Source organism: Phalangium opilio, unplaced genomic scaffold (assembly GCF_054372755.1).
Source record: "Phalangium opilio isolate 3A_F unplaced genomic scaffold, DU_Popi_V2 ptg000013l_1, whole genome shotgun sequence".
Lineage (NCBI taxonomy): Eukaryota > Metazoa > Arthropoda > Arachnida > Opiliones > Phalangiidae > Phalangium > Phalangium opilio.
Genome location: NW_028324148.1, coordinates 8265261 through 8336939, shown reverse-complemented (window position 1 = coordinate 8336939; position 71679 = coordinate 8265261). Strand labels below are relative to the sequence as shown.

The 71679-nt window shown below is 36.7% G+C and overlaps 4 protein-coding genes, 1 long non-coding RNA gene and 3 other non-coding genes across 11 annotated transcripts; 6 read left to right on the top strand and 2 right to left on the bottom strand.

Annotated features, from left to right (window-relative positions):
- Positions 1–29120: 29120 nt before the first annotated feature.
- On the top strand, positions 29121–30665 carry LOC149708802 (uncharacterized). Its single transcript, XM_089863866.1, has 3 exons — positions 29121–29478; positions 29530–29684; positions 29754–30665. The coding sequence occupies exons 1-3, from the start codon at positions 29121–29123 to the stop codon at positions 30663–30665; spliced, it is 1425 nt and encodes a 474-aa protein (XP_089719992.1).
- Positions 30666–37091: 6426 nt separating this feature from the next.
- LOC149708801 (carbonic anhydrase 4-like) lies at positions 37092–37833 on the bottom strand. The gene is made up of 3 exons (XM_089863865.1): positions 37801–37833; positions 37268–37513; positions 37092–37199 (listed from the first exon to the last, which is right to left on the bottom strand). Exons 1-3 carry the CDS (start codon positions 37831–37833, stop codon positions 37092–37094), a joined length of 387 nt encoding a protein of 128 aa, XP_089719991.1.
- Positions 37834–52112: 14279 nt separating this feature from the next.
- Positions 52113–52185, top strand: TRNAV-CAC (transfer RNA valine (anticodon CAC)). The gene has a single exon. It is a non-coding gene; the product is annotated as a tRNA-Val (tRNA).
- A 65-nt stretch (positions 52186–52250) lies between these two features.
- TRNAV-CAC (transfer RNA valine (anticodon CAC)) lies at positions 52251–52323 on the top strand. Its single transcript has one exon. It is a non-coding gene; the product is annotated as a tRNA-Val (tRNA).
- A 67-nt stretch (positions 52324–52390) lies between these two features.
- TRNAV-CAC (transfer RNA valine (anticodon CAC)) lies at positions 52391–52463 on the top strand. The gene has a single exon. It is a non-coding gene; the product is annotated as a tRNA-Val (tRNA).
- Positions 52464–53638: 1175 nt separating this feature from the next.
- On the bottom strand, positions 53639–71027 carry LOC149708796 (uncharacterized). Of its 3 annotated transcripts, none has more exons than XR_016381215.1 (3): positions 70888–71027; positions 70226–70820; positions 53639–53908 (listed from the first exon to the last, which is right to left on the bottom strand). It is a non-coding gene; the product is annotated as an uncharacterized LOC149708796 (long non-coding RNA). The 3 variants fall into 3 exon arrangements; XR_016381214.1 differs by lacking the exon at positions 53639–53908 and adding an exon at positions 67667–68282; XR_016381213.1 differs by lacking the exon at positions 53639–53908 and adding an exon at positions 69089–69213.
- Positions 58627–62563, top strand: LOC149708797 (uncharacterized). Of its 2 annotated transcripts, XM_089864311.1 has the most exons (3): positions 58627–59124; positions 61710–61932; positions 62032–62563. In XM_089864311.1, the coding sequence occupies exons 1-2, from the start codon at positions 58859–58861 to the stop codon at positions 61924–61926; spliced, it is 483 nt and encodes a 160-aa protein (XP_089720437.1). In that variant the 5' UTR covers positions 58627–58858; the 3' UTR covers positions 61927–61932; positions 62032–62563. The 2 variants fall into 2 exon arrangements, with proteins under 2 accessions (XP_089720437.1, XP_089720436.1); XM_089864310.1 differs by having other exon boundaries at positions 61710–62563.
- Positions 68605–71057, top strand: LOC149708795 (MFS-type transporter SLC18B1-like). Its single transcript, XM_089864312.1, has 7 exons — positions 68605–68704; positions 69029–69226; positions 69349–69444; positions 70167–70240; positions 70308–70458; positions 70509–70577; positions 70869–71057. Exons 2-7 carry the CDS (start codon positions 69041–69043, stop codon positions 71055–71057), a joined length of 765 nt encoding a protein of 254 aa, XP_089720438.1. The 5' UTR covers positions 68605–68704; positions 69029–69040.
- Positions 71058–71679: the final 622 nt, after the last annotated feature.

The following is a 71679-nucleotide window of genomic DNA, read 5'->3' as shown; positions in this document are numbered from 1 at the left end:
CAGTGCGGGTATAGTGATTTTTGTATTTCAAACTGATTTCGTTTACTCATAAATTTCCTTATCGGGTATCGGGGCGGGTACCCGCATTCTGTTATCGGGTAATAAAACTTGGCGGAAAAAATGCTTGTCGGGTACTAAAATATAGATGTAATACCTATCGGAAGTAATGATTATAATTGTCGTCTGTCAAGTAGAGAAATCTGCACGAGATCATAAACTTATCATCGACTATTAAGTGCCTATGTCTGAATGGGATCAAAAAGAGGACTGTGGTCTGTCCCCTTGCTGTCAACAAGGATTATTTCAAATGTCTAAGGATAAAACGCACACACAGATCTCTATAGTAAGGGAATGTTCTCTAGTTGTTCCGAAATTTTCACCCATCCCCCTCTTCCCCACCTACTGTTTTGGTGCCTCAAACGGAAAACCAATAGCGATATGGCGCCACCTATCTTATTATCGCGAAAGCAAAGACGAAAGAGAGATAGTTTTCGAAAGCATGCAGCGTGTATAGTTCTTTTTCGAATTGTCAACGGTCGTTACGAGCATTTAGTTGAAGATTCAAGAATGAGGTTAGTTCCTAAAAATCATAATTTAATTTTAATAATAGATTAAAGGAATAATCCTTGATTAAACCAAACATTCAGTTCAAGAATATATGATGTGAGTTTACACTAATTTAGTTTAATAGGCAAGGTTTTAGTAGATCTGCTAGAGCAGACAGAGCGACAAAACTTTCAAGAACCCGGTCACGTGTTGATGCTTCAAAATATTGGCTTTCCGGTTTGCCGATTGTGCCCGCTAGGTACCGTTTGGAACATCTACCTTCGATATTTCCTTCTCTGCGTTTTATCCTTAGACATTTTAAATAATCCTTGCTGTCAATAATCCGTCTCACCCTAACTTGGTTTTAAATTATACGGGACACCACCGCCGTGAAAGCCTTCCCTTTAGTATACTCTTTAAGCCCGTTTTTCACGGAACCGAGATTCGAAGCGATTGTCTTCGTCGAGAGATCGAGTTTCAATACTGCAGTGTTCCTTCAAGATTTTAGCGAGACCTTGTTAAAGGAAAAGTTCAGGTAACATATCTGATTATACCTTAATTAAAAGAACGGCTGCTTTTTCTAATTATAAAAGGAATTAAATTTTAATAGTTAAAAAAATTATCTCTTATTACAATATGATAATTAGTACATTTAATTAGTCATGATTAAAAACTATCAAGGACTACTGCGTCACCCGCCATTGGTTTAGTGCATGGCGTCTGCTAGCCAGAGCCCCTACACCGATAGGATTTGGTTTAATTCTCACAGGCTGGGGGTAAGTGTTTCGATATAGCAGACGCCACTAAACCAATGGCGCAGTAGTCCTTGATAGTTTCTAAGACTAATTAAATGTACTAATTATCATTTGGTAGTAAGGGATCATTTTATTTTAGTTTAATATTTAATTCCTTTTATAGTTTTGAAAAGCAGCCGTTCTTTTAAGGTGTAATCTGTTATGTGGTCTGAAATTTCCGTTAAAGTTTCCACTTGTTCGTGTTTTTTATGAACGGCTAAATGCGCGCCTGTTTTTGATATTATCAACTGAATAAATTTCTACCTTTTCCATAATATTACTAAATTGGATATGTTTTACCCCTAAATATTCCTACTTATTTCAAATTATTGTTAATTACCTTTGTTTATTGACTCCTTTTCCACAATATTGTTCTTCTTGTTTCATTCTAAACTAATGAGGAGCACTTTTAGCCACTCGTGTATTTTTGATTTTCATGAAAACGATTTCTTTATTATAATTCGATTTTAAAATATTAACCCGTAATTAAAATGCCGGTTCGGCCTTATGCGAAAGAGTATAAGTGCACTTTATCGGGCACTTAATTAAATTAAAAATTTAGTCGATATTTGTGTTAAGCACCTTCAAATTAAATTAGTCAGAAGCAATGCAATTTGTTTGACTGAAAATGTTTTGGTTAGTAAAAAGAAATTTTCAAAGCCTTTTGAACTAAGCCGTTTAGAAATCATATATCTTCATAAATAATTAAAGAATGAAAGCGCGTGAGTCTTGGGTTAGGTTTAGATTAGGTTAAGTAAAGATCGTACTTTTTTGTAAAAAATATTTCACTTTAAAAGAAATACTTTAATTTTATTGGGTTTTTTTAAACAAATTTTCCGACGAAAGTTCTCAATTGTTTCTAGATATTTTGAATGTTTAAAACACGAATATCGACTTTTTTTAATTTATGTACTATTCTTTTTGATATTAAATTCTAAAATTAAAAAATGGAATACGAAAGTTAATTTTGGTTTTTAATTGGTACTATCTTTTTTATTATATACAATGCTTTTTTTTATTATAATATGGGCTTTAAATATTTCAATACAAAAATTTAATGATTTATTCATAACGCTATACTATTCCTTTAAATTAAACTTGTTAACTAATGATACAATCACAAATATAAATTTCAATTTCTTGATATTAATTTTATTTTTGCAAAAATAATTAATCTTAATATAGTCAAGGTTAATTGAAATTAAATTCTACTTTGATAAAATTCTTGCTCTCAAATATGGTTTACGTGAAACAGTTGTGTGGAAATTTTCTTTTAAGGTTTTCTTTAAACAATTAATACACAATAGAGACTACGCGTCTTTATATCTTGTTCATATTTACTTTTGCACTATTTTTTACCTCTCCGAGTGACGATGACGTATATTACACCGACCGTGTCTGTCTGTGTGTCTGTCTGTCTGTCTGTCAGACCCCACGTGACCGCGTTCGCAGTTTACAAATCGGAGCAAACAAACACCCGATTTCCGGAACGCGTTCGCGGTTCACGGAAATTTGGCCATTCATCTACCAACACTAGTCTTTACTAACTGGCTTCTAAGGACCACAATCTGCTAGTCTTTGTCCATCCCACATCATGGACACTAGCCTGTACTTGCTGGCTCGTAAGCACCACCATCTTCTGTTCTTCGTCCATCCCACATTAACACCAGCTTCTATGCACCACCATCTTCAGGTCTTTGTCCATTCCGGCTTCTTCTCCATCGTTATCGTTTGGTTTTAAGATATACGCGGCGATCGGCTAGGGTTACGAGAAACGTCTAGCCTCCCAATGGAAGGGCTTCCACCATCGGCTCACGCGAATGCGTTTTTATCTATTATTATAATGGAAACGAATCGTATATATACCCCAAAATTTGAAGAAAGCGGGCAAGAGGGGTACCCTTCAATATTAGCAAAGTTTCGAAAGATAATAGGAACAACTTTATTTTAAACGATTTAACTATTTTTAAAGTTATTTACTGGCGATTAAAATAATTAATATCATTTATATTTAATTAATTATTTAAGATAAACTTATTTCTATGTAATGACACAAGTGAGAGTTTATATAGAAAGAGTAATGAAGATTGCATCCGAATCGAAACACTACACGCACATCAAAGTTAATATAAAGCGAGTAGGATGATAAGATCTCTTACAAAACGATAACATTTCCTTTTTGCAGAATATTAAATGGAAATATTTTAAATATTTTTCGGCATTACGATTCTTTAAGTAGTTGTGTAGCTATAAAGCTCTGTTTCATCTTAATATTCCAAGAACATCTTTTGATATTAACATTTCAAATTTTGTGTTTACTTTTCAATTCAGCTTTACTACATTTCAGTGGCGTCGCCAGGGTCTCGAATTTGGGAGGGCTTAAGCCCTCTCTAAATTATTGTGTTTCCAATTTTTCAAAACACATCACTTTGATCATGACACCCTCTTGTGTATAAGGCAAATATTAGAGTAATAAACTAAGGAATAGTAATTAAGGACTGAACGCATATTTTATCACAAAAGCTTTCGCATCACACAAATTAATTTTATTACTGTTAAATTTTTTGATTATAACTTGACACTGACTAAATCAGGACTAGGCTAAACTCGAGTGTGACTAGCGGACGTGCTTAATTGAGGGGGGGGGGCAGTTAATGGTAAAATTTCAATTATTCGATTCGGAGATCCACCGGTACTTTAGTGGGTGGAGGACGGGGAGAAGTTATTTTTTAGACCTTGCTTAGGAAGGCAGGCGATTGAGGCGGATGGGGGAAAAGATGTTGCCCTCAGTGCTTGGGACGGTGTAGGGTAGCTATGCTATAGAAAAATCATGAAAATAACTGTTTTGACTGTATACATACATACATAAATATGACATAGTATTTCAATGTGTATTTCACTACCATATAGTAAAAACTTCAATTCACCCCAAATGAATAATTAGGAGAGTCTTTCGGTAAATGTAAGGGGGCGCTTTTAGGAAATTTTAGGAGGGGCTTCAGAGAATTTACAGGGGGCTCGAGCGCCTCCAAAAAACCCCTGGCGACGCCACTGCTACATTTATATATAGTGTAAACGCATTTTTTATATTCATTAAATAAGATGGATGTTAATTCTTCATCTATCCACAAGTGTTGAAACGATTGGGTCTGTGAAATAAGATACCCTAGATTTAAACTAGAAATGACCTTGTTTCGCCTCCTCTTGTAGGAGGTGTTAACGGTTCAGAGTGAGCCGAAAGTTAAATACACCCTTCAGTGATACATTATAGTTCCTCATTAGAATTAATGAGGATACAATGGAAATTGTTAAACGCTTAAGCCTTTGCTAAAGACCTTGGCAATATTTCGCCAATTTGAACTATGTATATCCGGTTTTTCTCATTGGCTGGTGGACCTGTGTTTAGAAAGTAAATTCGTCTCGGCTCGGAGAGGTTTATTTTGGTTTCCCAACTTGTTTTTGCTTAACTTGTAATCAATATTAACAAACGAAAATTAATTAAGCAAAATGTTTCATTAATAAATTTATATCAATTTGAATCGTTTCTGACATTTATTTTCACGCTTTTTCATGCAGCACGTGACGGGATTTCCCCTGATCTTTGGTAATCTTGTAGGAAAAAAAAACCAATATTTGGCATTATAATTCTTTCACCTAATTCCTCCCCCTATTCCAAATAACAACGGCGGATTTCAAAGGACTGAATTTAATCCCACCTAATTATTTTTTAACCATTCTAAAAAATCAAGGCGCTATCTCTCTGTAGTGAACTTTAACCCCGGGCGCTCGTGTGGCGCCACAAAGCCACATGTACTTAATTATCTCGAATTTGTCTGGAGTGTTACGCGCTCCAGTAAGCCAAGCTTCTGGGTGACAAAGTTTGGAGGGAATACGACACATGGTGCAGTGCCTTCTGTCCCTCCCGGTGGTGACTTGACCCCATACACCCCCCTTCTGTCACCAGTCACCACGCAAGTAAACCTTCAATGACTAGTTACGCTTAATTGCGCAACAATGTCAGTTGGCGTTTAGTGCACTTAAATAATAAAGAATATCTTGAAGATAAACTTCAAAGTCCATTTGCTGCCGCTCTCGGTGTAATTAATTTTCGTTCTCAAATTGGGGGGATTTTTTTTAATTTCCCGCCTAATTTGTGTGTGGGCATTTTTGCGGGAAATGTCGTCTCTCTGTGGTCAATTTAGCGGTTGTCTCGTCGTGCGTCCGATGAAGTCATTACTGGTTTTATCAGTTTTGCGTGGTTCAACGGGACAGGCGAGGCGTGTTTGTTGCGCCGTAAGTATTTTTTAGATTATTTCTCTGATTATTTAATTTGCAATTTTAATTGGATTGAAATATCGGGCGTCCTTTAGACGGTAATTTAATTTGTTTCTTCTAAAATCAAGGGGATGTTTGAGGATTGTGGAAAATGAGTGAAGGTTAAGTAATTAAATTCCGAGAAATGTTACGGGTATTGTAGTTGAAAGGCCATAAGGTTGGTTACTGAACTTTTAGGACATGGAACAATAGGAAAGTTGTTGAAATTTTAGCGACTGTAGGTTTTTTAAGCTACATTGTATGATGTACAGCTACGATGTGGGTATTAGTTTGAACTGCCCTGTTGTTTGGCGTCGTCGGGAAAGAGTACCTCCTTTGGCAGTATGAAATTTTTCGTTCGTCATTGAAGGGAGAGTGAATTGGAGAGGATTGTGGTGAGGTGGTGATATTTTTCGTTCGTGTGTTTTAAAAGGATGGGAATTATAATAGAAAGTTTAAGCATTGCATTTAATTGTGCTAGGGTTGGTACTGGTAATTGGGAACACTTTTTACAAATCTTTGAATAACTTCGGTTGCGCTAACGTTAGACACCTGAAACTTTCAGGACATGAAATTTGATTCTTTAGATTTAGATGATTTCAGCTTTTTAACTCTTTTAAATTTTGCACAATATCCTATTTCCAAAACCCCTTAGAGGAACCCAAATGTGAACAATCGCTGGTAAATGTAAACACCCTGACCCTAAATAGTGAACGCGGGACCCAAATGGGAACACTAATGCTAATCGAATGGGAGGAATTAAAAAGGCCCTAGTTAAAAAGCTACCATTACGTAGGGCCTAAATTCATGCACCCGGATTAAAGTTTACGCAGATTTGATAAGTGATAATAGGATAATATAGTTAAAAACAATACCTGAGTCAAAATGCTCCATAATTTGTTGAGAAGTCACATTTTATTCAGCCCCTAGCATAACAGCTGACTCGCGATCCCGCTTTCGCGCACAATCAGTAGTGGTAGCTACGGCCCTCTTACGGCTAAATTGATAACTTTACTAAAGGCGCGAAATTTGAGTATTTTTTTGGGTCAATGATGTATTTTAAAGTTAATATTATCCGAAAGTAGCTTGTTTACACCACTGTTACGTTTAATCTTTTAGTGAAATAGCTGAAAAAGGATTCGAATTAACCTTGAAACGTCGTGTTCACATTTGCAATTTTTACTTGGTTTTTTCCAACTCTAGTTTTGAATCGAATTCCGAACCGAAATCAGAGATTTTAATATCAATTTTATAGCGAAAAACGTGATCTATCCAATGGTTAAAGGTTTTTATCGTGGGATTATTGTAACTCTCGCTAAAGCTTATTCCCCGACGGTATTGTATCAAGAAACACCTAAAATTGGCATCAACTTAAGTTGATGAGTCCGAGTTGGTGCGTATATTGGTCCGTATCTTTCATCCGCGTATTCCTACAATATTCTAACCATTTTTATCGTAATCCTCGATATTCAATCTACGAATTGAGCCCTTTAAAAATGAATTTGAGCTGCCCAAAAATTAGTTACAAAATTTTAAAGAAAAAGTGTTCCCATTTAGAATCGTTCCCAATTACCGATACCAACCCTAGTAAGTTTAAACATTGTGAATTGTGTTTTACTTTTGCCCGATATATTTCATTATCAGCGTTAGATTTAAAGGCGGGAAATCCCATCCCATTCCACCACCCTACAATGACAGATTAATTTTAGACAAAGGATTAGTGTGAAGAAACTTCGATTTTCTCGAAAACCTTAAATCTCGAAGGATTAAAGAAACAAGGACTAACGTAGAACGGTTGGAAAATGGACTGGATGCGTACACACTCGCGCAATTCGCTGAAAGGATTTGGAAGACGAGGAACTAAACTGAATTAGAATACCAAGAACCATTGCAAGTCTTATACAACCGCCTGAAAGAGGGCCTAATTAAATACAACGTGGGGATATTTTGTCGCGAAATCGTCATATCCCTTAAAGGAATTTCAATATAACCAACTTTACCGTACTACCAGCCGATTTAATGGGAATCGGCGCCAATTTGTTGAATTGGAATTAGTTGTTTATTTCTATAATAAACTATCTCGTTATACGACGTATCTTTTACTTAATCCACGCCACTCTATTCTTAATTATCCTTTATTTTATCTTTTATGACGTCTTATTCCCGCTCCATACTTAACCATCCTTGTTTCTGTACAACGGGGTAGCGATCCATTGTACTACATTTAAATAGTAAATAAATAATATTAATAATATTAATACTATATTTATTGCAATATTTTTATCATTATTATATGAAACATAACAACAATAAGTGTAAAACTCAAGTCTTTCTTCGTTTGCTATTCTTGGGAATTGCTAGCATCTTGAGTCATAATACTTTTTCAAATCTCAAAGACAATTCTATTATTTTGCCTTAGTAACAAGAAATTCCTCGTTGAAACTCTTTTTAATTGGATTAGGTCGTTGCAATCTCACTATGATAAAACCAAACTCTGCGTGTTATAGTCTTATCTTATTTTAATCAGTTTTAAGGTAAGTTTCACCGCGTTACTAATCTCGGCTGATGTTATTACACAATGAAGTGAAATTTTGCAAGCTGATAAGGACTTCGAAAGATTAAATTACTTCAGACGTGTCCATAGCCTTATTTACGGAAATTAACGCTAAATTCGAAATATTTAGTTTAATTGCTTAAATGTAGTTGAAATAGATGTAGATCGTTCTGTAAGAACATTGTAATGAAGGTATAAAGTTATTTTAATGTGCGCTGTTCTTTCGCTAATTTCAACGGCTAATGAATCCCGAGATTGATCGCGAAAAGGCTTAGCAAGATAAAAAGTAGGTTTTAATTTCAAAATTTGAAACATTGCTTATAATTAACGACGTCATGTTGATACTGTTGTAGTTCTTAACCAATAGAAATTGCACTCCATTAATGGCGGATGGAGAATATGGATAGAAATATTCCACGTGACGTGAGTGATTTCATTACCATTATAAATAGGAACATGTTTTTTCACTTTTAGTTTAGTTTTCAATGAATTTACATGTTTTTTTTGTAGTGTGAAATTATAACATAAGCTTGCCGTGTTTGGTTTTCGAGTTTCTGTGGAAAATTAAGAAATTCTACAATGGCAGGGCCAGGTAGGATATTTTATAATATGCTCCGAATGTAGTTTCATAGTCCTTTAAGCTAGGTGGTCATAGTGCGAAAACTGTCGCTTACAATGATGAGGGTAAAAAGGTCTCTACACTTACATTTTAGAAGTAGGGCATGATAGAAAGATGACACTCTGTATCCTCTTATTATTCCACACCCCGATTCCGAAGAAGTCAATCGTATTTTCAGGGAATTCTTCCGTGTTGCTAAGACCATCTAACTTAAATGACCATGGTTTTATTTTAAATATTTTCAATATTCAATCTGTTTTCTATAACAGGGACAGTTTCAAACGCGGAAAATGAAATTGACAAATTAGCTTTTGAAGAAGTCTCCTACAAATTAACGTTCGAGGATAGCTTAGAATTCAGCAACAAAAATTTTCTCAACGACTTAAAAACTAAAACACCTAAAGAAACAAGGGCTAAAGAAGAACAACTGGAGAGCGTACTGCCTTTCCTGGACCGTTACACGCTTGGGCAATTCGCTAGCAGTGCTTACAAAGACCCGGACCGAAACAAAGAGGATATTGATGAGGATTACGAGGAAGGTTTGCAGCTACCTCAAGGTTGGGATCTTCTTACAACCGCTAGAAGTCCAGCGTTCTGGAATATAAGATGGGGATATTTTGGCGCTGCATTTTGGCATCCAGAGCATCGCAGAGTTGTCATAGCGCATAGAGGAACCAATAACTTGGATACAATACGAGCTGATTTATTGGGAGTCGTGTGGAATCGTTATGTTAGACAGATGAACGCCGCTTGCACGTTTACGCACAAAGTTTACGAAGCTGTCACTTCAGTTGAGCAAGAATACAACGTCAAATTCGAAATATATTTCACCGGACATTCCTTGGGTGGTTGGTTAGCCCAAGTAACGACATTTTCCCTCAAGTACTTGAAGTTGGAAAAAGGAATTTTTATCAACATTCGAAACCAAGAAGATGCGGGCGCGACCTACAAAGGTTACCACGCACACACTGAAGTTTTTGATAGCCCAGGTTGCAAGAATATGCTGGCAAAGATGGAAGACGATTTTGACGTTCGATATGCTGATAGAAAGATCCAGCTGCATCGCCTGGACGTAACCAATCATATCTCGTCACCGAATATCGTCAACTGTTGCAATAAACATGTTGGAAAATTGTACCGAATTTTTCCAGAAATTAATATCGCCGAAGATGTTATTGAATACACAAAACAGTCTCACGCACTCGAAGGTCTTTTAGCAAAATTGAAAACTTCATCATCGGCTGAGATTGAAGTAGTCGACTGGCCCGAAATTGAACCCACTTTGTGGACTGGTATGAAAGTTATTGGAAGAAAAGTACTGGGGACAAGGCAAAACAAATCTTTCGGTAAAGAATTTTCCAATTTTTGGCAATTTGCCGAAGCAGTGAATAAAATTGAACCGCAACATACGACGGCATATTTAACATACACCGATGGACCTAACTCAAAAGCGCAAAAAGATTTGAAAGTTCGGTATCAAGCGAAACTCGTTGGGAAAGATCAATGCCACGTCAGCGTTTTCACCGATTCGGAATTAAAGTTTTTGCAACTTTTCCAGCAATTGAAAATAGTCCCGAATAGAATTTTTGACTACAATCAAACTTTTTATCGATTACAAGACGTGATAAAACGAAAATTGCAACAAATATGCCCTCGAGGTGATATCGTTACCTGCGACTCTGATTCGGATATCCGTCAGCTTGTGCCATACGTTAAATGCTTGCTTCGACTTTATCCCGAAATAAACGAGAAAACCGAAGATGCCTTAACCGATTTTGAAGTCAGGAAAACGATTTACAACGACATCTCCCAAACATACCGAAAACAAATCAACGATTTAATCAAATTAAATGTCGAAGACTCCAAATATCCTTGGCATGCTTTGATAAACTTTCTCGAAAATAAGCCTGATGATAAAGTTTGTGAAATTCAGGCTCAGTATGGAACCGATATCGCTATGGCAAAGGCTCTGACGACAATTCCAAGTTCACAGGGAAATAATTTAATTTTGGCTTTTGAATTGCAAAGTTTATTAACAACGGAAACTTTCTTCACTTTGAGGGAATTTTTAAAACACGAAAATTTGGGAGAAACGATAATATTAATCGAATGCGCTGGCAAACTCGGCTCGAATACCGAACGTTGGAAATTTCTACAAGATTTGCGAAATGAAATTAAATGTACTAAAACTAATACCAAATTAGTTTTAATAACGGATGGCAATAACCAAGATTTAAAGATAGAGCATGTGATAAAGCATGATGGAATCACGTGGGACGAGTTGACCATTGAAGCACAGGAAGATCTAACTCAGAGAAAAGTAATCAAACTTCAAGGAAATGAAAACTCGAGTTTAAAAGATCTCTTTTTCGAAGGAGATTTTATTCAATTTGAAGAAGTTCTAAAAGGGGAAATTCTAGTTAATTTGATTAAAAATAAAGTCATAACTGTCGGAAAGGAGCTCCAGAGTCTGGGTGACGTCGAGGATTATTATATTCCACGAGAGTTCCAACTAGAAGAAGTTATTGATGAAGAATGTTTAAACAAAATAGACTCCTCCGAATTAATAGCTCTTAGCGATCCGCGTTTCGCAAATAATGAAAACTGCGTTCAAATAACGAAAGAGGAGGATTTTCAACGGTTATGCGAACAAAATCCAAAGAAGAACATTCATTGGTTAAAGTATGATTCAAATTCAAAGTTATTTTGGTACAAGTCACGTGGTGAACTCGATTATTTACAAAAGTACTTGGTCAAAGATCAGAGTTCTTCCTATTCTGAAGAAACATTGATAGAAAAATCTGGCAAATCATTGATTATTTCCGACACTCCCGGGATGGGAAAATCAACCGTGCTTTCTGTATTGGGACAAAAAATCAAACTTAAATATCCAAATTATTGGGTTATTAGAGTCAACTTAAACACGTGCACCATGGCTTTAGAATCGGCGAAAAAAGAGGAAATTTCCATCGCAAATCCAAAAGAGTTATCGAATTTTATGCTGAAATATATCTTGCCTTGCAGCGAAAACACGAAATTGAAAAATACATTTGAAACAAAGTTGTTTGAAAATTCCTTAGCCAATTACGGGAAACTGGTGTTACTTTTCGACGGATTTGACGAAATTAGTCCGACTTATGATAGGCAGGTCATAAAAATTCTAGAAGCGTTGATGAAATCTCGTGTCGAGAAAATTATAATATCAACTAGGCCATACACCATGGAACAGTTAGAAAATTGTTTCAGCTGTTGGGCTCTCACTATGGTACCATTTTCGAAACGAGATCAAATGGAGTTCATCGTTAATTATTTGCAAAAACATCATAATATTCTGAATATAAAATTCCCGGAAGCGATTGAAGATTTGAATGAATACGTCTCAACATCAATTGCCAATTTATCCAACTGTATAAAAGATAACGAAAGACAGCTCATGGGAGTCCCATTACAATGCAGATTATTAGCGTCTTACATACTCCGTAACATTTCAAATTACCAATTGGCAATGATTGACAACGTATCGTTAGTGGATTTATACAAAAATTTCATTGAAGGTAAAATGGGAATTTACGATACCGAAAAGGTTTCCTCGACGGACGGTAACATAGCCACGAACAATGCGCTAAAAAGTATGAAAACACAAATACTTAAGAAACACAGACAATACGCTCTTCAACTTTTACTGCCTGAAAACGTATATGAAGAATTGAATTACCCCGAAATTGAGGACGAAGAAGGCCTATTTGAGGATTCACTTTTAAAGGCGGGAGTTTATATCGGAAATCTGACGTTTATACATCGAACCTTTGCTGAATATTTCGTAGTGGATTACCTATTGTATCTAGCTAAAATTACGGAAAGAAACGCTGGCGCCTGGAATAAATTGTCAATTTTGACTCGAGAAATAATGTTACAAGCGGGATTAACAGTGATTCGAACCTTCCTCGATGCACTGATTCAAAATGACAAAAATTCCAAGGAAACTGAGAAGATTTTACGAAGTTACGTGGAATTCTTAAGCAATAATTATCCCAGAAAAAAATGCCACAATGCCTCGAAAGAAACCGTTCTACACGTACTAATCCGCGAAGGTCAACTTGATATACTGAGCAACTTGATCGACATTTTATCCAAAGATAACCAAAGTCTGTTACAATCTTTAGTTCAGTATCGGGAAAGACAAAACGAAAACGTTAAACGGTGGAATTGTGATGGCTCCCGTGGATTTTTTTCGCCTTTGTACTTGGCTTGCCGGTTTGGTTATACCGAAATCGTCGAGAACCTATTAAAAGCCGGAAGTGACGTAAATCCACTAAAGTGTGACAGATTTAGTCCATTGTATGTAGCATGCGAATTTAGTCTTATGCAGAATGGTGCCGATGTTGAAATAAGGCCTGATATAGGTAAGTTAAAATGTTATTGTTTCTGCATTCATTAAAATACAGTTTTTTCATCGGTAATTTATTTCTTGCCAAAATTAATAATACAGAAATTCTCTCACTTATATAGTTGGTTATAAGACTAAAATATTTTATCTACTGATTGTTTTTACTGAATTTTATGTCCTTATATTTAAAGACACCAATATTTATATTTGAGAAATCAAAAACAGCCCGATTTAACCGAAAACCGTTTTTAAAATCCGGAGCACTGCCTTTTCGGTTTTTTAATTCTTTGGTTAAAAAAATCTAAAGGTTTTTTTTTTAGTTCACTATTCACGTTTCAGTCACTTGAAGTTTATGCCCAGCACTTTGTAGTGACCCATTGAGTCAGCGACGTCAGTTTATTTGCATGATTTCTGAAGGATAAAAAAAGCTTCAGTGTTTCGTTACTCCTCACATTGCTAAGTGCTTCTGTTTTTGTAAATTTTTTATTTGGATCGGTTAAACCGGCCTTTTTTTAAAACCTAGTTTACCGAAAACTGGGTTTGTGGCAAGTTGATATCCCTAATTTAGATGCGACACGAGTAATCTTTATGGTTCCACGCTTACTAGAGTACTCAGCACTCGCTCACTTCTCACCATTCTTTCTTAGTGTAGACGTGGACAGAAATACTCTCAGTGTCGCTTCTAATTTTTCGTGAAAACTCAACTTCACTTCGCTATTAATAATATAAAGTTTCATGTTTGCTTTAATCTTTCCCATGAAGTATTATTAAGCGTTTAAAATGCAATGATTCCCCAACTAACTATAAACTTAGGCAGGAGTTCATAATAAGCATGAAACTAGTTGCCCGAAACAACAAAGTGTCGCCGTTAAGTACAGCGGATTCATACACCCCTTAACTCCCAAAGAAATAGTTACCCCAATTTTTATCGCCCACGCGCTTTAACTTACTTCCGGTTTAGCACTTTTTTTATCTTGTGATTTTTGGAGCGAAAATGGCTCGCGTCTGCGTCTGTAGGCACGGTGGAAATTAAGCCTTGGCTAAGAAGTTGACTTTTCGATGGAGTTTTTAATATATTTACGGATTTTTTTCGTGGCCGAATTTTAAATGAGAAGTCAAGTAAGATATAAATTATATTTTGAGACCTATTTTATAATTCTCCGTCCCTTATTTGACGAACAATCAACATTCAAAGTTGGAGTTCTTTTTAAGGCGAAGAAATGCGCCGTGTAGAATTAGGCCTTGGTCCGAAGGAAGTTTAAGGCAAGCGCACACCTAACGTCATCGGACGGACCGCACGAATCGCGCGCATCGGATAATTTTCTTCAACTGCGCACACTAAATTCGGAGCATTCGGACTGAGAGAAGAGAAAGAGGGAGATAGAAACGCGCTTTATAAAATCCGCCGAAAATCGGGAAAATAGGGGGGTAGTAAAAACAATTTTCGGTACGTTTCGTCGTTTAGTTTTAGTCCTTAGCGCATGGGTCATTGACCTCCTCGCCTTATCTCTGTCATCTCCTACCTCAACTGTGCGCGAGAAAGCAGCGCATAGGCACCGCGGTGTACCGTAGATTTACCCCCGTTTTCACCACGCATGGATCACGGCTGATTCTCTCTCCCTCTTTCTCTTCTCTCTGATTCGGATTTCCGAAATTCCGAACGCGCGTATGAGCAATTGAACATGCGCGACGGAGTACTCGGGAATTTTCAAAATGCGCGAAAATTCAAGCTAGGCTTAGCATAGTGGCTAGTAGTGTTTTTTTTTTGTTGTTGTTGTTGGTTTAGAAAATAAGCATTTTTTCTGATTTTCCCATATTAAATTACTTACCGGAAACACCTTTCAACTTTTAAAGTAGTATTATTTTTGTTGTTTTTTTTTTGGGGGAAAATGTGGTAAACCTAGCAAATTTGCCTAATCTTAAAAGAGCGCCATTTTATGTTTCATCTACATATAATCTGAGCATTGGCGGAGCGTTTTTTGTCTTAGCTCCGTACGGACCATACGGAAAGTATGCCCTACCGGGAATCCTCGTCGGCATTGCCGACCTTCGATACGTACGATGCGGACAGGTGAGCGCATTCTCATTTGAAACAGTGCTAATAATAATAAAATCCGACGCGTGCGATACGTGCGGTCCGTCCGATGACGGTAGGTGTGCGCTTGCCTTTACAATACATCCATGGTTTACAATAAAATTAAGTGGCGCCGTTGGACCTAGGCTTAGATTTTCCGAGAAATTTTATTTCTCCGCCTTAAAAAGAACTCCAACTTTGAATGTTGATTATTCGTCAAATAACGGACAGGAAATTATGAAATAGGTGTCAAAATAAAAATTAGAACTAACATGACTTCTCATTTAAAATTTGGCCACGAAAGAAATTCCGATTAAAAATGCTCTAAAACCGAGTCCACTTCCGAATTTTTTGCCCCATAGAAAAAGCATGGATAAAGAATCAATGCGAGTGAGGAAATTTGTTTTCACGCTATGGGATAGGCAACTACCTATCTCGGACGACAGCTTATTCGGTATATACTACAGCGTTGCCTTGGCTCAGGGAAAACGTGGAAAAGTCAGAGAATTTAAAAATGCGCTGAAAAGGTCAGGGAATTTTAAAAATTTCAGCAAAGTCAGGGAATTTGATTTTAGTGGGTGAAATTTCTGGGGATAAGTCTTTATTGAAAGAGTAATGATTCTAGTGAAAGCTTCTCCTCATGCTCTATTAACACAGAAAACTCTAGAGCAATCCTTAAAAATGGTGTCTACAATAATTTTAATAAAGTAAATGCCTTTAAAAAATCTCTTAGACTGTTATTTATAGTTAAAATGTTTCTTATTCATTGTGGTGCAATTGGAAAACTTAATGTAGAGAGTTAATTATAAGCACTTAAAACGTGCTGTAAACATTCACACTTTCGGCGGACTTTTTAAATTCTGAGGCTCCTGAAGTTTTTAGTCTCTTGACAGTACGTATAAAGCTACGTTAGATAGAGACCTAGCTTTGCGCGTGCTGACAACCGATGCTGTAATGGAGAACATACAGAATAAGCTGAAGTCCGAGAGAGGGAGTTGCTTATCCTATAGATTGAAAACAAATTTCCTCACGCGCATTCCTAATCTATGGAAAAAGCATTACGATGAAAACTGGGTTGGTAGCGCACCTAAAGGCCAAAGTCGGAACTAGGGGCGCTTTTGCTCGTCGTTTTTTAACATGGAGCTCGGATAAAGCTGGAAGGCCTTCTACAGCCGAAAGGTTATCTAAGGCTGCTTTCAGTAACAGGCATCAAAAACATCGATGACTAAAAGATGACATCGATGTCTTACTGAACGCTTTTTCGCGGTTTTGGGCGTGACGTCATGATTCTCATCGGATGCCCATCAGAAAAATTAGATGTGAGAGTAGGTTTTTTCGATGAGCATCGGATTCATGACGTAAATTTCGTCATTTTGCGCCGTGACAAAAAAAATGGAGGAAACTACATCCCAAACTCACGCGATCTTAAATAATGAAAAATTGACAAATATTATCCTTATGGATAATAATACTAAAAAGCAAAATATTATTTCGGTAAAAAAAAAGGATTATGACAGAATCTTAAGAGGTAGGCGTTTTCATTTAGTTGATAAATTGAAGTATAATATTGTAACCTTCCGTAATAATTCAGGGACCTCCTGGGTTTCTACTCCAGGGGTGTAAGGTTACATAGAGGATTAACACACACAGTTACCTCTGACCTTTCCCCGTACTATATAAGCATCGACTGCTTATCCTATTAAGTCAGTCATTCTCCACTACTAGAATGTAGTAGTATGCTCGAGCATAGGGCGTCTTGCCCTGGTATTGGACTTCATCCATTAATAGTAATTATGTTAAGTTCTTTAATTGTATAATGCAAGTGGCATTTAATTATTATTTAATTAGTTAGTTTAATAAAGTATGATTGAATGTAAGGAACCAGTATAGTTTATTCTTAGTTATAGCCAAGGCTTTTATGGCCACGTGCGAATGGGGCGAGTTTAGTAATCTCGCAAGCGTGGTTACAATATCTTTTGTAAATAGTTTGGTTTTATTATTTAAGCCTCTGCCATAACGTTATCATAATATCGTCGCCATTTTGAAAAGCATCGATTACGCAAAATTGTTCAGTTAAAGTATTGAAACGTCATCATGACGTCAAAAGAACACCGATTTCATTTTCTCAAACATCGATGTTATTCCTGATGAGTGTTACTGAGCGCAGCCATAGTTGGCCATGGTGTGATTGAGAATTCCGCGGTTAAATTAAATAACAAGGGGGTTATTATGTACTCCTGACCTAGGCGATACTTCGGTGTGATTAGTTATACATGCTCTTTTTTATCTAGACGTGACTCGAAAACACCCTGCCTCTTCAAAAAACCACGTTAAAATTGCAGAACTTTTAATAAATGCCGGTGCTGACGTGAACTATGGAGACTCTGAGGATAAAAAGGCCCCGTTACACCTTGTTTCATACCAGGGTCAAATTGACCTCGTGAAATTGCTACTACAACGCGGCGCTAATTACGATTTAAAGAATGTCAAAGGTGAAACGCCAATTCACCATGCCGCTTTAAGGGGCCACGTTGATGTCGTGAAATTGTTAATAAAACGCGGCGCTAATTACGTTTTAAAGAGTAGCAGGGGTAGAACGCCAATGCACCGTGCCGCTAAGGGGGGCCACGTTGATGTCATGAAATTGTTACTAGAACGCGGCGCTATTTACGATTTAACGAGTAACAGGGTTGAAACGCCAATGCACCGTGCCGCTTATGGGGGCTCCGTTGATGTCGTGAAATTGTTAATAGAAGGCGGCTCTAATTACGATTTAAAGAATGAATGGGGTGAAACGCCAATGCACCGTGCCGCTTATGGGGGCTCCGTTGATGTCGTGAAATTGTTAATAGAACGCGGCGCTAATTACGATTTAGAGAATAACTGGGGTGAAACGCCAATGCACCGTGCCGCTAAGGGGGGCCACGTTTATGTCATGAAATTGTTACTAGAACGCGGCGCTAATTACGATTTGAAGAAACATTGGGGTGCTCGGCCAATGCACATTGCCGCTAAAAGAGGCGACGTTGATGTCGTGAAATTGTTAATAGAGCGCGGCGCTAATTGCGATTTAGAAAATGATTGCCGCGAAACGCCAATGCACTTTGCCGCTGAAGAGGGCTCCGTTGATGTCGTGAAATTGTTAATAGAAGGCGGCGCTAATTACGATTTAAAGAATTACAGAAGTGAAACGCCAATGCACCGTGCCGCTGAAAGGGGACACGCTGATGTCGTGAAATTTTTAATAGAAGGCGGCGCTAATTACGATTTAAAGAATATCAAAGGTGAAACGCCAATGCACCGTGCAGCTGAATGGGGCCAGGTTGATGTCGTGGAATTGTTAATAGAAGGCGGCTCTAATTACGATTTAAAGAATGAAAGGGGTGAAACGCCAATGTACCGTGCCGCTTATGGGGGCTCCGATGATGTCGTGAAATTGTTAATAGAACGTGGCGCTAATTTCAATTTAAAAAATCGAGACGGTGAAACGCCAATGCACATTGCCGCTTATTGGGGCCGCGTTGATGTCTTGAAATTGTTACTGGAACACGGCGCTAATCCCCAGTTAAAAAGTGAAAAAGGAAAAACGCCATTAAAGATAGCTCGTGGACGTGAACATTATCATGTAGTGGAATTTCTGAGTGGGTATATTGATCAGGACCGTCGGGAGAGGGGGATATTTTCCCGGTCCCGAGACGCGTGTATTGTGTCTTAAGGTGGGCCCGCAATTTTTAAAATTTTCAAGGGGCCCAAAAACGTTTCGTCTATACCTGATATTGATGATTCTAAAAATGGACTCTGTGCAGGATTCACACCCTCGGGGCTAGGCACTAGGTGTTCGCAATATGACTGTAATGAATACTTCAAAATAACTTTAGTTTTTTTCAAAATTTCGAATATAAATATAAATGGGGCAGTGCGGTTATACAAATTTTTCTATTTCGAACTGAATTCGGGTACTCATAAATTTGCTTATCGGGTATCGGGGCGGGTACCCGAATTCTTTTATCGGGTATCCGGGTAATAAAGCGCAGCCGAATAAAGCTTAGCGGAAAAAATGCTGGTCGGGTAGTAAAAATTAGATGTAATACCATGAGTGAATCATATACTAGCTCCCTATAAGTTACTCAGCCACACTGGCCTAATGTATCCAGCGTTTTCTTCCCGCCAAAAAAGTGTTACCTATATGCGACCTACAGTGAGAGAAAATAACACTTCTCCCGGCACTTACGTTTTTCCGGTAAAAAACCGGGAAAGAAGATAAACCAATGAAACTTTGAACTGAAAGGTAGTTAGTATAAGCAGACGACGTTTTAGAAATGTTTTGATTGTTTGCGGACGGTTCACAGTCGTATTTCATCTTTGAAATTATTTTAATGGGTTAAGGTTGGCGCATAATAAGTTTTATTTTTTTGCATTAAAATGGCAGAATTTGGGATATATTTTAAAAAGCGCAATGAAAAAACTCATTTAAATTCGGAGCGGAATAAGATTTTTTATTCCGTAGGCAACGTTCAGAGGCAGGAACTATTTATGGTGAGAGAACCAAACTTTATCAAAAAATAAGAGCTAAACAACAACTTAATAGTCATCTCGAAAGCCTTACTAAACTTTTTAATAATGCGTCTAAAGAACTAACAGAAAAACTTAAAGAACGATCCAACTCATTTTTAACGAAGCCTGTTGCGAAACCCAAATTATTTTTAAATAAGCAAAAGAATGAATGTGACGCAAAGAAACCAAAACCTCCAAAACCGTTAAAACCATCACTTTCAAGTTCTCGATATATTAATTTCAAAGCCCTAAGAGAGGGCGCCGTCTACTATCACTTTCACCCGCCTCCCCTCCTCTCGAGTATTCGGAAGAAAATGCTGGATACATTAGGCCAGTGTGTCTGAGTAACTTATAGGGAGCTAGTGTATGATTCACTCATGGTAATACCTATCGGATAAAATGATTATAATTGTCGTCTGTCAAGTAGAGAAAACTGCACTGATCATCGACTCTTAAGTTCCAATGTCTGAATGCGATCTTAAAGAGGGTTATGGTCTGTCCCTTTGCTGTCTATAATCCGTCTCACCCCAAACTTGGTATTAAATTAAACGAGACACTACCGCCGTGAAAGCCTTTATACTCGTAAGCCCGGTTTTCACAGAACCGAGATTCGAAGCGATTAGCTTCGTCGAGAGATCGAGTATCAATACTGCAATGTTCCTTCAAGATTTTAGCGAGACCTTGTTAAAGGAAAAGTTCAGGTAACATAACTGATTATACCTTATTTAAAAGAAGGGCTTACTTTTACTAAATATAAAAGGAATTAAAAATTAAAATTAATCAATAAAATCAAAAGTAATATAAGAAACCTCCCTTCGGGAGGAAAGTATACAAAGGCGAATTTTTTGCGCTACATCCTCTTACCGCGAATGTCCCCGCGCACTTATACGGCCGTAAACAACGTTTAAAAAATAGGGCCGCGCCGCGTAGAGCGTAGGAATACATTCTCTGATCTCGCGTTTGCGTCGGCTGCTTAAGCGATTGCGTCGGCTGCTTAAGCGATTGCGTCGGCTGCTTAAGCGATTGCGTCGGCTGCTTAAGCGATTGCGTCGGCTGCTTAAGTGATTGCGTCGGCTGCTTAAGTTCGTCAATTTCACAAACTCATTGTAATTTTAAACTTTTTCAATGAAATAATTCATGCAGTATTTTTAGATTTTGATGATAATAAATCATTAATAGACAGGCAGTGACTAGATTATAGGATTTTCATAGGTCTTTGCATAAAATTTTAATTAAATCCTTACCTAGCCAAGGTACATGACTAACACTATACATAGATAGATTTTAAAATGGTGTTATTATCTATCTCGAAATTTTATTCTTGTATTCATAATTTTCATCATCTTCAAACTAGATTTTTGTTTCGAAATAACCGTATGTGAATATTTATTAGTAAAATCAGGAATCATCTGTTTCTTACGACAGACGGCTAAGCAGACTACACTAGTTTGAAGCGCTTTTTCCTCTTTCCTTTTCCAACGACCATATCGAAGGACTACCGTACCTTGTCCATGAGCAATAGTGTCTGAATATGGTATTTGGCGTTTCGAGGATGTATCGCGTGTTTTAACGTTATGGCTATGGCGCCTTGTATACTTCCCTCCCGTAGGGAGGTTTCTTATATTACTTCTGATAAAATGAATGATCTCTTATTACAATATGATAATTAGTACATTTAATTAGTCTCGAAAAACTTTCAAGGACTACTGCGCCACCCGCCATTGGTTTAGTGCATGGCGTCTGCTAGCCAGAACCTCTTACCCCTACGGGATTTGGTTGAATTCTCACAGGCTGCGAAAGGTTAAGGGTAAGAGGTTCTGGATAGCAGACGTCACTGCAGCAATGGCGGGGGAATGGCGCAGTAGTCCATGATGGTTTTTAAGACTAATTAAATGTACTGATTATCATATTGTAATAAGAGATCATTTATTGATTAATTCTAATATTTAATTCTTTTTATATTTAGAACAAGATGGCCCCGGCCATTATTATGCTTTGCGCGCCCTCTATTGGCTAGAACTGGTATGATTCCGGCAAATATTTTTGGCGGTATTCTCTTTTTCTTTATCAAATATCCTTTCGATTATGAACAAAATCAATTTAGTATGACTTTGGTTTAATATAAACATTACTGATAATTTTTACCTTAAAATAAATTCTTTAACAAAAACAATTACAGTTGTTTTTATATTATACAAACTTTTTTTGAATTAGTATATACAATAAAATCTTTCTAGTGCGGTTTGATAAACTTAATGATAGTTTCGACAAAGCACTTTCAACGGTTATTTTCAGTTACAATTTTTTATAAACAAACATGATAATTTGTAGATTAAATTATAAGCATTAGTATTCGCAACAAAATCGTTCTATTAACGTCTGATTACTCAAATAACACTTAATAATAAATTGTACCAGGCCGTTTGTAAGGTTCTTTTCACATACAATTTTTGACAAACCAAAATTATTATTTGAAGTTCATAAGAATTTATTTAATTATATGTTGATAAATAATATCCAATGCCAAAATTGTAAATTCAGTATTCAAACCACAATATATTTAGGTCTAATGGTCCAAATGTAATGAAACTTTAATGAGAGATGTGCTACAATCTATTATAACTAAAAATGGTTAAAAACCTTCAAATTAATTAGCTTTGTCAAAATAATAAATTTAGTACTTCCAGGCACTTTCCAAGATTAAACATATCGCTTACACATGGCACTAAAAATCCTGTAACTAAACCAAATTACAGGCCATAAAGCTTACAACACACCAAAATGGGAAAGTTCAGAAGAGCCCTTGTGTTTCTACCAAGCAAACGTTACTATGTAAACGCAATTTTAGTTCAAAACTGTATTTATTGGAAATATTACATATTTTGAAAAACAATGAAGAGTAGAAAAATCATGATTATGAAACTAACTAAAAGGTTGGGGGAAAAGTATCACAATATCAGTTAAGGCTCGTTTACATGTGAGCGAGAATTAAGCTTAAAGCGGAGAGTAGAAGTTGAAAGTCGAATCTTTTTCTCGCGCCTAAAAAAATCGCGTCTGCCAAAAGCGTTTGTTCCTGCTGCTCCACCCGCTCCTTCGTTTACATACGAGCTGGGCGGTAGCATGAGCCTAGATTGCAGAGTTGTCTTTCAGTCGGAAATAAACAAATAAAATGGCGTCGACTGTCGTTAGTTTACTTCTGCTTTAAAAGAAACTATTGCTTTTGAAAAACATTCGACATTTATAACATAAAAACAAGAGAAAATTAGAACGGAACGTCGTTGGTGGGTGCATCCTATATGGAAAAATAGAATCAAAGAAGGCTATTTTCGCCTTTGGAACGTTACTAGATATAATTTGTCAAGGTGCGTATATTTTCTCTACTTGTGCTTGAGAATAATTTTGATTTAATTGTCGAGCTTGAAAGGATGAGGCAATGTGATTACACGTATTTCAAAAATTTTATCTTGTTCTTTTAAAGACATTCTCAATGGTGGTGCCTAGGCCTATTTCGCGAGTAAAACAAACGCAAAAATATCAAACGATATTCGGTCCTTGGATATTATTGGCTTGGAAAATCACGTGACTCTTTGCGACAAGCAAACATGAGCTGAAAAATCTACCACGGCAGATCGGAGCTTATTCGGAACACCCGCTTCATCTATGAGCAACAAGCGCGACTTGAAAAGTTCTCGCTTGTTTGTAAACGGTACGCCTAGGGAACTCAAACTCCAATACGCCTCATCTCTCAGCTTTACGCTTCGACTTTTTCCATTTCTCGCGCACATGTAAACGAGCCTTTACTGTTGAAAAAAAACCAGGATTTACTTGAGATATAGTTTTAAATTATACTTAGTTGTCAAGGAGGTCCAAGAAGAAAAAAGCTTCCTCGCAGCGGTACTCTGCTTTTTCGATGACATTCTGAAGCTTCTTGCGAGGTAGACCTTACATTTTAATGCAATAATTTTTTATCAGTATCATTTGGTAACGAACGCAGAACGTTCTCATTATATGTGTTATTCAACTGATTAGGTTTCGCGAGACCTGCCCCTCTGCACGTTTACAAATCTAAGAATATTGGTTCAAGAGGTCTTGGTTTTATAATCTATTACTCTCTAAAAGGCCTGTTTTTGACAAGGATGGGGATGGGTTTTTTTCTTGGAAAATGGTTGTAAGTACTGAATTGTGGATTAAATACTGAATATTTATCCTATTTAATATAATATAATAGATTGTAACACGCCTCAGGGTAAAATTTCAGGTCATTTGGATCAGTAGATCCGAAGATATCATCAGTTTGGCCTTGGAAAATAATTTTTACACAAAAAGGCTTTAATCTTTCTTAGTATAATAAAACACACGTCTCACTACAATTTAAGGTCATTTGGATCAATAGGACAAAGGAAGGATCTGGCAAAAAACCTTCCTCCTCCCATAAAACTTTCTTCGAATTTTCTTCAAAAGTCGCGCTTATACATGTAAATCGAATTCTTTGAACTAGGGGAGTAGTTATAAGGAAAAATGGGGGTGGAATACTCTGAGAGTTGGAATGAAGGCTGGTTATCCAAGTCAGATCTAGGCTCTATTTAGCGCCATCATGTCGGCCTAATTTTAATACATATGCCAAAGTAATTTTAAACTGTTTTGCTCATACATAAAATTTACAATTAAAAAACAAATTTAATAGATAGTTAACAATGAATAATTATTTCTTCCAAATTGTTGCTAAAATAGTTGTGTACGTAGATGACGCTACAATAGGGAAACGCCGGTAGGCTGCGTAGGCATAGAAAAGCGTCTGCAAAATGCAAGGAAGTGAGTTCGAAGTTAGTTTGTGCAAATTTTGAAATTTGGTTCATAACTGTTGCGTTTACGAATGGGATGATGATATTGATATTGTTTCTTGATGTCTAGATAATTGTTTTCCTTCTGGTGAGAGAAACGAGTACATTTATGAACTCATTACATAATGTGAAGTTGTAGTATTAGGTTTTTAATTATCATGTTAACAATGCTTATTTTGATTACGTTTATGAAAATAATATTGAACTTTTTTTCTTAAAGTTAGTGATGATTAGTAATTGATTTCTCTTATTAGTTAAAATTAAGAGTTTATTAAATAAATTATCATTAACGTTTATAGGTAAATTTAAACTTGAAACGATATTTTGTCTTTGGCAAATATGTAACTGAAAAGAACCCAATTAAGAGTTAATTAAATAAATTATCATTATCGTTTTTAGGCAAATTTAAACTTGAAATGATAATTTTTCTTTGTCAAAATTTGTTACTGAAAAGTGAAAAGAACCTTAGAAAGTGCTTGTGCTTCGTAAAATTTTTTATTTGGCTTATTTGAGTAATCAAACGTTAATAGAAAGATTTTATTGCGAATGCCAATACTTAAAATTAAACATCAAATTATCATTTTTGTTTGTCCAATATTGTGAAGCTTAAAGAGAAAGTTTTTAGACTTTAGCTTATCTAATCCCAAAACCTAAATTCCCAAATTAAATGTACAGGTATAGTTAACCTCAAAAATGTGTCTGTCTAGAAGCACTTGCAAGTTAATTTAATTAACTTACAATATAAATATATATTTATTTATTTCGAACACTTACAGAGATGGTAATATCATAAACTTGCTCCCTGATACACTCTCCAGAGACTACGGTATTAATTTCTTTTGGTTTACAAATCAAATATCTCTTACTTTAAAAATGTGTTTAGTTTTTATTATATTTCAGACTTTCCGACGAGTACAATTCCTAAAATAATTTTGTAAACCTTCTAATGCTAAAAACGCGACGTGTTTTATAATTGTAGCGCTACCCGTTTTAAACTGCTTATCTACCATTCGCGAATTTCCCGCCAAGAGATTTCAATTCTCGGCATGTATAGTTGTATAGGCGCGCTACCATGGAAATGCGAGACTCGCCGCCTCGAACAAATTTCCCTCCTCCCTGCCCCAACTTAGCAAGACGTGAGAGGAAGGCGCCGGCCGCCGACGTGAGAGAGATGCTAGGTTTAAGCAACATAACTCAATATCGTTAATAAGACTAGACGGCCGAGAGCGTAAAGGCGTCAATCCGTGGAGTGAAAGCTCTGTGCGATGGTGCGGGATTGAAACCCGGTCGAGGAGGAAAATAATTTCATAAATAAATAAAATTCTTCCACATTGCAGAGCCACCTAAGTGTGATGATGAGTACTTTTTAAAAATTTCCGTAATTCCGCACGGGAAAAAAGGGGAAAATGGGGGGAAAAGGCGCGCCCAGCCGTAATCAAATAGTCGGACTAAACCTTTGCACCATCCGATAGATGGCGCAAAGCAAAAAGCAGCCGTGTTTTTAAGGTATAATCTGTCATGTTGTCTGAAATTCCCGTTAAAGTTTTCACTGGTTCGTGTTTTTTATGAGCGGCTAAATGCGCGCCAATTTTAAAATAAAAACGCGCAATTAAAATGGCGGTTCGGTCTTAAGCGAAAGGGCACTTATTTAAATTTAAAAATTAAGTCGATATTCAAGTTCAGCACCTTCAAATTAAATTAGTCAGAAGCAATGAAATTTGTTTGACTGAAAATGTTTTGGTTAGTAAAAAGAAATTATCAAAACCTTTGGAACTAAGCCGTTTGGAAATCCCAAGTCTTCATTAACAATTAAATAATGAAAGCGCGTGAGTCTCGGGTTAGGTTTAGATTAGGTTAAGTTAAGATCGTACTTTTTTCAAAAAATATTTCACTTTAAAAGAAATACTTTTATTTTATTGGGTTTTTTTAAACAAATTTGCCGACGAAAGTTCTCAATTGTTTCTAGATATTTTGAATGTTTAAAACACGAATATCGACTTTTTTTATTTATGTACTATTCTTTTTGCTATTAAATTCTAAAATTGGAAAAATGGAATACGAAAGTTAATTTTGGTTTTAAATTGGTACTATCTTTTTTTATTATATACAATGCTTTATTTTTATTATAATATGGGCTTTAAATATTTCAATTTTTAAACAAACTTTTTTAACTAATGATAGAATCACAAATATAAATTTAAATTTCTTGATATTAATTTTATTATATTAAAAATAATTAATCTTAATACAGTCAATGTTAATTGAAATTAAATTCTCGCTTTCAAATATGGTTTACGTGAAACTGTTGAGTGGGATATTTTCTTTTAGGGTTTTCTTTAAACAATTAATACAAATCGAAACTGTACGCGTCTTTATATCTAGTTCATATTTACTTTTGCACTATTTTTTGTAATCAATATTAACGAACGAAAATTAATTACGCAAAATGTTTCATTAATAAATTTATATCAATTTGAATCGTTTCTGACATTTATTTTCACGCTTTTTCTTGCAGCACATGACGCGTTGCGCCCTTTACGGGATTTTTCCCTGGTAACCTTGAAAAAAAAAAACCAATATTTGGCATTATTGTTCGTTCACCAAATTCCTCCCCCCTATTCCAAATAACAACGAGGGATTTCCAAAGACTCATCTTAATCACACCCAATTATTTTTTAACCATTCTAAAAAATCAGGGCGCTATCTCTCTGTAGTGAACTTTAACCCCGGGCGCTCGTTTGGCACCACAAAGCCACGTGTTAACTTAATTATCTTGAACTTGTCGGGAGTGTTACGCGCTCCTGTAAGCCAAGCTTCTGCGTGACAAAGTTTGGAGGGAATATGACATGCGGTGGCAGTGCCGTCTGTCCGTCCAAGTGGTGACTTGACCCCATACACCTCTTCCGTCACCACCCAAGTAAACCTCCTTTTTCCTTCAATGACAAGTTACGCTTAATTGCACAACAAAGTCAGTTGGCGTTTAGTGCACTTAAAGAATAAAGAATATCTTGAAGATAAACTTCAAAGTCCATTTGCTGCCGCTCTCGGTGAAATTAATTTTCTTTCTCAATTTGGCGGGATTTTTTTAATTCCCGTCTTATATGTGTGTGGGCATTTTTTTGCGGGAAATTTCGTCTCTCTGTGGTGAATTTAGCGGTTGTCTCGTCGAGCGTCCGATTTGAACGGTTTGATCAGTTTTGCGTGGTTCAACGGGACAGGCGAAGTGTGTTTTTTAGCGCCGTAAGTATTTTTTAGATTATTAGTAGATAGAAAGTGTTGCTTCTGGGACACTGGCGTCAGTCAGTGCCAGCATCGTGCCAGATGGCACCAATAAATATGGCGTCAATGAATCAAACATGGCGTCCACCGCATTTTTCTTCTTATGGCGCCAGTAATTCAAACATTTTTCCCCCAACCTTCACTGTTAAAAATAAAGGTATTTTGAAGGTACTACAAAATACCTTCGCGACCCTTTTAGTACCCATGAACGTATTCTATGAGTTGTCTCACAGTGCGGGTATTAAATGATTTCGAAAAAGGTATTTTGGAAATATAAGGTATATAATGAAACCTTTTAGAGTTTCAGCGCTTCTGGTGATATGTTATCGTACCCTGGACGTAGAAAAGGACTTAACAGATTCCTTTAGAGGGATTTTTTAGCTCCGGCGTGCTGATTATAACTAACACTGCCAAAGTAAAATACTGTTGATATAATACTTCTAGCTCAAATTCTCTAACACTGACTGTTTACTTCACCATTAGCACTAGTAATGGCAGCGTAGGAGAAATCTCTATTGTAATATTATATATAAACATAAAGAATAGGTGCGGTAGGGTAGAATAGGGTAGTGGTTTTCTACCCGAGATTCTAATTTCAATCTCAAGTTTCCTAGCTAGTGGTTTTTCTTAAATATTTAATTACATAAAATTAATATTAATTATTTTCTTTGACAGTTATGTACGCTAACATACGTTACATCATTTAATGGCAATACAATTATGATATAAGGCATACATAATTAATATAAAGGTTTGAATCCGAAGTTACGCCTTCAGTCGCCATTCAGAAAATATCCATGTATATGTGTTGTGGACTTGACATTAGATGGCGCTAGTGTAATAATTTGGTATAGAATAACTTATAGCCAGAAGCTATGAGACTAGGATCGGTAGGCAGAAAAATAAGTAAGCTAACTACGTATGTACGGGTTAAAGTTATACGGGTTTAATAAAGTCTTTCCGTTGTTATTAATCTTGCGTCGTTAATGAAAGATACAACAGAAATTGGCGACGGATCTTCTCGTGCTCCCGCGGGTTGTCTTATGTTGTTTCGGTTCCCCGTGTTTCTTTCGGACTTTTCGGTTAGGCCTCGACCTTGTCGTTTTTCTTTGTTTCGTTTGTCGACGGGTACGCCCGCGATCAGAATTTCGGTGCAAAATGCCGTCCCACGGGACTATTGCTCCTTTTGACGAATCGATAGAAACATTTGAGAGGTACTCCTCTAGACTGAAACACTATTTTGCCGCTAACGATATTACCGACGAAGGTAAAAAGAAATCTATCTTTTTAACGACGGTGGGTCCGAAAATATTCAATCTGTTGCACGACTTGCTGGCCCCGAATTCTCCGGATGATGCAAGTAAAACCTTCACAATATTAGTCGACGCATTGAAGGCACATTTCTGCCCAAAACCATCGGAAATTTTGGAGAGTTTCAAGTTTCGTAGCTGTATGCGATCACCCGCGGAACCTATTCCTACGTACGTCGCTACGTTACGGCGACTGGCTGGAACAAGTAACTTCTAGACAGCTTTGGATCGGGAACTTCGTGACCAGTTCGTCTTAGGAGTCCGTGATGAGATGATACAACAACGGCTATTTGAAGAAGAATCTCCGACATTCGATAAGGTTGTAGCGATAGCTCAAGTTATGGAGTCAGCCTCACGTTATACTCAAGAGGTAAAAGTGACTGGAGCTCCTGCAAGTAACGCTATCCCACAGGTTAACAAAACTACCATAGCACAACAACCTACCGCTGGAAAAAGATACTACCGCAAATTCAAACACAAGGCAAAGCCACAGAACAACTCTCATTCTACACCCAAGAATCACAGCGAATGCTCCCGTTGTGGAAGATTTGATCACCCACCACCCAACTGTCCCTTTATATCCGCCGTTTGCGGAAAATGCCAGAAAGTTGGGCACCTCGCAAAGAAATGTCTTGCCGAACAAAAGCCAGCCAAGAGTAACCAAACATTCAAGGCGAGGGGAAAAGTTAACACGGTAGGAGCAACAGCCGCATGCAACTCTAATCCGGAATATACCATGTTTCATCTGCGATCGCTGCCACCGGCACCGACGCCTGTAATACTTCCATTTCTGGTTAATGGCAAACCAGTCGAACTAGAATTGGATACCGGCGCTGCATACACGATCATCTCACGTAAGACTTGGAACGCTTTATCTGGCAGTAGTCTCAGCGCTCTACGTCCTGTAGACCCGGTATTGGAATCATTTACCGGACATCCAATTGGAGATCTGGACGCGGCACAGGTGCTAGTTACTTACCAAAACCGTTCTGAAACCTTGGAGCTACTAGTCGCCAAGGAACACTGTCCAAACGTTTGCGGACGCAGTTGGATTTTCTCAGAGTTACGAATTCTGGATCGGAACAGTATCAACCAACTCGTTGGCGGAACCCTGCCCAAGCAGACGCTCGACAAAGAGCTGACCAATCTATTTACGGAATATTCTGACGGGGAGAAGGGGGGGGGAGAAGACGCCCAGCCGCAAGGGGTAATTGCAATGCTTCCGCAGTCTATAGAGAGCGAAAGCAAAAAAGGAAAAACGCCATTAAAGATAGCTCATCGACGTAAAGATTTTGATGTAGTGGAATTGTTGAGTCGGGAGAGGGGGGAATTTGGTCTTTTTTCCCGGGCGCGGAACGCGTTTAGGAGTGTCTTGAGGAGAGCCCGCAATTAGGTCAATTTTCCCGGGGCCCACAAACCTTCTCTACGACCTGATATTGATTATTCTAAAAATGGAAGCAGTGCCCGATTAACACCCTCGGGGCCACTAGGCACTAGGTGCTCGCAGACCCCAACAAGCCCTAGCCAGGAGGAGCAATATGACTGTGATGAAAATTTCAATAGAACTTCAGTTACTTTCAAATATAAACTTTCTAAAGCTGTGCGGGTATAGTGATTTTGGATTTTGAACTGAATTCTGGTACTCATAAATTTGCTTAACGGGTGTAGAGGCGGGAACCCGAATTCTGTTATCGGGTATCCGGGTGTTAAAACTTAGCGGAAAAATGTTTGTCGGGTACTAAAATATTAAATTACACGAGACACTACCGCCGTGAAAGCCTTCCCTTTAGTATACTCTTAAGCGAGATTCGAAGCGATTATCTTAGTGAAGGGATCGAGTTTCAATACTGCAATGTTCCTTCAAGATTTAAGCGAGACCTTGTTAAAGGATACGTTCTGGTAACGTAACTGATTTTACCTAAAACCGACAGCTGCATTTTCTAATAAAAAAGGAATTAAATATTAAAATTGATCAATAAAATGAATTATCTCTTATTACAATATGATAATTAGCAATTAATTAGTCTTAAAAACTATCAAGGACTACTGCGCCATCCGCTAATGGTTTAGTGGCGTCCGCTAGCCCAAACCCCTTACCCCTACTAGATTGGTTGAATTCTCACAGGCTGAGAGAGGTAAGGGTAAGTGGTTCGATATAGCACACGCCACTACTGCAATGGCGGCGCAGTAGTCTTCGTTTTTAAGACCATTTTTTTGTAATAAGAGATCATTTACTTTTATTTCAATATTTAATTCCTTTTATATTTAAAAAAGGCCGTTCTTTACGGTGGAATCAGTTGTGTTAAGCCTCGTTTTCACTGCCGAAAATTTCACGGAACAGTAAAAAAAAATTACGCAAAATTTTGCGGAAAATTTCTTAAAAAAAACGGCGGAAAAACGTTTTCACTAAAACTTGCAATATTTGTGCGAGTTTGTGGAGGCCAAGGCTTACCAGTAATGTTGAAAATGCACCAATAGCACTATCGATTGTCTTAGAATTTATTGTCTTTTTAAAAATGTTAATTTTTATCATATAAATAACGGTTAAGCCAAACGTCTTTAACAATTCGTTAACTACACATTTTTATAAATTTAACTCGACAAAACAAACGCCTTCAATTAAAAAAAATGGCGTCGAAAAAAACCTCGAGAGCTGACCAAAACCAAGCCTATGACGTCACGCATTCGTTGATTCCTATTGGCCACCGCATTCCTTTCCGTAAAATTTTGCCGAAAAATAGAAAACCAATTCAGTGCTTGCCACCCAGAAAACGCGAAATTTTGCGGAAAGTTACCTCTGAAAAAAGGGCACGGAACGCGTTTTTTCCTGCGTTTTGGGCCAGAGAAAACTAGGCTTTACCTGAACTTCTCTTTTAAAGTTTTTACTGTTTTCGTTTGTTTATGTGCGCCTGTTAAAATGCTAGACTATCCTTTTAAATTAACCTGGTAAAATCACGAATGCAAATTTTGATGACTTGTTATTAATTTTATTATAGAAAATTAATTAATCTTAGTATAGTCGAGGCTAATTGAAATTAAATTCTACTTTGATTAAATTTTCCCGTTCAAATATGGTTTACGTGAAACTGTTGTGTGAAAATTTTCTTTTACGGTTTTCTTTAAACAATTAATACACAATCGAAATAGGGCCGTGCAGACTATTCGTTACTATTTGGTCGGACCAAATAATTTGGTCAAAATTGACGTTTACTATTCGCACCGACGAATCGAATAATGGTTTTCAAAATTCTAGAATACCAAATAATGAGCTTCGAAAAACCGACTATTCTATAACGGATAAAACAATTTGAAAGTGAATGTTTTTAACAGTCTATTGACCAAATTATTTGGTATTCGCAACCAGCTTTTGAATTTTTCTGTTGATTTTGTGAATTTGAGGGCGCTGTCATAGAGATAGGAACATAAATGTTTTGCTCCTATCCCCATGGGCGCTGTGATAGTGTCCGCTGGACCGTGGCCTCATAGATGACGCGATTCGGCAGACACAGCCTTAAAATTCTGACGTGGCTACTGTTAAGTATTACACGCGTTCACCGAGTCGCGTGATCTAGGAGGCTATAGCTGGAATCAGCCACTCAGCCTTTATTAATTCATAGACAAGGATAAACCATTAAAGGTTTTAAAGGGTAATGGTTATTATCAACTTCTCGCTGCGGAGCTAACTATATTGAACTTCCTAATAATATGTCACTACAGTATACCTATTAAAAAATATAGTATCATGGAAGAGGTCCTACATTGCAAAACGAGTAGGAATATATTGACAACTAACCTAATTTTGATTAAAATAAAACCTTTGATTCCTTGAAAAATAAGTTTTCAGCTGTTCAAAAGTACCTTTCCGTGTCCCATTATTTATAAATTTGAAATTTGGTAGAATAGTTTTATAGAAATTAAAATTTGGTCGAATTTTTGAACTTCACACTATTTGGTCAAATTATTTGGTCATTTTCCTATTCCGAGCCGAGAGATGGCTCCCAAAAACACTGCTATTTGGTATTCGACGAATACCTTAAAAAGTACTATTCGCACAGCCCTAAATCGAAACCATACGCGTCTATATCTAGTTCATATTTACTTTTGTACTTTTTTTTTGCTAAACTTGAAATCAATATTATTAACAAACGAAAATTATTTATGAAAAATGTTTCATTAATAAATTTGTATCAATTTGAATCGTTTCTGACAATTATTTTCAGGCTTTTTCTTGCAGCACGTGTTCCCACGCCAATGCATCAATTAAGGCATTCCGCCAATATCGCGCGCGCTTTCTTTAAGCTCAAATTATTTTAGGGCGCAATTTTCTTCTGTTTTTGGCGGGAATTTGCACGCGAATCGCTCGTAATCGAAAAGTTTTCCCACCATAACATCTTTTGCGCCCAAAATATCGCCCCATTTTCTTTTATAACCAAAAAATGTCTAGCGAATAATTTGCGAAATTAATTCCGAACAGTTCGAAACTGGCGTGTAACTTCCACCTAGAGCTCGGAATTATCTATCCATTATCCACAAATTGGTGGATAACCTATTATTTATAAACATATTTGTGGCGATTTAACACATAAGTTCTGTGGATAATTTTCGAGTATGGATAAAGATAAAATATCGTGGATAATGGATAGATAATGCCGAGCCCTACTTCCACCTACTGTGCCATAAAATAGACCACCAGCAAACGTTAAGTCTAACTCTAACACTACTATGTTAATTAAAGTTTCTCAGGTACACTTTGTTAATCTGGGAGCACGGCAGTGCTCCCAGCCAAGTCGAGCACTGACATCCTTTTCTCGAAGCAACTCGTGGCACTTTTAAGCCCACTGTAACTTCGTGATGGGTACAGGTAAAAGTCTGAAATTTTGCTTGCCGCGAGGACTGTCAATCCTAGCTATAGTTTCCAAATTTCAAGTTCCTACCCTATATACTTTTCGATATATCGAAGGTGAAATTTACCTTATTTTGTCACTCACTCACTCACTCACCGATCATCAAAATTCTAAGGTACTTCTAGGGTAGATAGAAACTTAAAATTCAGGATTTAGTTTTAATTTATTTTATAAAGCACAGAAAAATTAAAACATCCCGAAATTTTTATAAAATTGTTCTTAAGTTCTTAATTTTAAAACTAGATGGCGCTGCCGTCTTTTCAACAGAAATAGTGTGTGTTCTTGATGAAAGGACGTAATGGTCCAAAGTTAACCGAAAGTTGTAACTGATGCTACTTTCTTATATTAGGATATCGCGTAACAATCTTTATTACATATTCTCTGCGGGTCGAAAGGGGTAATTCAGCGTAAATAAGGACAAACGTTAGCGATTATATTGGCAAACGAAGTACCACGAGAGGGTCTTGTTTTAATGTAACTACCGAGGGTCTACAAAAAGTAGAGCTCGGCATTTTCGATCAATTATCCACTTTATTTTATCTTTATCCATACCCGAAAATTATCCACAGAACTTACATGTTAAATCGTATTATAATCCACAAATTTGTTTATAAATAATCGGTTATCCACCAACTTGTGGATAATTGATCGAAAATGCCGAGCTCTAACAAAAAGAAGTGAGATCCTATGAAAAACATTAACATGTACAAAAATGGGCCAAGCCTCGCCTCGTGACCTCTCCGCCGTAAAACGTTCTGAGATCCCATGTAGAGCCAAGTCTGCCTTTTGTTCTCATTCAATCGCCAATTGAACAATTATGTTATAAATTAAGTCCTTTTCCTAATTAAAAACCAATATTCTTTGACTCTATCATTATTATACATCTTTGTTCGTATCAAAAATATCGTGACTTGGCAAGAGCAGGTCATCCCCTTCGATTATTTTAAAATAGGCAACGATTTAGTGAATATCCCCTCGACTTCCTTTTAATATTACTTACCTGCGATTGCCAAGTCACGATATTTTTGATACGAACAAAGATGTATAATAATGATAGAGTCAAAGAATATTGGTTATTAATTAGGAAAAGGACTTAATTTATAACATAATTGTTCAATTGGCGATTGAATGAGAACAAAAGGCAGACTTGGCTCTACATGGGATCTCAGAACGTTTTACGGCGGAGAGGTCACGAGGCGAGGCTTGGCCCATTTTTGTACATGTTAATGTTTTTCATAGGATTAAAGTTTCTCAGGTACACTTTGTTTATTAAACTTTCTCAGGTACAGAATGTTTCTAATAAATTTAAAATGTGAGGCTGGAACCTTTTCAAACAATAAACAATTTGTTTCCTGCCTAAAAGTAATACAGTTAAAGGTAGGGATATATGAAATACCGCAATCTAAGCCTTGGTCTCTGTTGGCTTTAAACCAATGGACATACTGCAGACTGGAGTACAGGAAACTTTCCTCTTTTGTATAAAGTTGTTAGTTAAGGGGGAAGTCTAGTGTTTTGTAAGGCAAATTTTCTTGAACTAAATACAAGATGACTAAAAAAGATAGAACATCGCGGTTTTTTTAAAAAATAAATATAATGTCTATTGTAGCGATTGATATAGTTTTGAGAAATTTTTTAAGTATAATTACTATTCTTTAATTTAAAATAGAGAACTCCCTGAACTGGATCTCCAGTTCTAAACACTCGAATTGCAAAATTCCAATTTTCAGCGGTCCGTACCGAGGCTTTGTAGCGAATGATTTGCTTTGGTGACTCTACCTTGAATAGATTTAAATTAAATGCGAATTTTGTAATCCGAAGCCAGCTTTTCAGGTTTTCGAAAGATGGCACCACTATGTATGAGTTGGCTCTTGATATAAACCTTATCTCAACCCTGGGCGAGCTCTAGGCCTTCCTATCAATCATTCGTCCACGCCCTTGTATAACCCCATGCTCCCTAAATTTTACCGTCATATTATCTTTCTCTACACCGTCCTTCTATTGAATGGGGGAAGATTTTTTTCTTTTTTGAATAGACTATTCTCGTGTTTATAGAGCTTTTACGTTGAGTGTCCTTTCTCGAAGGTGGGCGAATTTTGTAGCTATTCATATATGGATTGATAGATACCAAAAATCTCTCAAACCCCCACCCCCATTTTCTTTGTCCAGTTAGAGATTAACTTTCCCCGCTTTTACTAGGAAGGGTTCGACAGTTATAGCCTTTCTTATTTTAGTTCCATAGAAATAGTTTCGCCTGCATTAGCAGCTTAGACTGTCCCCATGAAGTTTATCTAGGCATGATATTTTTCGCACCTGACAGTCTACCGTTCACCTCCCCCTTCTTAAGAGACGATTTTCAGAGCCATCTATATTTTCGATTAGGCAAAACAAAATGTAAAGTGCTGCCTCTAGTGGCTTATCTGCGCACTTCAAATCGCTAGACTTCCCCTTTAAAAGGGGCACGCTACTTTAATTAGAGATATTTTGGGAATGCCCATAAAACATCTCCAGGGTACACTGCACGTGACGTGTTGCGTCTTTTTAGGATAAAAGCTTTCCTTTTTCGGAAATTAAGCGTCTAGGGATTCCTGACAAATAGATTTCACCCAATTTATTGAAAAATGTGCCACAAACAATATTTAATGATATAATAAATCACGATTAAACTTTGACGTAGTAAATCCACGAAGATAATGTCAAGCCATTGTAAAAATGGCTTGAAATAAATCAAAAATAACCCAGCTAAAGGGTACTCGTGCTTTAAAACAGGCATTGATATTAGATATTTTCACATGATTGTAAATGTAAGTGATATACATTATGGTAACGAATATTTATAAGTTTATTCGGTATGATTTCAAGAAATTCAAGTATTTTTAAAATGAATTAATATATTTTATTATTAATTAACTTGTTAATCAAGCAGGGACGTAGTAAACCGGTCTGTAATTTAGATTTTGAATTGGTCTAACATTTCCTGACATCGGATCACCTTCTTCATTTTTCAGTAGTAAAAATTGCTTAAACTAAAAAGAATAAAAATAATTAAATTTTTTAAACAACATTTTCGGATTTTTTAGAGCATGGAATTCACCTCTTGACTAGTTATTCTCAAAGGCTGATTATTGATTACCCAGATGACCGCTTCGTTACAATTTGGGGTCGTTAGCGATCCTGAATATGTGTAATAATCAAAACCAGTGTGGATTTTTGGTAGCAATCTCGACAGGTAAATTGGTCCTTTAATGGAAGTTGTTTGTCCGGAATTTTGAACATAGATGAGATTGTTCGTCAGGAAAGATAGAGGACTAGAGCGAAACCAGGAGCGCCAGTCGTCAATCTAATAATTGTCATTTATTAAACACAAATTTAAGTTTGGTTCATATCAAAGACAAAGATAAATAATAGAAAATGAGGCAGGAATGAGAGGTGACACGTGATTCACGTTTTTCCCTTATCCTGGGGAGAGGAAATCCGAGGGGTTAGTCGTTTGAGTAATCAGGTGTACAAAACCGCAGGAATCGATTACTTTCTAGAATTCTTAGACAATCATCAGTAATCAAAATTAGAAATCTCCGATAATCACATGAAATCTTGAGAAAAATCAGAAATAATCCCATGATTTACTAGTAATCTTTTGTAATCCAAGATTATAATCATAATCAGTTGAAATAGAAATAATCACTGCATTCATCGAAATTCACGAAAAATCCAGTGGTAATCACGGAATTCACTAAAACATCACGGGAATTCATTGGAAATCAAACAGGAATCACAAGTAATCTGCGGCAATAACGGGAAATAAGTTTAAAGATTATGGAAATCAGCTAAAATAATCATAATCACAGAGAAATCAAGGAATTCGTTCAGTAATCATCGGAATTCACACAAAATTTTGGCGAATGACTAGCCCCTCGGGACAATCTAGAGGGAAAGCGGGACAATTTTCCTTTTGGACTTGAGATGCCTTAAAAATTACTTACAAATGCTATCACACCAATTACTAAAAAGCCATCTTTGTTTTGAAGCGCGGTTGTCATGTCCGGATATTTTAAATTAACGTGGACGAAGTGAATCTGTAAGTACATTTTTAGATGGTTATAGGCCCACCAACATACTCTTGTCTCCTCCTAGTACATACCTCCAGAGCGTATTGTCGTCCATTAATTTTGTGTTCAGAACCATCGTTGGAACCTTTTCCAAAGTGAAAGTGAAACTGTTCCAACTTGAACTTATTCCATCCGGCGGGTCCACCCGTAACTACAATTGACTCTTGGAATGATGCCTGAACTGTGGAACAGGTATGTATATATAATAATAATAATAATAATAATAATAATAATAATAATAATAATAATAATCTAAGGGATATCCACACTAAGTCAACTCGCGACTTATTTACAGGTGGGTCCCTTTACAATGCATAGAGGGGTGGTGGCTAGCCCCTATGCCACAGCTAACCTACAGCGCCCTACACTAACTATTACCGTTAACCTCTGCAAGTTTTGATGGAAAGGAGAAAACGGGTTAGACCGCGGAGGAAAACTCCTTATAACAAGCGGGGAGAGAACTTGCAAACTCTACGCAGAAGGATTTCTTCCCAGATTTTCACCCGGTGCCACAGTCCGGGATCGAACCCGGGATCCTCTTGCTGCGAGGCGAAAGCGCTAACCGCTACGCCACCCCACTTTATATATACATATATAAGAAAAACACACAATGTATATATATATACTAGCCGTTACCCGCGGCGTCGCTCGCGTGTAATAAGAACTTCCGTCTAAAATGATATAAAGAATGTGTAGATTTTTCTGATGACTAATATTTTTGTAGCACCCTAGGAGCGAAGGCACTCGGCACAGTCCGTCAGCCCGTCGGGATATTTTTTATTACTTTTCACGCGGACATTATTCCATAAAGATGGGTTTTTAAGTTTTTGGCCGCCATTTAAAAAGATGGCAACAAATTGAACCCAAAATACCATTCAGCCTGTCTATAGGTTAAAGGAAACCATTGTACTAAATATTTGTGAAATCGTTTAAAACGCGCGGACTTTATTGCATAGAGAATATTTTCTTACATTTCTGGGCGCCATTTTAAAAGATAGCGAAAAATCGAACCCGAAAGACCATTCAGCCCGTCTATAGGTTAAAGCAAACCAGTGTACTAAATATTTGTGAAATCGGTTGAAACGCGTGTACTTAATTGCATAGAGAATATTTTTTACATTTCTGGGCGCCATTTTTTAAGATGGCGGCGGATTGAAAAAATCTTTCTTAGTACGCGCCTACTACTTATGAGTAACGTTCCTGCAAATTTTCAGCCTTCTAGGGCAAGCGGTTTGGGCTGGGCGTTGATTATCAGTCAGTCTGTCATTCAGTCAGTCAGTCAGTCAGTCAGGACTTTGATTTATATAGATATAGATATATTGTGTTTTTTCTTCAATGTGAGATAGAAATTTCATATTTGACACGGAGTTTTCTGGGACCACCACAATGATGCTAAAAATCCTTAAACTCCCATCTAAGGTAGTGCCAATAGGTACATGTACAGAACAATCCTAAGATGTGTATAAGAATGGTCCATCCAGGTCTTACGTTAGTGTTATCAGAAGTAAGATGAGACTAAAAGTACTGAGCTAACCAAATTCTTCACTTGTCGAAAGTGAATATTCTTGATAACACACCAACGGTTGGCCCTCTGGTAGCGGTTTCTGAGTTTTTCCTCCAAAACGTGAGACGCTCGTGGCGGTAGACGGCCGAACTAGATTCAAGCACCCGCGTCCGTGTTTTTTTAGGTTGAGGGGAAGAGACAAGGAAATTTTTTGGAACTCGACCAATTTTTTTCTCTCTAGTGTAGTCGCGATGGAAGTGGCATAAAATCCTCAAATTTGTTCACTAGTGCCAGGATCTACTACCAATGCTTGAGCTCTTTACTTCTAGTCTCATCTTACTTCTGGTGTTATCAACTCAATATGTCTTAAAGAAAGCACGAAATAAAAAAAATTATTTTTAGAAACATCATTTAGTAAAAACCGAAAAATCAGGGGCAATTGTCAAGTTCAAGCTTCTATTCTTCTTACTATATTACCTCTGTGGACAGAAACTTACCGGTATGTCCATTGTTAGTTAGTGTTAGTGTCGATATTGGTTGTTGAACGTAATCACTCAGGTCCAGTGTCGTCATATACTTATTTCTGATCCAGCGGTCATCAAGATTAATGGGTGATTGCGAAGTACCATCGCAGTATTCCTTGTATAATTTTGGCCAATCGCGTACGTCTATAAAATGCGTCACAAATATCATAGATTTCTTTAAATATTATAGGACGTATTAAATTATAACTTCTCGTACTCAAATAAAAAAAATCAGTGCCACCAATCGATATCTGGTGCTTTTTTACCTAAACAGAGCTGCAGGGATTTGAAAAAAGCGAAATTTATGGAAATTTATTTTTATTTATCAAACCAGAGACTTGGTCAGGTTAGATTAAGTTTGTTCAGGGTCACTATAATTAAATTTTCTGGTCATTTTAAGATTTGAGCTTGAGGAGCTATTCAATATTCTCAAAATTGTACACTTTTTAAGCAATTTACTCTAAACACCAACCTTTATAGGAGTACTCCGTTTCTAGAAAAATTTTATTCGAATTAATTTTAGGTATATTTTTAATACAGTCGGAATTTGAACAACTTACGACAAGTTTCTTCGACTAAAACGAGAAACGCGAAGACGCTTAAGAGTAATTGTAACATGACTTCTTAGCAATTATTGTTCAAATGAAGAGCTCGTGGAGAATATCCCACTTTTTTTACGTTTAATTACATATAGATAGTTGTAAATTTTCAATTTGAATAAATTATTTCGAATGCGAAAGAGTAAAGCAGTCATAATAATTTTCAACTTTCCGCAAAATCATAAAGGTTTAATTTCATTAATACACGTGGTGATTCTGGGTGTATATCATCACGTTGAGTTGTTCAAAAGGTAAATTGGAGTAGAACCAAGGGGTACGTTACTTGGAAAGATGGAAAAGTGTGAACCGTAGCTCCTTAAAATGATTATCCATAACCAATGAATTCCAAGACAATTTGTACTCATTAATAAAATATGAAAGTTTGAATCACACCAAGAATGTATGGAGGGGTTGGAATGGCTAAGGTCAAATCCTAATCGGCGTGAAATGATCTTGGAAACAACTGGCGTGGCTTAATTTACGCTAGTGACGTCATAGCCTGACGTAAAAATCGTATTTACCACTTAGATTATTTTCATTCATTCATTGGCTGCCAAAAAAACTTATTTGCTATAATTCTTCACCCTCTACCCTAGGTCCTCTGAATAGGCTGAGAGAATCGATTATGATCGCGAACGGCGGCGAATCAGCGCATTTAACTTTAAAAAATCTAAAAGGTCACTTCTGCCATGCCTTTTTTAACGAGTCATGACAATTTTCGCCTTCGTAAGACAGCTAAACAGACGTAGGGGAGGATGTACTATTCTCACAAACACAAGGGTCCCAAGAGGACCATTACAATTTTTGCGCCACATCTCGTATAAATTAAGCACAGATTATGAGTCCTATCTCCTATTATAATAAAGCAATAAATATGAAATAAAATTAAAAATTAGCTTATCTAGCAGGATTAATAAATGTAGAACCATGAATTCATGGTAGAACTTGGTCTGAGACTCGATTTTCGCCAAAAACGGACATTTTCGCCGCAAAGTGGAAACACTGGCGACATCTCGTATATTTTAGCGAAATCAATACCTGGCATTTTCCAAAATATAATTAAAATTATATTTCAAATTACTAATTAAAATATTATTTTTTCATATTATTTAAAATGAATAATTTATATAATTTAAAAAATTATTTTGTAAATGAATTAAATAGCTTAAAATAAATATAAATTTTTAACCAGAATTTCAAGGTAGGCTCGAACGTGAGAGCCACGGTTTTAAAACAATCCACGAGGAAAGATTTGTCGAGCGTTTTACCACTGGGCTACGACTAGCTCTGCGAAGTCCGTTCTGTTTGCGTACTGTATACATATTCTAAAGCTAGAGTTGACTGTCAGCTGAGGGTGAAAATTAAGGTGGAGTTTTCGACGCCGTCCAATAAGCGGTGTGACGAAGACGAAACGAAGGAGGAGTTAAGACGAAACGAAGGAGGAGCTAAACTCTCGTATATGCTCCCCATAAATTTTTTCGCCATCTACCGATGGGCGCAAAAATTAAAAAGGACTCGACTTATGTTTCCACCATCTAGGGTACTAGAGCTCGGCATTTTCGATCAATTACCCGCTTTATTTTATCTTTATCCATACCCGAAAACTATCCACAGAACTTACATGTTAAATCGTATTATAATCCACAAATTTGATTATAAATAATCGGTTATCCACCAATTTGTGGATAATTGATCGAAAATGCCGAGCTCTAAAGGGTACAACGAGAGCCCCCGTAGCCATTCCAGCCCCTCCATACATTCCCGATCACAACAAATGTCTAACCCAGTTTCCCAATTGATTGTCAGTGTAACTACTGACTTGTCCCTCTTCCAGTAAAATATTATTACGAAAAATGAGAAAACGATCAATGGAATTTACTAGGTATTGACGTGTCTCTTTCCAAATTAAATGGGTTAAATTAATATATTTTCATTTTTTAAATTATTGTTATAAGACAATCAGTGAATAATGCGTACTTTATTATTGACGTTTCTTAACATAATTTAATTAAATATTAAATAAATTCCAATTTATAAAATAATTATGATTTTGCGACTTTTCTTATAAAGAAACCTCCATCCTGTAGGGGTAAATCTGATAATGTAGATCCTATGGGCCCCTGTAAAACCTGCACCCGCAATACACCGGTATTCGATAGCTCTCTAAAAATCCAGTCTCACTGATAATCAACGCCCAGCCCAAAAACCAATTGACCTATATGGCTGAAAATAGCCCCTAACTATAATTAGTCAGCTTACAAGTAAAAATATTTTTTTCGCGCAGACTTAAAGCTCTTTCAGACGATCCAACTATTTGAACCAGCTCTATGTGTCAAAAAGTTGTATCAAGTTGCCAACTTTTGAAGGAAAAAGTTGAGTACATCACACGAACTGTAAATACCACCTCACCACCTTCCTGTTCTATTCACCATCCCTTCAATAACGAAAGCAAAATTTTATACTGCCAAAGGGTATACTCTGACACTACGCCAATGACGAGAGCAAAGAGGCAGGTCAATTGAAGAGCCTCATCGTAGATGTACATCATACGATGTGGCTAGAAATGGAACGTGACTTTGAAGTGTTAAGTTAATAAAATTGACGCTAATGATAAGAATCGGGAGTTTTAGCAGTGGCATGTAATATAAATTGACCTGACGTAATATTACCGCGTTTGTAAATGAGTGTGTCGTGACGTAATATTCCCGCGTTTGTAAATGAGTGTGTCGTGACGTAATATTACCGCGTTTGTAAATGAGTGTGTCGTATAGGATTTGATACGTGGCCTACTAAGGAGTATTTATCAAAGAGGAGAGAAAGAGGGAGAGAGAATCAGTATAGGCAGCCGTGATCCATGCGTGGTGAAAACGGGGGTAAATCTACGGTACCCCGGGGGGCCTGAGCGCTGCTTTCTCGCGCACAGTTGACGTAGGGGATGACAGAGATAAGGCGAGGAGGTCAATCCCCCCATGCGCAAAAGATGAGCGTCCTAAAACTAAACGTACCGAAAATTGTTTTTACTACCCCCCCTATTGTCCCATTTTTCGGCGGATTTTATAAAGCGCGTTTCTATCTCCCTCTCTCCTCCCCTCTTTGTATTTATCATGCTGTGTAATCTATAATCTTACTGTTTTCTGAATAGAGGACCTCACAAGGGGGCGTCTCCCGAAATGTGATGAAGGCTCACCTATTGTGCCAGCGATCAGTCTTTCTATTGCACTAAATAAAGCTGGTTGAATCTATTATCGGCCTCTTTCACAGGACTGTTAACGAGTCAAGCTGAGTGGGCTTTTTAAAGGCTTGCCTAGGCTCTGTTGAAGAAAGGCGGCTCGACTCAAATCGAGCAAAGCCGAGCTGCCTCTGTTAGCAAATATATGTTTTAAAAAATTGCTACTTCGTACGTAAGACTTCATAACTACTCGAAATGCTATTCCGTGATTAGTAAAAGCCGCTAGGTAAAATATCGTTATATTCCTAGGCTAGAGGCGACAGAAAGCAAATATGAAAACGTTTTATTTCGTGTTAAATTACAACGGAACGCTATTAGTGGAGAGAAAATAGGATAAAAAGAAAGAACAATTTCAGTGACTAAACTAGCAGTGGCTCGACTTAATAATGTTTGCTCAGAAATTTATCGAGTCGCCACAGTCTCATCTCTTCTCGGCTTGCACTTGCTTCGCACGGCAAGAGCCCGAGCTGGCTGGATCTTGTGAACAGTCCTTTTGTCATATGAGCGCTTCGGAAACCGTGAGAATAAATAATATTTTTCTTTAGATGCTGTGACCAGAATTGATGGAAGGCGATATAAAATTAATGATGTGGTATATCTCTAGTTTTTTTCCTTAGAAATTATTTCTTTTTTATATATAAAATTTGTATCAGCTTAATTGCGGATGAAAAATAGCGATATACCGGGTGTTCAAAATAGGAAAGTAGTACCAAAGTACTGTGGGGTTTTCCAGAGTTATTTGATTTAAATCAAGCGATTTTTTTTAAAAATCATTGTATTAAAATCAGGTATTTATTTATTTTTTAAGAATAGTTTTTCCAACAAAGAGTTTGAGAAATTTAACTAGAAGTGGCCTCTTATTAAAAACAAGCATGGTTTTGATATGGATAAAGAATGTGCGCTAGGAAATTTCTTTTCACGCTATAGGACAGGCAATTCCTTATCTCTGACGGCCAGTAGCGTCGCTAGGGTTTGAAATTTGGGGGGGGGGCTAAATCTGGGCAAACTATAGTTATTATAAGAACTTAATAAAAAAAATTGCATAATGGGTTAATTGGAAAATGTGTAGACCTTTAAAACTATCCGTAAATTTGTGTCAACGTTAAATTATTCGTATTTTAAAGATATACAACCTTTTATTGATAAAAACGGAACCGATTATAAAGGATTTTCACTCGTCTTTAGTTTATTTTAGTTTTGGTTAGCTTTTAGTCCACACTATTGGGAGTCCCTTCGAAAGAACATGAAACATTTTACTTGTCTCCATCTGTTCTTTTCTTCAAAATTGTACTGTTTGATATTGAAATTCATCTCTGCAGAGATGAAACTTTACGAATCTACCATTATAATTTTTTATATATTGCTACAGAATTTTAGGTTGCTAACAGCAATTTTTGGTAGGGTTTACGGATTATTTTGGGGGGCTAAGTTTGGAATTTGGGGGGGCTATAGCCCCCCCAAAAAGGTCTAGCGACGCCACTGCTGACGGCAGCTTATTCTGTATATACTCTGTACCAGCCTCAGCTATGAGCACGCGTAAAGCTAGGTCTCAATGAAACGTAGCTTTGTGCGTGCTGAGAGGAGATGAACAAAATATAAATCTATCCTTTAGAGAGTGGAAACAAATTTCATCACGTGCATCCTTGGTAATTTTTTTTTAATTTATTTTCCCAAACCTTTAGTTTGTCTTGTTACTCATTTTGTCACTCTTAACTGGAGTAAGCTTCGAAATAGGCTAGGACGTGAAATACCGGTCAAGCTTATCATTTTTACAAGTATCAAAAATTGATTTATGGTAAATCCGTTTTTTCAAGTATAAATTATAACTCTGTAGAAAATATCTAATAGCTGCTTAAAAGTAATGATTATTTTGCTTTTGGTTCATATTGACTCAAAATTTTGGAGGTTTGTAATTTAGTAACTAGTAGTTCAATAAAAATCCGATTTAAATAAGAAAAAATCGATTTCATTGATTTTTTGAAAAAAAAAATAACAAAAAAATGAACAACCCTGGTTTTTTGAGATATTTTTGAATCGAAATAGTTTTTTCCCCTAAGAACCACCGTTTAAAAGTTATGATAACAGAGTTTTACGGATGTTGCTTCAATTAAATTAGTTTTTTGTGTCAGTTTCCTCGTAAATTCTAAAGGGTCGTTCGTAAAACTCATCAGTAATAACCATCCCTTAGGGTAAAATATCATGAACATTGTCTAGTCAAAATTAGAGCTCGGCATTATCTATCCATTATCTGCGAATTGGTGGACAACCGATTATTTATAAACAAAGTTGTGGATTATAATACGATTTAACATATAAGGTCCGTGGATAATTTTCAAGTATGGATAAAGATAAAATAACGTGGATAATGGATAGATAATGCCGAGCTCTGGTCTAAATCACCCATGAAACCCCCAAGTTCTTTGGTACTACCGCTTTTTTTTGTAACGCCATGCATTTTTCTCTTTTATATGTCAGTCAGTCTGGTCACCTTCCCTTTCTTTGTAATATATCAATCAACAGAGAGTTTTAAATAATACGTTTCATCAACAGTTGTCACAAAATACGAGAAATTGAAGGTCCAGTAATTTAGTTGGCTTCAGCAAAGCTCCATAGTATAAAATTTGATACCGACCCAGAATAAGATAATGTTCCCTTGAATATTTATACCCAAGTTACCAGCTAATGTACACCAGGAAAGGCTACAAAATGTTAAGCGTTTAAAGGCTTGCAAAAAGGTTTCGTCTTTCTCCATGAATTATTTAGTACCCCTTTTCAGAAAACATCGATGCGCTATAACATTTTAAAGAGTTCATTTAAATAAGCGAAATGCTTGATTTGTTTCGTTTCCATAGTAACCATTTTTATGGACGCTACCAATCCCATTTTAAAGAGTTCATTTGAGTAAACGAAACGTTTGATTTGTTTCGTTTCTACAGCAACCATTTTCTTAATTAGCATCACAAAGAACACTGTCGATACTTCAAATTATGACACTGTCCCAGTGTATGCGAAACACTTAAATCATTGTTTGGTGCTATACAACCTTATCACATTGGAAACCACACAGATCATTGTAAAATGATTTTTGCCCTTGTCTTAATTAGCATATACTGTCAATATTTTAAATTATGACACTGTCCAATTACAAGAGAATGCTTTCTATGAATTCTCTAGCTTTATCGAAAATATTCATTAGAAACCCATCAGCTATTCTTTTTTTTTTCAATTTTTGGTAAAGTTCAGATCAATGTTGAAACTTACTATCAGCAAGAACATCTGTTGCAGGTGGGGTGGCGTAGCGGTTAGCGCTTTCGCCTCGCAGCAAGAGGATCCCGGGTTCGATCCCGGACTGTGGCATCGGTTGAAAATCTGGGAACAAATCCTTCTGCGTAGAGTTTGCAAGTTCTCTCCCCGCTTGTTAAAAGGAGTTTTCATCCGCGGTCTAACCCGGTTTCTCCTTTCCATCAAAACTTGCAGAGGTTATCGTATAGTTAGTATAGGGCGCTGTAGGTTAGCTGTGGCATAGGGGCTAGCCACCACCCCTCTATGCATTGTAAAGGGACCCACCTGTAAACAAGCCACAGGCTTAGTGTGGAAAACCCTTCATAGACAAAGCTCAGATTATTATTATTTTTATTACAACTGCTACAATTTCGAGCGTTTCTTAGGTTAGATCTAGATTTTTAACTGAATGTAACTAATAATCATGAAAATACTGCTCTGGCAGGCAAATAATTTGCAGTCAACGGCTATTGCTTAAAGGGACATTTTTGGCAAAAATTAAGTATTTTTATTCTGATCATTGTGTTGAAATATGCCGCCTTTTTCTGATTTTTTGAAGAACTATTTATAGTATTAAACAATAATTGAAGTTTTGTATCCAAAACATGCATTTGAATTTTGGTAAAGCGACCTACCGGCCAATCAGCGTCCGCGATTTATAAGAGGCAATCCCCATTCCCCAAAGGTTTTCTCAGGCGAGTCTCATTTGCGTCGTCTGCATTAGGTTCAGAAATATCTATTCTACTTTTTAGCACTCGAAAGAAAAACGCAGGTTCGATCAAAGTTAAGAATTAATAAACAAGTCTAAAGACTCGTGACCCTCGGTTTTTCGAAAAAAAAAACTAGTCTGAGTAAATAATAAAGTGGTTTTTGACCTGTAAAGTGTAAACCTGTCTTATTTCCATGACTGGTCAACTTGGGAACTCAGCTTTTCCCGTTTGAAGCAGACATCATACAAATTAATATTTTCTATAGTCAGTCAAACGAAAGAAGAGCCCTGAGAAATTTGTCCAAATTGGTGTCGCCACCATCGACCCCATAGTACTTTATCAACTTGTTTTGTTTTGTCAATATTCGTCTGTAATATAGTCTGCTATAAACAGATAGGCTTAATCGCAATAGAACCAATAAATTTTGCTATATATATTTAATATGTTTATGTTTCATGATTTTTTACGATCATCGAGTATTAAAGAATAAAAAACAAAATTAACGACAAGACAGTTTTATTTTTGTTGAACTTGCCATATATTTTAAGGACATAAGTTTAAGTACTTGTCCATAAGTAGTTCAGCATCAAAGCGTCTTCAGTCCACGTCTTCATCAGAGTCTTCGCTGTCTTCTTGCATATTAATTTTAAGAGGTTCAATTGTGGTTTCGATGATGGGATCTTTTTCCCAATACTCAAGCATTATATTCTCGACGTGAACTTTATGAAATAATAAAGCGTCACAAGTCCAGAACCCTGAAGTACGAAATTGACGAGGTTGCTAAAAGTAGAGGTCACACGGTAGTGAGGATTCCACCAGTTAACCCCGATTGAACTAATATGGGCACAAGTGAAGAACGACGTTGCGAAGCAGAATTCTGGTTTCAAACTCTCGACGGTCAAAGATGCAACATTGAGGGCCATTGAACGTGTGACACTAGAGAATTGGCGTAAGGCAACAGAGCACGTCGAGAATATAATGCATGAGTATTGGGAAAAAGATCCCATCATCGAAACCAAAATTGAACCTCTTAAAATTAATATGGAAGAAGACAGCGAAGACTCTGATGAAAACGTGGACTGAAGACGCTTTGATGCTGAACTACTTATGGACAAGTACTTTAACTTATGTCATTAAAATATATTGCAATGCTAGTTCAACAAAGATAAAACTGGTGTCTTGTCGTTAATTTTGTTTTTTATTCTTTAATACTCGATGATCGTAAAAAATCATGAAACATAAACATATTAAATATATGTATTGGTTCTATTGCGATTAAGCCTATCTGTTTATAGCAGACTATATTACAGACGACTATTGACAAAACAAAACAAGTTGATAAAGTACTATGGGGTCGATGGTGGCAACACCAATTTGGACAAATTTCTCAGGGCTCTTCTTTCGTTTGACAGACTATAACCTCACGCGATTGGCTGATTTGTCTCTATCCCAAAAGAGGTTTTTATTGGCCAGTAGGTAAGTGCGCTGAAATCGATTCGAGACCCATTACTAAGCCTAACAAATTTAAAAAAAATTAATTTTCAATGAAAACATTGTTTGAAAAGTCAGAAAAAATTTGAGACTTCATATTTAATTAAAAGGAACCAGGAAAAAATAAAAACGGCACTAAGATTTTCAGCTGAGAGTCACCCTTTATCGCACCTTCCTATTGGCGTATGCTAATTGCTGGGATATTTTAATAGCTTTTGGCTACTTAATAGAGCCTATCACCGACTGAAAAATGATAATCTATCTACCACGAGTACTCTGAAGTCCAAAAACGTCCAAATTTGCTATTTCTTCAGGTCTCTAAGCTAAGTTAGAGTCGAGTTAATTCCAAGTTTTTTTGTAAAAAATAAAAAAGAAGGTGATTCAAGCTTTATTTTGCCGTCCAAGTGGCTACAGCTGAAAATTTTGAAAGGGTCTAATTTTACAAAGAAATGTTTTGGTATTTATACCTTTTGCAAAGGGTTGGTCCTGCCCAGTACCCTTATAGAAGGCCGGGTCCGGGGGAAAAATGAAATACTGTCTTTCAAGGGTATAAGTCGTTCTTGCTCATCCCTATAGAAGTGGTGTTTTTCTAGAAAGGTTGTTTTAAAAACACGTTGTTTTTGTCGGTTTTTCCATTTTTTGTTAAGTTTCAAAACATGTTGTTTTCAATTTCTATTTTTTACATTTTATTCTAAAATTATTTGAAGTTATTTATCTTTAAGTTAATTTAATTTAATTTTGATTTAATTGAAATTTTTCGTGATACTTTCAACACCCTTTAAGGCTTTGCCTAAAGCATTTGTAGAGCTTTTGGGAAATTTAAATTCTACGGACCAATTCGTAAAGAATAGAATGTTTATACAGATATCATTGATGGCTTTATAGTTCCGATCGATCGTAACCTTTTATATAAAAAAAACTAAATAATCATCTCATAAATTTCTGAAGATAATCGACTATTTAGCAGACAGGTATTTTTACCTCTCCAAGTGACGACGGTACGGAGAGGTATTACACTGGACGTATCTGTGTGTCTGTCACTGTGGTAGCCGTTGGCAAATCGAAGCAAACGTGTACGCAATTTCTGGACCGCGTTCACAGTTCACCAGAAAGCTATTTTGGCTTCTACTCCATTATCATCGTTAGGGTTAAGATGTACGCAGCGATCGGAAACGAGAAACGTCTAGTCTCCCAATACCAGGGCTTCCACCAAAGGTTTACTGTGAATCAATCGCCTTATATACTCTAAATTTCCTTAATTTATTAAAGAGGCATACACTCGAGTTCAAACGTGAACAATAGCTATGTTTAAAATTAAGCCAAATTAATGACGATTAAAATATTTAATGTCAATTATATAACCTCTTAAATGCGTCTCGACTCGGAGAGGTTTATTTTGATTTTCCAACAAATTTGAATTTATAGTGGACGGTTAGAGGTTTAAAATTGTGCATAAAATAATTTATTTAATATAACAAAACCAATTTTTCAAAAAGAAATTTATTTTGTTCATGTGGATGAAATTGGAATTATTTGGTTAAACAAATCGGTATACGAACCCTTAATGTAGTTTATATGCTTGGAGAGGCTCCCCTTGGAAAATTGGATTTTCAATGGAAATTTTGGTGAAATACATGGCTTGAAATATTATTCTCGTACCCCGATTACGATGTTCAAGAAAATTTTATTAGGAAAGGTCTGAATTAGCAAATAGCGTCATCACTCAGAACCGAACTACGATTAGGAAATAATGGAAATTTATACAGTTTTGAATAGTAAAATTTAGTTCTAATATTTTTACAAATTTTTCACACATTAATTGTTGTATAAATTTACTGGAAATCAAAATTCTGATTACAATTTCTTTTTCTCTGAAGATGAAACGCTACATTGAAGAGAAAAAATATATCATCAACTATTTATCAGCAAGGTAATCGTATGGACTGTCAATACCAAATATAAATTAATCACTTACAGAACTTCATAATTTCAAATAGGAACTTTATTTGTTTATGCGGATGCATTGTGGGTGCTGATGTCTATAAATTCGTTGTAAGTACTTTAAATAATGTGGTGTGTTCATTAAGAGGCTTCGTTTGACACAAAGTTCCTCTTAAAAATCGGTCTTTTGTTTCGTGTCAAGCAAAGCTTGAGAACTATATTCTCGTGTATTCTACAGGCCTTGTAGATATGACTTGATACCGTTTTGTAACGTTAAAGTAATATTCACCCGCTTTTGCTAATTTCCTATGGAGATTAACATGGGTTTTTCGTGCTTTTTCCCCACCGTTAACTTAAAAACTACAGCGAAGATACTTTTCGGAATTATCTTAAATTAACAATTAAGTATGCAGGGTGTGCTATCAGCCAGTTTGATCAAAACAATTAAGTCTAAGTATGTTAATTTTAGTTAATTACAGAAGTACGGCTTTGACCATCGTGATTGGACATAATAATTAGATAGATATCTTGGAAAACTCAGTGTTACTACGTATCTGTAGTGTTGTGGTTATCACGTCCGCTTCACACGCGGAAGGTCCCAGGTTCGAGCCCTAGTAGATACATGTATTGACCATCGGGATTGGACATAAGAATTAGCTAGATCTCTTGGAAAACTTATTGCTACCACGTATCTATGGTGCAGTGGTTGTCACGTCCGCTTCACACGCGGAAGGTCCCAGGTTTAAGCCCTGGTAGATACATGTTTTGACCATCGTGATTGGGCAAAAAAGAATTAGCTAGATCTCTTGGAAAACTCAGTATTTCCAAGTATCTATGGTGTAGTGGTTATCACGTCCGCTTCACACGCGGAAAGTCCCAGGTTCGAACCCAGGTAGATACATGTTTTACCATCGTGATTGGACATAATAATTAGTTAGATCTCTTGGAAAACTTAGACTTACCACGTGTCTGTGGTGTAGTGGTTATAATAAATATTTAACAATTATTTCACTTCACTTGGTTTAATAATGTGACATAGGTAGCATACTTTTTCCCTACTTTTAAAACCATTAAACTAAGTAATATTAGAAGTTCAACAGATTGTCTAAAAAAGATGTTAAAAGCCACTGTAAATGGTGCATAAATGCCTAATATTTCCTTAATACTTGCAAATAATACTAGAAAATGGCGTGAATTGATCATAGAAATGGGGTTAAAGTACACCCTAAATGATGTCTTTTTTGGCACTGGGAAAAACAGCATATATTGTGTTTGAATGCACCATTATATTTTAGAGTGCAAATGTATGACGGTAAAGCAAACATAATTATTCAAAATTTAATTACATTAAGACTGAAGTGACAGATATTATATAAAAACGTCTTGGTTTGGACCAAGGCCGAAAAAACAAACGATATGTGTGAGGTTTATCAATTGACTGAAGTTTCAGTATTGAAATTTTTTTCTAGTTATTTTTATCCACTCAATTCTTAATAAATATTTAATTCAATCAACTGATTTTACTGTAAATCGATCTAGTCCCTCTAAATTTATTGAAAAAATTACATATCTACGCTTTTTCAAGAACAATTAATTTCATGATAAAATGTTTTCGGAAAATGTAATTGTTCTTGAAAAAGCGTAGATATGTAATTTTTTCAATTAATTTAGAGGGACTAGATCGATTTACAGTAAAATCAGTTGATTGAATAAAATATTTATTAAGGATTGAGTGGATAAAAATAACTAGAAAAAAATTTCAATATCTGAAACTTCAGTCAATTGATAAACCTCACACATATCGTTTGTTTTTTCGGCCTTGGTCCAAACCAAGACGTTTTTATATAATAATATAAGAGTTAGTATACTTAATTTAATAATATTTGATTAGGAAAAGTCTGAATTTGAAAATACGTCAATTTTTAATACGACTAAGGCATGCAGAAAATTAACAGTAACGGAATATGCCAATCTCTCGGACAACGTAAGTGCAAGCAACTACTAAATTAAAATTGCAGAGCAATAGTTTTACTTTTAACTTCACGTTCTATTTACAAGAATATGTATTTTTTCTCAGATTTTACACATTGAGGGAAGAACTTTTTCCATTGGTAAAATTCTGGAAGATGATTTTATGAGAAGTCGAACAAGTCACGCTCCAATTTTCTTTGATTATGAGGAAGCCATCACTATTTCTAATCCAGTCATAAAAGAAACTACAAGTCTACAGCTCCTAGTGATCGACTGGAAAGTAAGTAAATTTTAACGATGCTATGAATTTGGTCTGATCAGTTTATCCTTGATAGGATATCTTTTATTTTTAAACAGTTGTAACGATTTTCCCATCTGAAACGTAGAAAATAAATAAGAATCTTATAAGTTAGGCATAACCTATAAGTTTATGACTTCTTATCCTGGGAAGTATTGGACTCTAACCATATCCGGAACCATCTCTGTTAGCCAACTTCTTATTAGGTCCGATCACCGCGCCACCTACGGTATTTCCTTCATTTTGAATTGGCAGGCTGATTGCGACCAAGCAGCGGGCAAGAAACGAAACTTTAAGGTGTGTCCTGTGGTTTGAGGTAACGAATCAGAAACGGTGACAAGAACAGCTGTTTTAATAGACTGCTAGAAATTCCGGTCAAACTAGTGTGGGGTCCCAGGCCCACGGATTGTAATGGATTTTCAAAGAGATCTAGCCAGACGGCTTTTCAACGATTGGCGCTGAAGAAGTTTTGAACACGCCCCACAGTTTGAGTGCCACAGCCTCTCGGCGTGGGATTTTTTTCAGTAGATAGTTTTCCTAGTGGCAGTGCCGTCTTATCCATTGGGCCCGTTGGGCACTGGCCCAGGGGCCCCTTAAGAACAGGGGCCCCATTATTGTCAAATAATACTCATTTTTCATTTCTTGTCATAAGAAAACCACAAGAAAATAAAAACTACTTTCCATCGGTCATACAGTCTTTTCAATGAAAAATTTGGCCATCGAACTTGAAAAATGTAAAACTAAAAATCTGAGACCTATGAGGTAGTCACCCAATGCCTTGGCTTTAACATTATCCCCCCTCCCCATGGCCTCACTTCAAAACCGCATATCGGCTTATTTCTTTAGTTTGAAACCTTCACCCTTAAACCGACTCAGTCTATACTGTCATTTTGCCCATGCGCAGAGAGAAAACCTGGAATTTTCTCGCTCATTCTCGCTGTTTGGTGGGACGTAGGGTACAAGTCTATTTCTTTCCCTGCTGAAAGTAGAAAACGCTGTTTAAAATATAATGCATGTTATGAATAAAATTATGGCTGAGATGTTAGACAAACTATAAATAGAGATTTGTAGTGATCAAATCAAAAATGAAACGTAATACTTTGAGCGGTGCTCAGAAGATAAAACGAGCTGCGAAGGAGAAAGAGAAAGCTAACAAACTTCCCAAGGTAACATCATGGTGCCATAAAAATGCAATGAGAAGTGCCTGGTAAAATTGCTCTTTCAATAATATCACCGAAGCCCTCAACGACTACCACATGCAGTTCCAACCGACATCGCAGTGGAGTCATCCAGTTCCAACCGACATTGCAGTGGAGTCATCACTTGTTCCTACAACTGATCCAGATGAGGATATTCCACCAGTGAAAGTGCCTAAATGTGAAACGAAAACATCTTCCTTCCAAAAAACAGATGCAGGGCTATGGGTAATCGGCAATCCTAACACAGTTGATTGCTGGATTCGAAATGGGCCGACATCTTGTCAGAACCATGAAAGCACGCCAAGTGTATAAAGCAGATGGAGAAAGCATTAGTATTCCAAGACAAGATATTTGTCAAAATATGTGTTCAAACGTGAATTACGTAATGGCGAACCAAAAAACGATCGACTTCGATCCAACTGTAAAGGAATTTTCAAGGAAGAAAGTGCGCAAATGTTTCTGACTTTGCGTTGACTGTTAAATTTGTAGACTTTTGTTTGAAGGAAATAATAAATATTTTAATTTCTCGATTAATTTGTTTTGTATAGGGGATTAGCGGGTCCAATATACTGCACTGCCCAGGGGCCCATATAGCACTTAAGACGGCCCTGCCTAGTGGGGAGGAAACTTTCGACCCTCTTTTACGATTGCCATAGGCAATTTTGACTAGCAGGGATGGATACTATATAATGCCTTAGTGTCCAATACTTCCCAGGATACGAAGTCATCAACTTCTGGCATAACCTATAAGTTTTAAGGCTACTTAAACCTTAACATTCGTAAAACATTCTTGGGAATGAATAATCTGTCAGAAAGTCATTTTGGTAACATTGTTTAAAATATTGAGGATAGGGGAAATCGTGTTAAACTTTTACCTCTCCGAGTGACGATTATATCACTGAGAGCTATTACATTGGTCGTCTATGTGTGTATGTCTCTCTGTTGTTAACAAAATTCTCGTGGCACGTTTCGCGTCGACTGAAATTTATCACGAAATTTGATAAAATTCGCGCGCGACGCGATAATCATGGCGCGAGACACGGAGCGTGCCACGAGAATTTTGTTAACAAAAAGGCAGAGTGTTTCGCGATTGGCCGGACGTCCTTATTTAAAATTATCCTTAATATCTGAACCTAATTTGAATTTTAAAATCCTTCGGAGGTATTTCCTGAATGTTTCAGTGTGCGCACTGGTCTTATAATTAGTTGAAGAATCGATAACAAATCAATTAATTTTCGTTATCACCCTCCCTTTAAAGAAATGCAGCGCGTGTTGGTGCGTGGGTTAAAAGGATTTTTTAAACCAATGCAAATAGGTCAACTCGGGTCAACTCAACTTCACACTACGAGGAATGAGATCCTATACCCTTTCAGAATTTGCTAGTGCTATAAAGTTAGGTTATGAAAAAGTGTTCAAACTTGGGTCGGTAAACCTTGGGACTTATCGTAGACACTTCAAGTTTTATAAAAGGTAATGCTCAGTACCATTCTTTCCATTAATGTTTCATTTGTTCGTAATGAATCGGGAAAAAGAACACTCAAGGCCCAAGACGAGATTATTTAAATATTTTATGGCCCGCTTTTAAGAGAAATAGAAGGTTCAGAGTGAGGAAAGAGATAAATACACATTTAAATTAATAGTTTCATGTTCTTTTAGAGAACCAGGTGTAATGACGGTAACAAGAGCTATTGGCTTATAGCTTCGGAGCATCCATAAATTTATGCACATCCTCTTTTAGTTCGGTTAGAAGTCAGATGAGACTAGGGTTGTAAATTTTCCGGAAAAATAAAACGCGGAAAATTTCCCGCTAATCGGAAAAATATAAAACTAGCAATTAAGTGAGCTTTGAGTCAATTTATCAAACTTTTAAAGATTTTAAAGACGATCACTATCCTTTATACCTGATAACTTTTAGTTTCACTCGGGTCTCTTAACCAGTCCTGGAAATAAGGTTAATTTTTAAACTAGTCCTTGGGACCAGTGACCCCCTAGTGTCCGAAATATTAAACTGGTTTCCGGACTGGCCCCAACCTTTGTTCTCCTATAGTTTTGTAATTAATAAACTGGTCCCAAGGACCAGTAAGCCCCACTTTTTCAGTTAAAAAACTGGTCCAAGCAATTAATAAACTGGTTTTGGACCAGAAGAAGTGTGCTATTTCCCAGACTGCTTTTAACGGTTAGGTCTCTGACGCTCTAAGAGCAAACAGTAACCCTATGCATGCAAGCGATAGCCAATGAGTGAGCTTTTGCTATAGAAAATAGGGGTCACTAGACTCTGTGCCCTTGGACAATTTTTTCCACTCCGAATTCACCGAAAACAAAATAATGAATGTTTTGAAAAGAAAGCCAATTTAAAAATTTTAAATATTTAACTTTTTAATTGAGAAACCGATAGCGGAAAAATACGGAAAATTTTCCGGAAAAATATAGCTCGGTCATTTTCCGGAAAATTTTCCGACTTACAACCCTAGATGAGACTATAAGTAAAGAGCTCTAGCATTGGTAGAGTGAAGAAATTTGAGGATTTTATGCCGCTTCCATCGCGCCTACACTTCCAAAAAAATTCCCACCCCCTTCCCCTCAACCTAAAGCCGTGGAACAAGGACGCGGATGCTTGAATATATAGTTCGGCCGTCTATCGCATCGAGCGTCTCACGTTTTGTAGGGAAAATTCAGAAACCGCTACCAGAGGGCCAACCGTTGGTGTGTTATCAAGAATATTTGGTAAGCTCAGCAAGGAATATGGAGATAGGGAAGTTCCGTGTAACGCTATAACTCCGGTCGTCCAAAAATCCCGTTTTCGGCGTGGATGTGCATGTGCGCACGCGCCGCACTTTTCTCGCGCATCGTGCTGAGGATAGGCGGCACTACCGGTTTCCTGCGCAGTTCAAACTAACGCCGAATATAAGTCATGTGACCTGCTACATTTCGTGAAGAAAGTTTCCTATACTGACCAAACTTCCCTATCTCCATGTTCCTTGAGCTCAGTACTTCTAGTCTCATTTTATTTCTGGTTCGGCTAAAGATATTGACAAGATAAAAAGTTTTGCCGAGAAACTAAGAAAAATGTTAAGGTATAGCGAATAGGATAGTGTTTACACGCCAACCTAGTTGTGAATACATTTTCAAATAACGCTTGAATAGTTCTCTAACTTTAATTTCTTCAGTTGCAATAATTTCATATCAAGATAAAACGTTTGTACGACTCAGAGCCGTAGTATTTTAAATTTCCAACTTGTTTTTCCTTTTCGTATCATTATATTTATTTTACGTAAAATTTAATTGAAACAGGCCAGCGTTATTCTGTTCTTCGCAATTTTACTTTTCTGTCTTTTGCTATGGAAGACCAAGGACAAGATTGTGTTCAAAATGAAAAGAACATTTCCTTTCTCGGATATAATTCTGTTGCTTATGGAAGTGGTCTCGATATTTTTTTTTAAATGTAAAGCATTAAATTTCAATATTAATATAATTTTCTTCCTGATTGGCAGCAAAAATATTTTTTCAGCTTTTAGTACAGTATCTAAGAACTATATTTGGAAATTCTTGTGCGGTTCTTGGCTACTCGGAGCTCTTCTTCTGACCTACGAAATGTCAGGATACATGAAAACCAATTTCACTATTAAAGAATATTTGGTTGTTGATAGCTTAAACGATGTTTTTAACATGACGATTAAACGAATACATCTTGCTTTTTCTGAATACTTCACTGAGACAAGATTTTTTTGCAACATGGAATTTCCAGTGAGATAAAAAATAATACATTAGAGAGTTAATTAATGTTTAATATTCTAGCCCACGTACGCGTACAAGTATTTCGATCCACAAATGATAATCTGCAGGTTTAAGATACTAGTACCAAACGCCATTGAAAAGCATAGCTGCGAATACGATTTAGCCATCGAGAATAAAGCGTGGTTCAGCTTAACTACCAAGAATGAACTTTACGATTTGATGGAGGAAGAATACAAGTGCTCTGAAACACAGCAGTTGGACTTTTACATTGGGGCTCAAAGTTACCGGAGTGAATTCTTTTTCCTTTACATCAAGTCCTTTCGTGTCAGACAAGATATCAAGGAATTAGTAGTCAGATCGTAAGTGTAACTCACGCCCACTAAGTTACTTCGATGAGAGAAAGAGACATTTTTCGTGTGTCAGGTAGTTGGATTTTTAACAACACCATTTGTAAAACGTAGACTAAAAAACTTGGGCTACAATCGAATATTGTCTAAGTAAAAACCTACATTACTTTTCGTTAAACTTTACCTCGTTTAAGTCTGGGTTCTATTACATCTCTAAGAGAAAACACATGGTCAGTTCTGACAAATAGACGAATAGGGGTTTACTCAGAACATTTAAATTTAGGAAACTGTCACTTAAAAAGAGCAATTGTTTCATTTTTAAAACACTTAAATTCCTCAACAAAACTTTGATGTTATTCCAGGCCTATCACAGACAAAGAATAGAAACCGCTAGTCGTAGATCATAGTAAAATACTCACTTGTTTCTATCATGAAGTAGAGTAGATAATTTGAACTTTTTACCAGGTGTCTATTGCAAATATCTCGCAAAGTTTTCAAACCCTGGTTATAAATAAGAAAATTCTCCATGTGGTCTGTTCCACCCTTGTTTTAAAATAGGATCATATTCTTATTTTTGACTCAAATATATATAATCGCTGTTTCCAGTTGCGCTGAAAGAGTTGAGCATGTTTAATTGAAGCTTTGGTCCCATTGAACCGAATTCCCATTCGACAGAAGGGTTTTTTTTGGGGTCCCATTCGACCGAACGTAGCCAAAGGTGCGATTTTATTATAGACCCATTGGACCGAAATTCTATTGAACTGGAAGAAGACATACTGTGTGGTTTTGCATTAAATATATTTTTAATTTCACAACTTATTATTGTTAAAATAAATGTGAGTTGAAAATGTACTACTGCACTTATTTTAACTACGTTTTAATTACGGCGAACCTCACCTACCCTAGCCTAACCTAACCTAACCAAACGTAACCTAACCTAGCCTAACCTAACCCAACCCAACCTTGTTTGGAGGTAAAAAGATTATTTATATGAGTATTAAAAGCCCGCCTCTTACCACGAACAATTTATTAGCAATAATAGAAATATTTTGGAAAAGATGTCAGATAATTAATTGGGGAATATTTTGGAAAAGGTGGCAGCTAATTAATAGGAGAATATTTTAGAAAAGGTGGTAGTTAATTAAAAGGAGAATATTTTGGAAAATGTGGCAGCTAATTAGTAGGAGAATGTTTTGGAAAAGGTTGCAGCTAATTAATAGGAGAATATTTTGGAAAGGTGGCAGCTAATTAATAGGAGAATGTTTTGGAAAAGGTGGTAGCTAATTAAAAGGAGAATATTTTGGAAAAGATGGTAGCTAGTTAAAAGGAGAATATTTTGGAAAAGTTGTAGCTAATTAGTAGGAGAATGTTTTGGAAAAGGTTGCAGCTAATTAATAGGAGAATATTTTGAAAAAGGTGCCAGCTAATTAATAGGAAAATCTTTTGGAAAAGGTGGCAGCTAATTAATAGGAGAATGTTTTGGAAAAGGTGGTAGCTATTTAAAGGGAGAATATTTTGGAAAAGGTGGTAGCTAATTAAAAGGGGCATATTTTGGAAAAGGTGACAACGAATTATTGGAACCAAACCTAACCTAACCTAACCCTAACCCTAACCCTAACCCTAACCCTAACCCTAACCCCAACCCCAACCCTAACCCTAACCCCAACCCTAACCCTAACCTCAACCCTAACCCTAACCCTAACCCCAACCCTAACCCTAACCCCAAACCCAACCCTAACCCCAACCCAACCCAACCTAACCTAACCTAACCTAACCTAACCTAACCTAACCCAACCAAACCCACCCGAAACCAAAATATTAAAATTTTAATTTAAAATTTAAAGACATTGATGGAACTACCATTAAGACTGTACTTCATTTTAAGCACAATTTGTTTATTATTTATTAATTCCATATATCACTTGCCTTGAAAGGAATGAAAGTGAGCGTATCACGAAACATTTACTTTTATTATTATTAACATACCTTTCGGAGATTCGAACTAACAACCTATCGCTTCGCAGTCCAACATCGTATCCACTACACTACCGAATCGCTGACGGCTACAGTGTTTCAAGTTATATTCATGTATTTTTAGGGGCATATTCGGACGATTGGGATTTCGGTCCATCGGGAATATAGCCATTGGGCTGGAAATCTAAAATCATTGCGGGATATTCGGTCGAATGGGATTTCGGTCCATTGGGAATTCGGTTGAAAGGAACGATACCTAATTGAAAGGCAAGCTTCGACATAATATTTTTTATATTACATTGAGTCATATCTCTAAGAATATGTCGGCTAGAATCGGGGCTTTGCATATGACATGGACTTAACACCTTTTATAAGGAATAAAGATAGGCACAAGAGACAAATGTCTGCAAAAAATTAGGATCTAATATAACGGTCACTTGAAATTTCACATCATGGTTTAATGGTAGTCACGTGAGTGTTGTATTGATGTGTTTTCTCTGCGCTCATAGATAATGGGTCCAAAAAACCTTGTCTTTTGAAACGCGTGTTCATGGCCCCAAATCCATGTATTTTTTGGATATCTAATATATGTGCATACATCTATTTCATTTCTAAATCAACAGGGTCTTAAATATTATGGAGCGCGATTTTATCCACTATAAATCAATTCCGAAGAAAATTATTTACGAGATGTCAAGATGGAGAAGACCTCCAGAGGAAACGTCACCTTTGGCAATCAAAGTAGTCAGTGGATCCTTTCTCTTGTGGCTTATGGGTCTCGCTATTTCATCGGTCGTTCTCATCGGAGAAATGTTTTTAATCAACAAAGAGTATTATTAAGAACATGTAGGTCTGAATCAAATCAGCTGCGATTACGAAAACCATCGTTTTATATACAGCGTGAATGCATTAAAATACTCATACTTTTTTTCCTTTTTTGGCAAGTAACAAGGCCTTCTTACTTTTGTAAAGTACACGTGCAGAGTCCTCTAGCGATGAGTAAAACACTGAATAATAGGAGTTTTCACTCTTAATCTGACTATTGTGGCCAAACCGAAATCAATTAGCACCACAAGGATAAAAAATTATAGTAGTACGCAATTAACAAGTTACTAAATGTAAAAATGAAATGTCTTGGTATATTACGTGTTTGAAGTCAGATTGAACCTAAAATTACTGTTTGAACATTTGTTGAAGAATTCAATGAGCTAACCATTTATAATTGTTTTTTAAAAACATTATGTGGCCGCTACGACCACTGCTCTAGCTTCCCTCCACTCCCTTGGAGATTTACACATAACGAAATTTTTCAATAATACCACGGATAGATTTATTTTTTTTTTAGACGGAATGGGTAACAGGGTTATTCGGGTGCGCGTCCAAGTCCACGACCCCCTTACCCGTGACGGAGGGATATGAAAGAAGAGGCCGGTCTTATTTTCGTTATGGCGTTGTATGTATATCCGGGCCAAATAAACGTCGTCTCGTAGTGATCGTACGGGGTGAGATTTTTGTCGGGTCGGGTTGCGAAAAAAACCCGGAAAATCGGGTCGGGTCGGGTCGGGGTTTTCCTTTTTAATAATATAAATGTAATTAACATATTCTAAAAAATTATACATAGTAACTATGTACTATGTAATGTAAGGAATTTATTTTCTGTAATTTAGTTCCAAGTTATCACTGCTTTAGTGCTAATCTGCCATATCATTGCTTTAGTGAATCCAATAGTAGGCGAATCTGCCATATCATTGCTATCTGATAGAACGTCGTGGAAGGGATTGGGGTAACTAATTGTCCCAGAACAGGCGCAACTTCCATCTAAAAACTTTCCAAATTTTCCTTGTCCTATGTCTTTGGCAGTGGCTGAAAGCGGTTTCTGGTACTCGTGAAACTCTTCTACCACTTTTTCAATTTTGAAATCAATTGCTCGCAACTTAACACACAATTAATACATTGGCGTTTGACGGACGACCATGAAATTGCCGACATATATTAGTTTTCTACTGGCTTTCGAAGCCTCGAGACAGAAAAAAATTAAATATTCAAGCTCGCCCTAATCAGATTTGAGTTCCTATCTACTGCATCACAAAGCGCGACCGTCAATAATAGCTTACCCTCTACTTCGGGCCCACCCCGATTTTTTTTTAAACCCGACTTCAAAATTAACTGGCCGGGTCGGGTCGGGTTGGAAAAAACCGGGGATCCCCGACTTCCCGGGTCGGGTTCGGGTTCCCCGTACGATCACTAGTCGTCTGCCAAGTTGGAATGGGCTCGGATTGTAATTTTTGAAAGAACATTGTTTAAAAATGGAAGTTACACAAGACATAGGGCTTGCAACTGAAAAAAAAAAACGGGGAAGACCCAAGAAAATTAAAAGTGAGTTAGAATTGAGTAAAAGTCTTCATAGATATTACAGCACGAACTGGTTTTAACCAAACACTAAGCTCACTAAACTCCTGACCATTCACTAAGCCTTGGTTAACTTCATCAAATCCGTTTACAAAATCATGAGGATAGTAGACATGATTGGCTTAAAAAAGAATTAGCGAACACTTTTCACCCTTACAGATGTACTCCAAATCCAAAACACCGGCACCAAATTCACTAACTACCTTCTTAATTGATATTAAAAACAATTCCCGAATAATTACCGGTCCCTCGCATTTAGACGGCTCCATTTTGAGCCCTTGTGAAGACGTTAATCTGTACAACCATAGCCCACTCGATCCGTGCTCCCGGACGCGCGTGATCGAGTGGGCTATGGTACAACGCAAGAGGGGTCGTAGTCATAGCGACAGAGGTAAACAGGAGTTACGTATTTTTGGCCCTCCTTGTCAGCAACGTCACCAATATCTAGTTTTAGTGAGCCAATAAGTTAATTTAATTTTTTGGTTACGTGTTGAAGCAGGGAGTAAGGAACGTTAGAGGGAGTTTTGATCTAATGCTAAAAAAACCGTCATACAGTGGCAAATGGTAAAGAAAGTGGGGGGTAGGAATTTTTATCTCCGTTCCTCAATTTTTGCTAACGCGCAGGCGCGAGTGACGTCGTTTACTACCGCCAGCAGAGAGAATTTAAAAATTATCTCTGCAGCCAGCGCCAGCTTCCGCTTCCATCGACTGCTGCCCCACTCACTCTGTTCGACTCGCCGTCGAGATAACCGGGAAGCCCGGAAGGCGAATTTGCGGTATCGTTCGGTAGGCGTTATAAAATATTCAACATTTTAAAGCTCAAGTTTCGAAATTTTTTGAGACATTTACCAAGTCTTCAACTAAATATTATAACATTTTCTTTAAATTTCAACATAAATATAGCTCTGAGAATAAAATTAGACACGAAAACTACACTAAGCCTTGGTTAGATATCATCGGCTGAGGCCGAGCGGCGCATCTCGAGCCGCCGGCGGCCGGGCTTGCCGTAACGGCGAGAACAGAAAAATACCTCGTTAAAAAACAGATGCACGACGGTTTTTAAATTTGACGCATGCGCGCGGACACCGCGTTGAGTCCCCGAGTCAGCGCCAGAGAGAGACGATTTTAGCCACGAATCTAACGAACGCGCCTATTCACTTTAATACTCCCTCTAACGTTCCTTACTCCCTGGTTGAAGGAAGGGGCTATATACTCGGCTATGAGTCGGACTGCAGAAAAGGCCAAACGTTGTGCATTCCGTCTTGAAAAATAAATCTATCCCCGGTGTTATTCAACCTTAACACGCATGTTGGCAACCTAAGAATATTGTTGAGATGAGACAAGACGATAGTGTTTACACTGCAAACCAGTTGTGAATGTTGCTATGAGTATATAGGGTAAACAGCTGAAGCGTAGACAATTGGGCCTTTACAAACACATTAAGGTTATATCTCTCCAAAATGTATACACTTCTTTTCCCCATTGACTGATTTCCATGTGTCCAAGATTTATCCTTATTGGATGTAAAATGTCGTCTGCTTTACTGTATATTCGCAATGCTTGGAATACTGCTTCAATAATTCGTAAATTTTTACTTAAAAAAAAAGAGAAATAATTACATATCTAGGTAAATAAGTTTGTAGTAGTAGACCTCTTGACTCGGAGAGGTAAAATTTTGGTTTTTCCAACTTGTTCCATAATATAAAAGGAATATGTGGAAATATTTTTCGTACATACGATGCCTTTAGTAGTTTTATAGCTATAAAGCTCTGTTTCATTTTGATATTCCAAGGATATTTTTTAATATTATTATTTGAAATGGATGTTTATATATTACTTAAGCTATACTACAACTGTATATAGAATAAACCTTGCTTTATCGATTAGAAGAAGAAAGCTAAGGGCTTGACTCTGGCGGGTGAATCAAGTATTACTCGTAAAAGGCTTAGTGAACCAGAGCGGAAATAACTAAAACCCGAGATGAACGGGGAAGTTTGGCGTTTTGAAGTAATAAAGGCAAATCTTCTTGAACTAAATACAAGATAAATGAACAAGATAGAACATCGCGGTGTGTTTTAAAATTAAATTTAATGTCTATTGTAGCGATTGATATAGTTTTGAAAAAGTTTTAAGAATAATTACAATTCGTTAATTTTAATTTAAAATAAAGAACTCCCTGAACTGGAATCTCCAGTTCTAAACACTCGAATTGCAAAATTCCAATTGTCAGCGGTCCGTACCGAGGCTTTGTAGCCAATGATTTGCTTTGGCAACCCTAGCTTAAATAGATTTAAATTAAATGCGAAATTTGTAATCCGAAGCCAGGTTTTCAGGTTTTCTAAAGATGGCACCACTATGTATGAGTTGGCTTTTGATATAAACCTTATCTCAACCCTGGGCGAGTTCTAGGCCTTCCTGTCAATCATTCCTCCAAGCTCCCCAAATCCTATTATCTTTCTCTACACCGTTCTTCCATTGAATGGGGAGGGGAGATTTGTTTTGAATAGGCTATTCTTGTGTATATATAGCTTTTACCTTGTGTATCCTTTCTCGAAGGTGGGTGAATTTTGTAGCTATACATGGTTTGATAGATACCAACTATTTCTCAAACCCCCACCCCCATCTTCTTTGTCCTGTTATGGATTAACCTTCCCTACTTTTTCTAGGATGGGTTCGACAGTTTTACCCTTCATTATTTGGGATCCATAGAAATAATTTCGCCTGCATTAGCAGCTTAGACTGTCCCCATGAAGTTTATTTAGACATGATATTTTTCTAACCACCCTTCTCTAGAGACGATTTTTCGAGCCATCTATATTTTCGATTCGGCAAAACAAAAATGTAAAGTGCTGCCTCTAGTGGCTTATCTGCGAACTTCAAATCGCTAGGCTTCCCCCTGAACTAGACCATGGGTTTTGATTTTCTTGTCTGTAATGAAGAGACACATACGGTTTAGAGTGAGCCTAAAGTTAAGTACACGTTTAAATAATAAGGTCTAGATTTTATAATAGATTTTTTAACCATGGTGGCAATGAGATCAGTGAAAGGGCTAATCGTAATCAGGTTGTAGCTTGGGAATTTTCATTCTTGTTATGGTGCGCATTGACTTTCATTGCATCTAACCACAAATCAGGTGTGATGATATTTAACGGTAACACTCGTGTTGGCAAACTAAGAATATCGTTGAGGTGAAACGAGATATTAGTGTTTATACTACAAATCAGTTGTGAATGTAGCTATGAGAATATAGGGTTAACAGTTTAGGCGTAGACAATTGGGTCTTTTCAAACACATATAGGTTATATCTCTCCTAAAGTTATACACTTCATTTCCGGTTTATTTTCCCATTGACTATTTTCCATGTGTCCAAGACATATCTTTGTTGGGTGTAAATTGTGTTCTGCTTTACTGTATATTCGCTATGCTTGGAATACTGCTTCTATAATTCGTAAATTTTTACTTCAAAAAAAAGGAGAAAGAATTCTACATCTAAGTTAATAAGTTTGTAGTAGTAGTCCTCCTCTTGACTCGGAGAGGTAATATTTTGGTTTTTCCAACTTGTATTTAGCAGAAATGTGCTATTAAATGGGTAGAAGTGTGCGTACGCTGCTAAAGTAAAGCTAATTACTTCACAAGCTCAAGCTGCACATGTTTGGGAGCCCATATCTCCGAAATTAAATGTGTTAGACCCCATGGGTTTTGAAGATATGTAAAGAACACTCTGTGTATAAATCTCCAACAAAAATAACTTCGTACGTCAAATTTTATAATTTTCAAGTATACAGGGTGTTTGTGAAAAGTCCATCAATAATGAAAGGGCGTATTTATTGGGCCATTTTGAGTCGAAAATGTTCTATGACATTTTGCCGTCCGAGCCACGGTTTTCGAGTTATGATTTGAATATTTTAGGGATGACCCCTTCATTAAATTAGCGCTGTCTTTCAATTTCTTAATTAAATTTAAGGGGTCATCCGTAAATTACTCCAATCATAACTTGAAAACAGTGGCCCGAACGGAAAAATGTCATAGAACATTTTCGACTCAAAATGGCCCAATAAATACGCCCTTTCATTATTGATGGACCTTTCACAAACACCCTGTATGTAACACCAGAAGGTAACACAAATAAAATCTTAAAAAAATATAATCACGAATGTTAAATACCAATTATCAACATTTATCTATTCTTGTGTTAATATAAGCTATTTATTTCTCAATAAATAATAAATGTCAATGTGTTAGTATAGATAATTTGTATGAGATGTTCATTTATTATCGGATAAGAGGATTTGGCCTGACTTTCGTAAAACGTTCATGTTAAAAACGGGTTTTGAGTCTATTGATGTTGCGGATATCAAATCAATTGCTATGCTTTTCAACTTAATTAACTAACAGCGCAATTAACATTATTATTTTAAAAATTAATGAAGGTATAACGGAAAAACTGTTACTATCGACCTCGTTTTTCTCTTTCAATCTCGAATTAAATTATTTCAATTTAATGAAAGTGAAATTATACATCGGATAGAGTGGCTGACCTTAGTAATAAAAGCAACACCATTTTTTGTAAATTTCTAGTCTATTTATTTTATTTTATTTCTTCTCTTTTTGCGTTTTATAGCATCAGTACATGTGGCTGTTAAAAATTCAGCCAAGTGTTTTCAGTTGAAGCCAGTTGTACTGGAAGGTGAAGGTGAAGTAGTGAAAAATATTCCTGCTAAATGTAAACGTATTCTGTGTTTCTGTTATCGCTTTTGGATCCATTTCTGCTTTGGACGTGAGTACAACTAGACCAATATTTACAAAGAATAATTTTTATCAAATATTATATTGGAGAGGATTTGTTCTTGTAATTGGGATATTTTTACGCGGGTAATTAAACTTCTGCTCTGATTCATAATTATTAAAGGTGTAAAAATATATTTCCCCAAGTATAGCACGTGCTGTCCCGGAAATAAGCACAGGACACTGTCCAATAAAAAATTAAAATGTCCTATAATTTTTTTAAAAACTAAGGGGGTCACTGGACGTTTTGATCATTAAATTTTCCGGCGTTTTGGGAGCTTGACTATGATGATTGAACACCATTTTTGCGCACTCCAGTGGACAATGTCCTATAAATTTTCAGGTCAAAGGGGGATCACATGTCTAATAAGAAATATTTCTTATTTCCGGCCCTGACCACGTGGGGTAGGAACTTAGAAGCAACGTAAATGACTTGCTCTCTCCTTTCTTCCTTACTCTCTCTCTCTTTTTCTCTCTTTTGATAATCGGTTGGATGAAGAGTTCAAAATTGAAAGAAATCTTCTCTAATGAATAGAAACTTCTTAATGATATTTGTGAAAGCGTGTGGACGCCTAAAGATATATAGACAGAAAGAAACATTTTTTTTGGAAATAAATTTATTTAAGATCGAATAACTTTCCGAAGCCGAAAGCTTTCTTTTCGCTATGAATTGAAATAATTTTATTGCTACAGTTCCCTCGTTAATATAAGTTTCAGATTGTTGCCGGTCTTTCTGGTTAAAATTTAGGTTGATTGCGCAATGATATTGAACTATGGCACAGCGGAGTTCTCGTTAGAACCTTCAAGTGGCGTATCCAGTATACCAACTTTGCCCGGCGAAGAACGGAAGAAAACCAAGATCGTTCTCTTGATTTTGTCACTTTCAGTTTCGCAGTTTTTCAACTACCAATCTGCCTTCATATTATCTTCATTCTATCCCCAATATGTAAGAATAATTCGGTTTTAACTGTGACCTACCCATCTTTCTTTTCAAAGGTGATTCGCGCATAAAGAACCCATGGTGACTAAAATTGACAGTTGATATTCATACATGATAATTGTTTTCAGTGCCAGACCAGAGGAATATCGGGTCTTATAATTGGTTTTATCATTGGAGAAACCCAGGTTTTAGCCATTGTTGTGGTATACGCTCAGGTTTGGTTGGTAAGTAATAAAATAAGTTAAAGGCCGACTTCCAGCGAAAAGGGTTCTAGCGAACTGAAAACCGAGCATCGAGGTTAACAATGAAGCGACCGTGCCGATTTTCGAAGCCCCGCTGGGTCAAAAGTTGAAAGGGTTCTAGCTAACTCAGCTAACTGAAAGCCGTACAATGTGGTTCTAGTGAACTGAAGATGAACAAATGAAATCGTTTTAAATTTATTTCCTCTCGAATTTTTGCTTTCCCCTGAAGGAAATTCTCTATTGTGTGTCTTTAGTTCGCTACAACAACATTTAACGGCTTTCAGTTAGCTAGAACCTTTCCAACTTTTACCCCAGCGGGGATTCGAAAATCGGCACGGTCGCTCCATTGTTAGTCTCGATGCTCGGTTTCAGATGGAAGTCGGCCTTTAATAACACGAAGATCTATTAGGCATTTTTATCCGACATCCGAGTCAGAACCAACCGCTCTATTTAGTATGTGATAGCTCTATCTTTCCTTTCTGTCTAGCATTTGAGATTACAACAGTCAGGAAAGCAATATAGGGAACGATAACATTTAACCCCAATCCTTCCTCACAAGTACGTTGTTTTGTCCCATATCACTGACTCTTTTGTCAGCTACTGATATTATGTACTACATGTACCTTCTGGTAAATTCCAAAAAAAAAATAATAACAATAATCTAAATTCCCGGCTTTCATTAATTAAAATTAAACTAATTAAAGATGAATTACGTATCGCCAAAAAATCAACTCGTTTCTGGTATCTTTATTACTGGACTCACCTCTTTGGCATTTGGGTATTTACACTTGTGATTTAGAAATCAAAACAATGTAAATAATTATCCTTTTCATTTTCTGACACAGTTTCACTGATAAAATCGCAGACAACACTATTTTCATTTGGTCGTGCGTCATTCTAAGATTGGTTCAAGGATTGGGTATTGCGACATCTGAGTTATCCGTATTTGTCATTGCCAATGTGGAAACTCCATTGAAGCACCTCTCCACAGCTATGGTACGCATATTTATACAAAATATACTGTATTTAACTAAAGTTATTTTAAGGCCATTTTGGAAAGTCTGGCAGCTGTGTCTATCGGCATTGCAGCTCCGTTAGGTGGAGCTCTTTACAAAGTAATGAACTGCTAGGAAAGCAGACTTCGGAATAAGTATTTTTCCGGACTTGTGTCTCCTGGTGTCTTGAATATTTACACAAGATTACACCAGAGTACCAGTTCCCCTTACCATATGTGTTGAATTTTCAAAGTAATCCTTGGGACTAGTGAGGCTTGGGGTTTGAATTAAAAAAGTGGTCCAACGAATTGATAAACTAGTTTTGGAATTGCAGACTTGTCTTATCTCGAAGTCAGCATGAAACTGTGCCAAACTTTTTTAGTTAAACTGACGTATTTCAATATTTATTAGGAAGATCAATTTTACATACCGTTCGCTGTCTCGGGCAGCTTGTGTTTAACGCAAGGCGTTTTCATGGCGTTATTTTTAACCAAAAAAGGTATCGTTTGTAGGGCCGGATTAACAATATTTTGGGCCCTAGGCAAGGCGTTAGTTCCGGGCCCCCAGCCCCCCAACAGACCACAGTTTAAGAGAATCTAAGAGACATGCTGTTTTTATATTTTTAATTGACTTAACACTTAACTGCATATTTAAATTTCTTTTTGAACTCAATAGTTAAATTCCTTTCTTTCTATCATAGGAAATTTATAAATGATCTGTTCATAGTCTATGAAGTCTTTTAGCAAATCCCTTTTCAATATATATCAAAGATAAAGAACTTAATTTTTCCTGGGCTTATGTGGTTCTTAAGTAGTTTTTCACTCATTTTAAAGCTGAAAAGTATCTTTCGCCACTTGCATTGCAAACACTTGTAAGTAAATTCTCAAAACAATTTCTAAGTTTGGAAAAGTTGAAATGATATTACTGGTAAGAATGAAGGAATGAAAGAATTCTGGGTTTTTGCTTTCTTCATTCTTCATGAAATGCTTGAAATGTAGCAGTTCGTTTTCAACCTCTTCAAAATTTAAATCATTGCAATACGTTTCTGCCAATTCTTGGAAAGCTCTAGAGAAAGATTCATCGGGGACATTAATGTTAAAAATAGGTTTGAACTTTTCATCATTGTCCTTGTTAACTTTAGATTGTTTTTTTAGTATTTGTCATTAGATTGTCACATATGAGGGGTCCGTCATTCGAAGAAAAAACGTACGGGATTTTTAAA

Excerpts from the sequence above, each read along its gene's own strand:
- LOC149708802 (XM_089863866.1), top strand. The coding sequence starts at position 29,121 with ATGCCGTCCCACGGGACTATTGCTCCTTTTGACGAATCGATAGAAACA. Across the intron at positions 29,479-29,529 it reads ACGGCGACTGGCTGGAACAA|GAGTCCGTGATGAGATGATA; the intron begins GTAACTTCTAGA and ends AGTTCGTCTTAG. Across the intron at positions 29,685-29,753 it reads CAAGTAACGCTATCCCACAG|GCAAAGCCACAGAACAACTC; the intron begins GTTAACAAAACT and ends TTCAAACACAAG.
- LOC149708801 (XM_089863865.1), bottom strand. The coding sequence starts at position 37,833 with ATGATTATAATCTTGGATTACAAAAGATTACTA. Across the intron at positions 37,514-37,800 it reads TGGATTACAAAAGATTACTA|ATTGACGACTGGCGCTCCTG; the intron begins GTAAATCATGGG and ends GACAATTATTAG. Across the intron at positions 37,200-37,267 it reads TGAGAATAACTAGTCAAGAG|TTTAAGCAATTTTTACTACT; the intron begins GTGAATTCCATG and ends TATTCTTTTTAG.
- LOC149708797 (XM_089864311.1), top strand. The coding sequence starts at position 58,859 with ATGATAATCTGCAGGTTTAAGATACTAGTACCAAACGCCATTGAAAAG. Across the intron at positions 59,125-61,709 it reads AAGGAATTAGTAGTCAGATC|GGTCTTAAATATTATGGAGC; the intron begins GTAAGTGTAACT and ends CTAAATCAACAG.
- LOC149708795 (XM_089864312.1), top strand. The coding sequence starts at position 69,041 with ATGATATTGAACTATGGCACAGCGGAGTTCTCGTTAGAACCTTCAAGT. Across the intron at positions 69,227-69,348 it reads CTTCATTCTATCCCCAATAT|TGCCAGACCAGAGGAATATC; the intron begins GTAAGAATAATT and ends AATTGTTTTCAG. Across the intron at positions 70,578-70,868 it reads TAGGTGGAGCTCTTTACAAA|GAAGATCAATTTTACATACC; the intron begins GTAATGAACTGC and ends AATATTTATTAG.